The 72,089-nt window shown below is 36.4% G+C and overlaps 3 protein-coding genes across 4 annotated transcripts in view; all 3 read left to right on the top strand.

The window, feature by feature from the left end:
* LOC144972450 (glucose-induced degradation protein 4 homolog) overlaps positions 1 to 12,302 on the top strand; it is an 18,146-nt gene extending 5,844 nt beyond the window's left edge. Inside the window, exons 4-5 of the mRNA XM_078913633.1 lie at positions 7,664 to 7,794; positions 9,303 to 12,302. Coding sequence (XP_078769759.1) covers positions 7,664 to 7,794; positions 9,303 to 9,366 — 195 coding nt within the window. The 3' untranslated portion in view covers positions 9,367 to 12,302. The remainder of the gene's footprint in view (positions 1 to 7,663; positions 7,795 to 9,302) is intronic.
* A 15,020-nt stretch (positions 12,303 to 27,322) lies between these two features.
* On the top strand, positions 27,323 to 57,127 carry LOC144972449 (solute carrier family 22 member 6-A-like). Its single transcript, XM_078913632.1, has 4 exons — positions 27,323 to 27,670; positions 28,590 to 28,784; positions 52,119 to 52,358; positions 55,079 to 57,127. Exons 1-4 carry the CDS (start codon positions 27,436 to 27,438, stop codon positions 56,518 to 56,520), a joined length of 2,112 nt encoding a protein of 703 aa, XP_078769758.1. The 5' UTR covers positions 27,323 to 27,435; the 3' UTR covers positions 56,521 to 57,127.
* A 10,773-nt stretch (positions 57,128 to 67,900) lies between these two features.
* Positions 67,901 to 72,089, top strand: part of LOC144974078 (solute carrier family 22 member 6-B-like) — a 9,025-nt gene continuing 4,836 nt past the window's right edge. Inside the window, exons 1-2 of one of the 2 annotated variants that reach the window (XM_078916968.1) lie at positions 67,901 to 68,040; positions 70,786 to 71,025. In XM_078916968.1, coding sequence (XP_078773094.1) covers positions 70,797 to 71,025 — 229 coding nt within the window. In that variant the 5' untranslated portion in view covers positions 67,901 to 68,040; positions 70,786 to 70,796. Of the gene's footprint in view, positions 68,041 to 70,666; positions 71,026 to 72,089 lie in introns of those variants that run through there. The other variant, XM_078916969.1, reaches the window with a different exon arrangement.

The following is a 72,089-nucleotide window of genomic DNA, read 5'->3' as shown; positions in this document are numbered from 1 at the left end:
GGAAATACGAACGGTCGGATGGCTGGCGATGTGATAGTAAAGTGGAATATAGATAGATAACTATGCGATTACGTGCTCTCTGTGTGGGATTGCTTACGTTGGTGAGATCGGAAAGAGGCTGGGTGACAGATTCGTGCAGCACTTGCGCGACATATCGCTTACAGACACTTCAATCTGCCGGACTACTGCGATGTACAACGTGTGTGTGTGTGTGTGTTTAGTTTTTGCCATTCGGACACTTCCACCCGCCGACGTAGGGAAACTCACCTGATCAAGTCGTTGGGAACGCTGACTCCACGCGGACTCAATACCAGGATTGACCACCACTAACCTCCACTTCGTATCCCGCTGTGCAACCACCTCTTAGTCAATACTATCTTTGAGCCTTTTCGATGTCAACGTCACCCATATTCATAACCACTGCTGCCACTACAGCTACTTCTGCTGCTACTAATACTACTACTACTACTACTACTACTACTACTACTTCTACCACCACCACTACTACTACTACTACTACTACTACTAATACTACTACTACTACTACTACTACTACTACTACTACTACTACTACGACTACTACTACTACCACCACCACTACTACTACTACTGTTCATACAACTCCCCTCTCTCTCTCTCTCTCTCTCTCTCTCTCTCTCTCTCTCTCTGTCTCTCTCTCTCTTTCTCTCTCTCTCTCTCTCTCAATTCCCCCTCTCTACCGGTCCGCCCCCCCCCCCCCCTTTGTTTTCCTTCTCTCCCCTCTTTTCTATCTATCTATAGATAGTATGCAGATGACGTCACTCATGCCTTTGTTATTGTTTTTGCCATCTGCGTTTGTGAGTTGTTCTCACTAAAAAGTATTAACCAGACTATAAAAGTTCATGGTTACACAGAGTTCGTGTGTTGGTCCGTTATACTTCCGGATGGCAATGTTGTGAACTCCTTGGCCAAGCGCATTCTATCTATATTCCACTTTACTATCACATCGCCATCCGACCGTTCGTATTTCCTTCGCGAAGATTCGACCTTCGCTCATCCAACAACCCCGCCCCACCTCTGCCGTGACTTTATCACCTCACCCCCTCCAGTTTCACTACAGCTTTCTACTACTAACTACTACTACCACTACTACCACTACAACTACTACTACTAATAATAATAATAATAATAATAATAATAATACTTTATTGCATCCCAAAAAGGAAATTTTTTGTACAGACGTGTTATAATTTACATAATAAGATAAAAATACAATGGAAATAGGATGTATAATATATGAAAAAGGAGTAGCTCCATTACCAGAGCTGCGCTTTATAATATGAATAATTTCAACACTGTAAAATAGTCAAAACTGTCACTATAAATTAAAAATTGAAAAGATTGCAAAACAAATAAATTAATAATTTAATATTTACATTTTTTGAAACTAAAAATGCGAAATAATTGTATAAAATGATTATTGCTTGTTGTTATAAAGCCTAATACTGGACGGCAGAAATGATTTTCGGTGTCTCTCTGTTTTCGTTGAAATAGAGAAAGGGCGACCACTTCTTTCTGACATAATAACTGATGGTCTTAGTGGATGATACTGGTCATTTAATATTTTAGTTATTTTATTTATACAAAATTTCTCGTATAAAAGATCTACATCGTCAACATCATTTATGACTTACTTGACTTAGATGCCTTTCGCGTCTCGACCGAAAGATCGGGTCGCCTTGGCTGTTTCCAGTATTTCCTGTGTGAGGTGTCTCCAATATTGCCGGTCCTCTGCTAGGGTTCTCAGATTTTCAAGGTCCCCTGCCGTTGTGAGACTAATGCTTTGTCCAAGTGTTGTGAGGTTTTTGTTTAGGATCACAGGGAGTGTTGTGATCGGTCTTCCTCTGAAAAGGTTCCCGTGTTTTTGGAAGTATCCCGACATGGCTTGGTTTGCTGGTATGTTTTTGTCCCTGCGTAGTATGTGACCGAAAAGTTGCCATCGTTGTTGTAAAATGTCAAGGAGATTGGTCTTTCTTTTGTGATCTTATAGAGTGATTCATTTGAGATCTTTTTGGGGTATTTGATGTCCAGTACCCTTCTTAGCTGTGTGCGATGGAAGGCATCCAGATGTTCTTCTTCGGATTTTGTCAACGCCCAAGTGCCGCAGTTATACAGAAGTACCGGTTTTACAAGAGCATGGTACAGTTTCAGTTTGGTTTTTCTCTTTATTTTGTCACCTCTAATCCATACATTGGTGAGTTTACTGAGTGCGGCGTTTGATAGTTGTTTTCTTCTTTGTACATCCTCGGTGTCTCCAATTAGTGAGCCGACTTTCTTTGTTCTTTTCCATTCCTCTTTGTTCCTCGATATTGTTGTAAATTCGGTTTTATTGGCATTGACTTGGAGGTTATATTTCATGAGGGTATTTTGTATGATGTCTATATTTGCTGGTGTTGATCCAATAAAATCGACATCATCTGCATAGGCGATTTCTCTAGGGATTGCATTCTCAATATGAGTCGTTGGTTTTGGAATGACTTTTCGAACTTCTTTCAGACATTTATATAGCGTTTAATAGATTTTTTAATATTTGAATTTATTTTGTTCCTTTCCACTGCTAAGCAATTGCCTCCCCAAGCTGTTATACAAAATGACAAAACACTTTCGATTACTGCTCTATAAAATAATGTGCAGAGGGTTTTATCTATTCTAAACTGAGAGAGTTTTGATAAAAAATATGTACGTCTGCACATCTTATGCCTAATTATTTTCAAGTGTTCATCCCACTTGAGCCTGTCATCAATTGTTACACCAAGGTATTTGTAGTGAGGAACTCGCTGGACGAATTGGTCCTTTAATTTTAACGGTTCTATCGGTTCCTTCACTCTCCTAAAGTCAATCACTAGCTCCTTTGTCTTGCTTATGTTAAGCTCTAGGTGGTGGGCATCACACCAAGACACAAATCTATCAATTTCTTGCCTATAAGCCACTTCGTTGCCATTTGTTATGAGGCCTTGAAGAGCGGTGTCATCTGCAAACTTTATCAAAGGTACACTCAGGTTTTGACTTCTACAGTCATTCGTGTATATTGTGAATAATACAGGGGACAATACACAACCTTGAGGAGCACCAGTATTTGTAGTTATACAGGAAGATATATTTTGTCCTAATTGAACATATTGTGCTCTCTCTGTAAGAAATTCGAGCACCCAAGCAATTATATACTTGTTTAGATTCAGACTAGTCAATTTTTGAACAACCAACTGAGGTTGCATTGTATTGAACGCTGAAGAAAAATCTGCGAAAAGCAATCTGCAATAGCTCTTAGCGTGATCTAGATGCCTGTAGATGTTGTTTGTAAACAGCAAAATGGCATCCTCTACGCCACGTCCTGGTTTGTAAGCAAATTGATGACTATCACTCAATGGCATAAACTGGTTCCTAATTTTAACAAGAACAAGTTTTTCTAAAGATTTCATGACTATTGAAGTCAGTGCAACAGGTCTGAGATCGTTCATAGATTCAAGTTTTTCTTTTTTTTGGAACAGGAATAATTTTTGAAGTTTTCCAAATTTCAGGGATCGAAACGCATTGGAGGGACCAGTTAAAAATATGTGTATAAATGGGGGACAGTTGATGGGGACATTCTTTTAATAATTTTCCTTTCAATCCATCCGGCCCAGCAGCCTTCCTCTCGTTTAGTTTCGAAAATACGAATCTCGTTTCTTCTTCACTGACCTCAATAGTCATTTGATCTTCCAAAGCCCTGTCTAATTTATGTTTTTCATTTTCAATATCAAATTTGTTTACTGTGTCAAAACGTGAATAAAATTTATTTAGAGTTTCAATTTCGATATCTTCAGATATAATCGTGGGCTTTGGATTATAGTTAACAGCAGTTTTAAGCCCCCGCCACGTGTCCCGTATATCCCCAGAAGAAAAGCATTTTTCAATTTTATTTTTGTACTTGTCTCTACAACTGGATATTACTCTCTTTATCTCTTTTTGTTTTGTTTTCAGATCTTTTTATTTCTACTAGTAAAGAGAGTTTTCTTTTGGTTCAATAAAAGTTTTAGATCTTTTGTTATCCAAGGCTTGTTGTTAGGATAATATTTTATTTCTTTTTTACAAGACACTAGCTGTTCACAGAATATTAAATACTCACTCACACAGTCATTCAGCTCATCCACACTATCACATGATTCGATAAAAACATTCCAGTTAGTGCATTCAAAACAACCACGCAAATCTTCACACACACTTCCGTTCCAGATCTGTACACTTTTCTTTACTGGTTTTACACGTTTAAAAACAGGGCGGTAGGTGGGAGTAGCAAGAGCATGCAGTGGTCAGATAAACCCAATGGGCACGGGGTAAACATTTGTAACTATTTTTAATATTACACAGGAATAAATCTAATGTTTTTTTGTCCCTTGTCTTGCAGTCCACGTATTGATGAAGTCCCGGGAGAGTGAAATCTTTACATTGGTTAAAATCACCAGTGACCATCAATACGGCATCGGGCGACTTCATTTGAATGTCCTGTATTTCTTTCTTCAAAATATTTTTCGCTGTGTTGTTGTCTGATGATGGTGGAATGTAGACGTTGATGATGATGACATGAGTAAATTCCCGGGGTAGATAATAAGGTCGTGACGAAACAGTAATAAATTCAATATAATCGTCACAATACATTTTCTTTATTTGACAATTATTGGGGTGGCACCATTTGTTGTTAATATATGTGCACACCGCACCCCCAGTTCGTTTATTTACATTAGTCTGATCTCCTCGAAATAGTGAATATTGTTCAATATTAAAACATGATGATGGTATCTGAGGAGAGAGCCAAGTCTCTGTTAACGCTATTATGGAGGCTTGACGATAGTCACTATTGTAACGACACAGTAAAAACAGTTCATCACTTTTATTCTTTAATGATCTTACATTACCTGTCACTACACAGGGTAAAAATGGACGAAAAGGCCGTCTGTTGAATTTTGTTTTTATTCCTCCTTTTCTCCCCCTCTTTCTTACTTTAATAAACGATGTGTCAATAGTGGGTGGTGGGGTGACACGGGTTGGAGGGATCGGAGAGTCTCTGGAGTATATATTATCGATAGGCTTTTGGCAGCAAAATCACAGGCTAAAACACCATTTATGCTTATAAATATACTAATAAATATAAAAATCAGGAACAATATATACTTCACATCCATTTTGAATAAAAATTAGGCGTAAATTCCGGCGATTGAATGATAAATGAATAAAAATATGTGTAGAAATAGGTAAACATTCACAACACGTCTGTTGTCGCCGGAAGCCAGCGCTGCCACTACTACTGCCACTACTGCTACTGCTACTACTACTACTACTACTACTACTACTACTACTACTACTACTACTACTACTACTACTACTACTACTACACCACCACCACCACTAATATGTCTTTTATCTCCCACCCACGTCTTATAGTCGGTGTTACGATTTAAGAAGCCGTACATTAAAACTGCGTTCACAAGTTCAGTTATTTTCAGTATATTCTTATAATAATAATAAATAAATAAAATAGAATTCCCTTTATTCATGGAAAATTTTGTATCGAGGGTCTATACCAAGGGAAGGCTGGAATAACCTAGGCATCAGCCGCAGTTCAGCGCCACAAGTCGAGCTAGGGCGAGGTGACTAGCTCAAGGTCACACAAGGCAGCGACGGCGGTTGATCGAACTCGGTACTTTTCGGGTACGAAGCAAAGACCGTACCGCTGAGCCACGCTGCCCAAAAATAGAATAATCTAGTCGTTATCAAGTTTTCTCCTCCTTTCCGTTATTTATTATCATTATTATTATTATTATTATTATTATTATTATTATTATTATTATTATTATTATTATTATTATTATGTTGTTGTTGTTGTTGTTGTTGTTGTTGTTGTTGTTTATTATTATTATTATTATTTTGCATGACAAAAAAAAAATTTACAAAATCCTCATCAGTAGAATGGACAAAGTATTATAAAAGAATCGTAACAGGAAATATTATATAACACATTTTCCTCGATTTTTCTTTAAATTAAGCTATACGAAAATATACGGGGGAAAAAACAATAAAAACAAAAAAAACAAAAAAAAAAAACAACAAAAACCCAAAGAAATAGAATGGACAACATAAAATAAAAAAGAATCTTATGGTGGCTTGAAATAACGAGTCATATCGTTGCCCCAACGGCATCTAACGCATTAGAAATCAAACTTATCTTAGTGACCAAGTGTTACTGTGTGCCATCGGATAAGTTGGCCTGAGAGCCTGGGATTTTAATTGTTTTGTTTTTTTAATGGTATACTTTAGGAAGTGACGAATAAGTGCGAAGAGGTCTGCACTGACGAACAGGTCCGATGTTCGTCAGTGCTGATCAATGGTGGGCAGTGGCACAGACCGAAGAGAGGTTGTCTGTGGGCGGTGGCATCTTGTTGTTCAATACTGACCAATAGACACCAGGTTATTGGTCAGTACTGACCTCCAGGCACTGGCGTCTGTTCGTCAGTACTGACCCGCATGTGCTAGCGCCTGGGAGTCAGTACTGACCAATAGCCCTAGCCTTTAATTAATATCAAATGTAGATGTATGCATCTATATTCTTATCATATTGGCAGTTGAATTTCTTGATTATTCTAAGTTCCTGTCCATCTTGTCTCACACAAGCCCAGTATCTTTAGATTGTATCTATGCATCTCTCTGCTCATTTAGGCACTCCTGTCCGACTCATATAGGGTTCTGATGTTCTAGGTCCCAATCCTGGTTTTGGCCTTGGTCGTCAGAAGAGTCGTCTGTGCATGGGCTTCCAAAAGGCCCACGTCATGGGCCACTAAAAGGGGGTTCTGATGTTCTAGGTCCCAATCCTGGTTTTGGCCTTGGTCGTCAGAAGAGTCGTCTGTGCATGGGCTTCCAAAAGGCCCACGTCATGGGCCACTAAAAGGGGGAATGCTTCCTCGGTCCTGTCAGTTCTAGTGTCCTTGCATTTTCTGTAACTTTTCATATTTTTTTTGATTGTATTGGGTTGTTGGCCCAATTCAAACCCTCAACCTGGAGGACCAAATTTATTTTCAGAGCTTTCGCTCTTAGACTGGTTGCCTTCCAAGGCTAGTGAGTCCAGTCTACTCATTGTTTATGTTCAAAGTTTTCTTCTTCTAGGCAGGTTGTCAACCTAGGCTTGCGATTCCTGGCCAACCGGGCCATTGATTTTTTTCTTGAGGTTTACTCCTGAAGTCCTTCCTTGTACAGGTATCCACAGGACAATGGTGCTGTAACCCTAGCGAGGGTGGCAGATGGGGTACCTGCCATGCCATAGGGCACTCCCATGATTTGACCCAGGGCTGTTTCACAGCTACCCCATTAAAGGGCATCCGGGTTGGAGTATTTGTCTTCTGCTGGTGCTTGGCAATCCCTCTCCTGGTATTAACAAGGTTCCCCAGGTTTGCCATGAAAATTCATATAAACAACTGCCTTTTCTGGATTTTTTGCCTATTTTCAACGTGACATTTCTCAATAATTTATGCATACAGTCACACACCAAACTATATGTAGATCATTTAATATATGCAAAATTTCTTGATTGTAATTTTTCTTGAAAAAAAGGTTAAATAATGTATTGAGTTATCAATTTTCTTTTCTGCTATTTCAGGAGCATTTTTTAGTCCCTGATCATACAATAAAAGACATCAATGGTGCTTCCTTTGCCGGTTTCTACTATATATGTTTTCAAAAATCTACAGCCATTATTGAGGGCTATTATTATCACAGGAGCTCGGAATGGTATGAAAAAGCTTGTTTGTTATGTATTTATGTCCATTTGCCTTGATATAAATTTCTCATTTAGAATTAGTGAATGTCAATGGTGAAATAGAATTTCAGTTCCAGTTTATAAACAGAGATGAATGAAGATCTGTCTAATACCACGGACAATTTGAAGAGCAAAGAATTTTTGGCTCCAGCCTCAGATATATAAATGCATCTTTGATTTTTAAAGTGTTAAAACATTAAAGGTTTGGTGCAGACTTTGAAGTAAAGTATCATTTGATCCTGCTGGGGGCAAATTCTTCTATTATCAAGTTATTTATAGTGAACCCCCTCACCTTTATTTCTATGAATTTTTAAAAATTCAAGAAGGCAGGTGCATGAATTGCGTGAACATTTCAGGTTTCGCCTTTATCAACAGATATGGCACACCCTGGAGGCTATTAATGACTGTGGTATTGAAAAAACTTGAGTATTTATATAGCGCAATATCCACTAAACATGCTCAAAACACTATAAGTGGTCCCTAGCCAACAGCAACTTAACATGTCTGGTAAGACATGATGTTTGTAAGGCAATGTTACAATATTTTTCGAAAGAGACAATGCTTTTAATGGCCAGACACTCATTTTACACCTGAGTACAGTGAGCGAATGTGAGTAAACTGTCATTTCCAAATACTCAAACCTGGGACCTACTGATCGGAAGGTGAATGTCATACTACAAGACAACAAAGCCTCTCACGGTGTGCTTTCATAGACCATGCCAATAGATAGCATCAAAGAGTTTTATTGGCTTATGTGAGATATAATTTGCTTATCCTTGTGGAGAGAAAAAAAAAAGAATCAAAATGAGAGCTTTTATATAATGCATATTCACTCTACATGCTCTAAGTGCTAAATAAGGGGTCTAAAGCAAACAAGAACACGTCTTTGAGGATGAGACATCACACATGTAAGGCGCTATTGTAATTTTACAGACATAGACAAAACTGTTACCAGTCAGGTCCTCATTTGAGACCAGAGTATGGTACCCATATGTGGGCAAAAAGCTTCAGTCAAGGACTCACACTTGCTCCACTACACATCAAGGCTCAAACTTTGGACCTACAGGTCACAAGCTGAGTGTCATTCCACTAGGCCACAAGCTGCCGAGAGATAATTATTGACATGCTGGCATGCTGTTATAGTGAAAATATCAAAGTGACAAATTAGGGAGCAGCAGGCACCGGTGTAAGAAAAAGGTCTGAAAAACTGTATTTGAAACAGTGCCAGACAAAGCAAGAAAGAAAAATACAAGAAAAAATAAACATCCCAAAATATCAGGCAGGCTAATGTCTTTTTGTTGTATTTTTTCTTTCTTGCTTTGTCTGGCACTGTTTCATACACACTTTTTCAGACTTTTTTCTCAGTTAATATATGCTTATTTGTTTGTTTGTTTGCTTATTTATTTTTATTATTATTATTTATATATCTCTTTTGCATATTTATTTATATATATATATGTTTTGATGTGTTCTTTGTCAGGTTCCAGTCTTTAAATCTCCAACACGTGACAGAGCGGAATACGGGCGTCTTCCAGTTCAGATGAGTTCTGGCTGTCAAGTTTGGATGATGTCTTTTGATTTTGTTCCCTTTGTTTTTTTTGTTGTTTGTTTTTTGTCTCTGTGGCTTCAGATTCTCTAGGTTGTGACTGCAAAGAGACTTAGGAGCTGATGATGGTACCTTCAAGGTCTTTGTAATTTCTAACTTTTGTTAAAGGTTTCACCTTAATACAGTAGTGTAGTATACGGTCAGTGTGATGATTGACCACTGGTCAAGAGTAGATATTATAGTGCTGTGCTTGTTATCTTCATCATCATCATTAGCATCATCAGTGTCCCATGACATCAATAAAACCTTTCTGCAGATGGATATAATGACCGTTTATGACTCTGAATGTGCCAGGTTTTTATCATTGATTCTTTCAATATTTTTGTTTAACCAGTTAACTGTTGCCCTCTGGAAAAATACAGAGTAAAAATTTGGCCAGCAAACTTGTCCTTCAAATATTGATCGATTTAAACGACCCTCATCTTGGCAAAAAACTCTCAATCCTGGTAGCTTGCATTTTTTTTCCAAAAATAGGGGCATTAAATCAATCAATATTTTCTGGCCAAATCTTTAAATATGTGTCTTTCCAGAGTACGACAGTTAACTGGTTGAATCTTATTTAATCCTGAAATCTTTCATTACTGTTGTATTTCAAGGTGTAGGCCACAAGTTTGCTCTACTTTGCTGTGGAGTGTAATATAGATGACATCACTATGCCTACATTTTGCCATACTCAGGGCTGCCAATTTTTACAGTTTCTTTGAGGAAGGAATTTTAAAAATATGCATATGATACTGTACCACAAAAATACTACGGAACTAAGTTATTCGGAAAATCTTAGGAAAAAGATGGTTTTCATCAGTTTGTATCGGTTGAATAATGTAAAAAAAAAACAAACAAACAAAACTGGTGGTCTAGCTCCAATACAAAGCAGAATTAGTTTCTCAAGAAAAAGTGTGGACAGATTATTAGCTTTGTCTTGATGTGAGTCAGTTATATTTCATTACTTTAACACAGAGAAACTGACGAATACGAATTTTTTTTCTTTAGTTTTTTTCAAATAACTTAGTCTTGAAGTATTTTGGTGGTGAATGTCACAAAAACGACCTTTTGGCACAGCCATATTTACAAATTTATTTTTAAAAGGGATTGATGAAAGAATCTGACCATTCTTTTCGACTGAGAAAGATATATAAGCAGAGGCTCCTACCCTTCCGCTTTTTGCGGAATCATTCCGCTTAATTGGTCTATATTCTGCATTGAAGGCAAAAATTCTGTGTTTCAATAGAGGGAATTTTTAAAAATGATATCTATTTTTTTTTTTTAATGTTTAAAAAGTGTGAGTTCTGGTCTATTTCGTTGTCATCATGTTTGGTCAATCAATACACATTTTGTGTGTTTGATTAGTCCTTCAAAGTGTGTGCAGTTCATGTCTGATAATATTCTATTCTAAGGGGTCAATGACTCCGGGGTATTATTATAATGTTGGCTCCAATATGTGAGGTCAGGGACTGAACATTATTATTATATATTGGCTCCAATTGGATTATTGAGTGCTGTCAGCTATTCCCCCTATTTAATTTTGGCAGTTTGTGTGTGTGCGCATGCGCGTGGGTGTCTGTGTCTGTGTACCGACACATGAGTGTGTTTCATTGGGTCTGTGTTTGGACAGGGGAGGGGGGGGGGGGGGGGGCTGTCAAGGCTAAGTCTATCCATTCAATACTTTGCTCTGAGACTGCCAGGGCCTGGGTCCTCTATTATTATTTGATCCCCTTTTTAGTCTCAAACCAACCTGCTTATTTTTTTGCACATTTTATATTGTTTTATCTGAGTACTTTTGGATTGCCTATAAACCGCAAAATATGTCATAGTTAATTACGGTTAGTTAATTCCACATATTGGTCTCAAATTCCGCTTTTTTTGTATTCTGATTGCTCTTTGGGGCTATTGAGGTAGGAGCCTCTGTATAAGGCAATGTTTCCAGAGAGAAAAATGTTGATGCTATCTTTAATGAATGAAGTCTTGGTTTTGAGCACAGTTTATCAATATTTAGCCAAGAGTAAATATCATATTTTATTTATTTAGTTAGACTAGACATATTTATAAATTTGATCTGAAAGTGATTTAGCCTACTAATCTGTAGACCAGAAAAACTAGATGGCTTTTATGATTTAATATTTCTTAAAATTTCTTTTTGACTAACACCTAAATGAATGTCGACCAAATTCTTTTTCTCTTTTGATTATGGAAGCTTTAAATGTTGAAAAGATTCAGTTGTCATAAAGCTTTATAGTATTATTGAATGAATATTTTGAGTTTGTTCCCCAACATAGACCATAAAACAGTCAGCTCCATCTTTCCGGTGATTGATATTTCATACTTTTTCTGCCGAATCGAAATCATGTTGAAGACAATTTAAGAAAAAATAACAAATCTACTCCGTTAACAAAGATAAGTACACATATTATTTTCTTGGATGATTTATACTAGCGTTTATCTTTAAACCTCCAGTTTTCAGTCAGTTAAGAGGTAGCTTTCAGGTCTGCTGATCACCATCAATATTTCTTGAGTTTTGTCATAAATGTTCATATACATGCTGAAATCTTTTTAAAGATTTATTATTACTATAATGCCAAGTCTGACAGTTGCCAGTCATAAATGTTTACAATTAATTTTAAGTAAAAAACAAAAAAAACAATGGTACCCACATTTAATTTGTTTTTTTTTTTTTGTTTTTTTTTGTAGGGGAAATAGGACTTTTAATGTAATTTTTGAGGGCTGCAAGATTATTCTTTTCTTTACTCAGTAGGATGCCATCTAATGCTTTAGAATATATCTCAATTTAAGGTCAATTTTCACAGAAAATTATCCGTCACACGACTGTGGATATGATGGATGTTGCATGTGGGTAGTTGAAACTTAAAAAAAAAAAAATTCTTCCGAAGAGGTATTTGCCTAACAACCGAAGAATGAAATGAAAATATATGAGATTCTGATTGAGTAATATTATATTACATACATTGTAGTGGAGAAGAAATCCGAGTGTTTACAAGTTTTGTTTAGTTGTGGAATATAATCTCACCCTGGTAGAAAATGCTAATGCAACCAAATCTTCGATACTGACCACACAGGGAATTTAGAGCAGGGTATGTTTTGTGTTGGGGAAGGAGAGTTTTTTTATTTTTTGATAATTTTTTTTTTTTTGTGGAATAATAAAAAGGCGTCATTAAAGCTTCTGTTATGAGTGTACATTGTTTTAATGCAAAATTTGACATAATTACAGCCTCTTTCTATGCCATTTATTTTAATAATGTGATGCTGATTTTTGTTTATTATGGTTTTATACCCACAATGATATTTATTGTTTATTGTTATTATTATTATATTATTATAATAATTCATAACTTTTGTATTTTGTTGTTATGCGAGTTGTCTACTGTTTTCTAACCCTCTACTTAGCCATAAATGAACTGTTTTAGTTTGTAAGTCATGATTTGATTCAACAAGCTCAAAATGGTTGTAGATATTATTCTCTCAGAAACTGGGTGGGGATCCTGACCTCCCATAGCGGGCAGGGAGGTACATACTGTGTCTTCTATCCCCTTATATCTGTTTTCCAACATGCTTTCTGTCTTTGTCTTGGAATGAGATTACTTGGTTTTGTCCTGGCTCTGGCCGGAGTCCTAGCTGGGAGGGAAACAGTCAAATGCATAGTTATTGTTTTGGGAGATGATATTTTTTTCCTTGTAAATCATCTCTCTGTTATGTATTATTATTTTTATTTTGAATGTATAATGTAAGCATTTGAGTGTATTCCTCTTTGTTGGATTTTGTGCTTGTGTCTGGATGAGACTTGTAGGTGATTTCAAACTAAGTACATTGGTGGTATGCTCTTGGAATCTACATCTGATCCCTATTTGTTCTCAGATACCCTTTGTCTTACTTTTTCTTGGGTACTTTAATTGTAATTCTAGAACTTTTTACTATCCCATTTTCTTCCTTTTTACTGGCGCTAATATAACCTAAATGTGTTGCAAGCGCCGTAAAACCCTTAAAAACTTAAAAACAAAAAACATCTCTCAGAAAAATCAAATATTTAAGTCATGCGCCTTGCGTGCTACTTATTTTTCTTCTCTATGAAATCTTTTGTGTCCTTCCATTTGATTACTGAAGGGGAAAGAGATAAATTTATGTTATCCATGCTACTTTTCTAATGTTGACTTGGCTACATTTATGAGAGCTATGTACAAACATTGACAACTATTTTTATATCTCAACTGATAATAACTGCTTCTCAAATGGCAATCTTTCTTTCCTTATCTTTTCTTCCCCCCCCCCCCCCCCCCTACCCCCTTACTTGTTTTTTTTTTGTTTTTTTTTTTGTTTCTTTGTTTGGACAAGGGAATAAGAAGGGATATTGGATGGGGTCTTCTGACCTCTCATGGTGGGGGGAGAGGTTAATTTTGTGGTGTCTTCTGTTCCCCCCCCCCCCCCTTATATCTGTGTTCCCTTTCCATGATGCTCCTCCCTTTGTTCTGGATTTTTTCCCCAGGTCCTGGCAGGAATCTTTAGCTGAAAGGGAATCAATCAAATGTATAGTTCCTTTTATTTAGAGATGATATTTTGTTTTTTCCTTTGTAAATAGTCTCTCTGCTATGTGCTATTATAGTTTTAAAATTGAATATATTGTGATTTGTAAATATTTGAGAGTTCCCTTCATAGCAGGATTCTATGCTTGTGCCTGGATGGGACTTCTTTTAGGTACTGTCAAAATAGACACATTGATGGAATTATCATGTATTGATATCTTCTATTTCCTATTTGAACCAATCCCCTTTGTCCGACTTTTTCTTTGGTTCTTTTAACTTCAGATCTACAACTTTCCCTTTTCATCTTCCATATTTACTGGTGTAGAGAGGACATACTATGCCACTAGCATGTTAAAAACCCCTAACTGGGTGGGGTTCCTGACCTCCCATAGTGGGCAGGGAGCTACATACTGCGTCTTCTATCTCCTTATATCTGTTTTCCAACATGCTTCCTGTCTTTGTCTTGGAATGAGATTACTTGGTTTTGTCCTAGTCCTGGCTGGGAGGGAAACAGTCAAATGCATAGTTATTGTTTTGGGAGATGATATTTTTTTCCTTGTAAATCATCTTTCTGTTATGTATTATTATATTTGTTATTTTGAATGTATAATGTAAGCATTTGAGTGTATTCCTCTTTGTTGGATTTTGTGCTTGTGATCGGATGAGACTTATAGGTGATCTCAAACTAAGTACATTGATGGTATGCTCTTGGAATCTACATCTGATACCTATTTGTTCCCAGTTCCCCTTTGTCTTACTTTCTCTTGGCTGCTTTAATTGTAATTCTAGAACTTTTTACTATCCCATTTTCTTCCTTTTTACTTGCGCTGACTGATATAACCTATATTATCTGTTGCAAGCGCCGTAAAACCCTTAAAAACGTCAAAACAAACAAAAACCCCTAACAAGAAATAAAAATTTAAAAAATGGAGGGAAGGGGTATGGATAGCAAAGGGGTGGAGCACTCACGTCCCAAGTAAAGACTCCCATCTTGGTCTGTAGCCTTTATTCATTTATAGCCTGACACTAGGACTTGTCTTTTGATCTCATTCATACATCAGTGCACTGCCTAGTGAGTTGTCGTTTGTAGTGCTCATGGAAGCAAATGATCCCATTGGTTCAACAATTGAATACAACTCACGATTTGTTTTCTTGTGTGGTCATAGACTTGTCTTTTGTCGTAATTTTTGGTCAGTGTCAGGCTATGAGTTTACAAAGGCTACTTGAGTTGGGTTTTTTTTGGGCCTTTTTTGTCCACCTAGCAGTGATTGGAAACTGGGTCTGCTAGATATGCTCTTTTTTTGGTACTTTGCTTAGGACTAGCGATGGCTACTGTCTGTAGGACACTACAGGAACAAAGATAGTAAACAAGATTATTGTTTGGTGAGCTGGGGAAAACCTTGCATATAGGTCAGGAAATTGAAATATATATTATGTTTGTTATTCTTCTACGGTTATAAGGGTTGAGATTTCTGTGTAGTTAAGGTACTGCTCTCTGTCCTCCTCTCCCCTCCTTGCTTGAGGGGGGGGAGGGGGGGACGCCATCTCGGTTTCTCATTTTTATTTTTTTTTACTTGAGTAAAGAATTTGGTCTCATTTGCTCACTTTAGGGAAATTTGGTTGATGCCTGGGTTATCTCTTTTTTTTTCTCCGGGGACAGACTCAAGACAAAAAATGTCCTCAGAGGATGAATGATTAAATGGATATTTAAACATTTTTTTTTAAAATTTTTATTTTCTTCCTTTTATTCTTATTTTTATTTGAAAAATGATTGTGGGCAGGGAGGCACTTACTGTGTCTTCTATCCCCTATATCTGTTTTCCAACATGCTTTCTGGAATGAAATTACTTGGTTTTGTCCTGGCCCTGGCCAGATACCCTGGCTGGGAGCGAAACAGTCAAATGTATAGTTAGAGTTTTGGGAGATGATATTTTTTTTTCCTTGTAATTCATCTCTCTGTTAGGTGTTCTATAAACATTTGAGTGTGTTCCTCTTAGTGGGATCCTGATCTGATGTCTTGATGAGACTTTTCTCAAGCTAAGTGCATTGATGGTAGGGGTGCTGATATGACCTAAATGTGTCTCAAGTGCCGTAAAACCGTTATAAACAAACATATTTGAAACTTTTATCTTAAATTGATTTTGGGATGAGATATCTCTGTTTTTTTCTTTTTTTTTCTTTCTTGATCTTGGAGAGAAGGAAGAAAATGCCAGGAAAGGAGAATAGATTTTTGGGGGTTTTTGTTTTTAGTCTAATTTAATTTGGTGTTAAAAAATGTATAAAAATAAAATTATTTGTAGTCAAAATGTTACTTTGATATTCGGCATACTTTAAGCTAAGATATAAAAGAACGTATCAATATTTGTAGACACCAGAAAATGTCTGTGAGATGTACAGTTTTCCCAGCTCCCCACACAAATCATAATTTGTGGTCATGAAAGCATCCTATCAATAAAGTGTGTTACCAGAGAGTAGTGATATTGTAAAGAATTGATGCTACCTGTATGTCAAAATTAATCTCATACTTGTTGAATGCTAATGAACACTGATTTAGGCATTTATGAATTCATTAAAAAAATATCTTTTCTTTCTTCTTCTTCTTCTTCTTCTTCTTCTTCTTCTTCTTCTTCTTCTTCTTCTTCTTCTTCGCCTCCTTCTACTCACCTGATTTCATCTCCTTAAGCCTTTTCTGTGCATTGGTTTAGGGGGCTCTGCATAGAGGTATTACCCCTGGCGTTCTTCACAAAACTTTTTTGACAAGTATTAAGGTGAAGATGGTGTGTAAATCTGTCATGTTGTTTCTTGTTTTACAATAATACGAATTTGTTGTTTCTCATAATTACCTATTTTTGTTATATTTTCTCAACTGGTGTCTGTGATCTTTACTGGGTTTTCCCCATATTATGTTTTATTCTCCCTTGATTTGTTTTCTTTGATTGGCAAGTGACCTATATTTATATAGTATAGATTTGTGTTTGATAAGTTAGCAGGGGGGTAGCACGAATGAGTCGGTGGTTTATTTAGTTATCACAGTCATGTCTCAACTCTCAAGCCATTAAAAAGGTTGAGTGTACATGTTTCAAAGGTCGCATAGAGTGGCTTAGATACTGAGTTGCTGACTTAGTTATGACTTTGAATTAACTTAAATGTACTGAAAAGAGAGCTAGATATTTGGGGAGGTTTTAAAGGGAGTTTTAAAGAATTGTGATTTTTTATTTTTTTTGGTTCCTTTTCTTCTTTTTTTTTCTTTAAACTTATTTATGAGGTTCTTGTTTTATTTGATTTTTTTTTTACAATGCCACCATTAAGATAATGCTTGCTGCTGAAGCTATGCCCATCTGGGTGGGGATCCTGACCTCCCATAGTGGGCAGGGAGGTACATGCTGTGTCTTCTATCCCCCCACACCCGTTTTCCAATTGTTTCCTGTCATTGTCTGGGAATGAGATTACTTAGTTTTGTCCTAATCCTTGCCGGAGTTCCTTGGCTGGGAGGGAAACAGTCGAATGTATAGTCATAGTTTTGGGAGATGATATTTTTTCCCTTGTAAATCATCTCTCTGTTATGCATTGTATTATGTTTAGTTTACATATTATATTATATGATTGGTAAACATTTGAGTGTATTCCTTTTAGTTGGGACCTGTGCTTGGGTCTGGATGAGATTTTTAGGTGATCTCAAACATCTGTTCCCTATTTGAACCAATTCCCCTTTGTCTTACCTTTTCTTTTGTGCTTTAATTGTAATTCTAGAACTTTTTACTATCCCATTTTCTTCCATTTTACTGGCGCTGATATGACCTTAATGTGTTGCAAGTGCCGTAAAACCCTTAAAAAAAACAAGCTATGCCCATGCCATGTGGTATATATGTACTAGGTCTGGTTATGGGTGGGATGTAGATACCACAGCTACTTTAATTATATCATCATCTGCCTGTTTTTGTCGTAAATGGGATACAGAGGCTTTGTTCAGATTTTATATTCCAGTGGGTTTTCCCAGTACAGTGCAGTGTGAGACAAATCTATCGGGGGGGGGGGGGGGGGGGGGGGGTGGGGGGGGGGGATCTGCTAACTGAATACATTGATACACTAAGGGTGATAGGGATCACAATGCAATGCATGATTGAGAAATGGTTACTGGTACTATGCACCTAATTATATCTTTTTTAAGATTATTGGTTATATGCAGTGACTGTGTTGGGTTTTGACTATTTTATATTTATAATTGTATTTATTGGTGCATGAATTTGAATAGAGCCATTTTGTGATTCTTATAAAGAACACAGACAGGAGCAGATTACTCCTCCCTTCCCTTTTCTGTTCTCCCCTTTATCTAATCCTCTTATCTTACTTTTCCCTTGGCGCTTGTATGATATAATTTGTGTTGCAAGCGCTGTTAATCTCTGTAAAACAAAATTGCTGCTGAAGCAAATTTATAATCTAGACTATAACTATAAATTTAATCATATGAAATCATTTTTTATGTTGAAATTTTGTTTGTTCTTTTCTCATTTCCTAGAGTATTGAGAGTATGAAAAGAGAGTGAAAAAGGAGAAAGATGAATGGAAAAGGAGGGGGGGGGGGGGGGGGGGGGTGGTGTGTAAGGGACTGACTGGTTTATTAGAAAAGAGAACTTGTATGTCTCCTATAAATGAATTGAACATGCATATTCAGTTTTGTTAGATTATTTGCTTTTACAAAAAAAAAAAAAAGGAATTTGTTTGTGCGTGTGTATTTGTCTAAGACTAAGACTTTCGTAGAAAAAGCTAGTTAACTGACAGGATAGATAAATATCTGAACAAGTGTGTATGAAAGGTGCAAGACAAAACAAGAAAGAAAAATACAAGAAAAAAAGCCATCCCAAGAAATAATATGTCCACCTCGACTGGAGATTGGACTGATTTTTTGGGATCGTTTTGTTATTGTATTTTTCCTTCTTGCATTGTCTGACACCTTTCATACACACTTGTTCAGATCTTTATCTCACATCGGTGCCTGATCCTTGATTTCTTAATTTGACAAGATAAAGCATTTCAGTTATCCGGGGGTCACCTTAGGCATTTTTAGATTTTTATATTCTCTGCAAGTACACTCCTGTCTCCATAATCCAGACACCTCCATTCCCAGCATAAGGTCCAGATAGTGGAATCTGTACCTAACGTGGCATAATAATATATATGTCGTTTTGACCCCAGACTTTGGTAATCTAAGCCTATCATTGCAGCAAACAACAACACTTTGCTGAAAGTATTGACTTGTCGAAGTTGCAGAGAAACGATAGGAATAGGATAGTGCTTAGTCTTGATGAACAATTGAGGAAAGTGAAAAGGTGAGAACAGATCCATAACTTATAAAGGACGATTGAAGTGTCAAACGGCAAGATCAAAGACCCAACACAGACTTAACTTTATCTTAATTGAAAAAATAGCCTTTGTTTACCCTTTGTCAATCAGTCCTATCATAGTAAGAAGTACTGCTTTTGAGTAACCTCAAATGAGCTGTAAAAAAGTAAACACTTATTCCTTCTTCATTTTTTAGTCTGTAACTTCTATTTTGAAGATTCCAAAGTAGTTTGTTTTTTTCATTGGAGATGTGAGACTATTCTGCTGCCTCAATGTTGATTCTATGAACGGGTACAAGTGGGCATCCACTCTTGAGTGGGGAACTATAAACTTGGATAGCTTCTTCTTGTTTTATTGAATAACACATAGAGGTTATTTCACTTGGTTTCACTTTTCACGTTTTCTTTTCTATAGTAGCAGTTCAGGGACTAAACCAGTTTTGCCATCTTTCTTTTTGTTGTTTTGATTAATAATAATGGGTTCAAGCAGTTTACAGAGTGAAAGAATTTGTGACTTAGTTTTGGGCATTGTAATCCAATGATATTTGAAGTGACAGTATTTCCTCCAATCGTCGTCGTCGTCCGTCCCCCCCCCCCCCCCCCCCCCCCCCCATGTTTTTGTTTTTTTTTAATTTCCATTATCACAGTTTGGCAGTGCTGATGCTTTTTTCACTGATCTCGCTTCTATTGAATTTCTTCAATATATGTCTTTCTATTTGTCTGTGAATGTCAATTCATCCGGATCATGCATGACTATTTGTGTCAGAAATACAATGCTTTGGTTTGTTGGGGTTTTTGTGTGGGCAAAAGTGATATCTTTATTAGTAGTGTTGTTTTTGGAATTTATCATTTTGTTGGGTTTTTTTTGATCAAGTTAGAAATAGTTGGAAAGATCTGAGCCTTTATTGGTGATGTTCTGTTGGGATGGAGTTTATTTCTGTTCTGTTCAGTTGGAAATATTACATTTTTAAACAAATCAAGACTTGGATAACTGGTTCTACCTCATTGGTTGAATATATACTGTGCAGTCCACTTAAATTAAATGCCTTAGGATTGTAGAATTGTTTGATAAGCGAGGTTTATGTTATCCATTTAAAATTAGTGGGGTATAAAAAATGTATGTAAAATTATTTGATGGTTTAATTTTGGTACAATTCATAACCATACTTAAGCATAATAATCTCCTTTGTGCGAGTGTGTGGGTAGTAATGGGTGTCATCAATGTACGCTGTGTCATGCGTAATTAATGACACTCACCTGTAGAGTGCTCACAAAAGTCAGAACAGTATTCTCTTCATCTTGATGTCAACAATTAAATTTTTCAGCTCTTGCTTTTGGCGGAATCCTGTAGTGGTGTCAGTGTGGGACTTTCGATTGGCTTCAGGCTTTTAGTTATCTTATTATATATTTGGCAAATTGGATTTTTTGTAACACTAAGGCTCAAAAACCACAGGACAAATTAAAACATCACCAAATTTTGCATGGTTTTTACATATGACCTGATGATGGTTTATGTGTTATGAGATTGATTAGGCTTCATGATGATTTTTTTGAAAAATCAAGTTTGATGCGTCAACTCTCATCGAAAACAGATGCCATCATTTTTAGCACGTGGGTTTTGTGTCAACCTTCCGGTTTATGAGAATGAGGTGGGAGTACTTTCATTGAATCGATACCAGTTGGTGGTTCCTTTCATTATTAATGGTATCAATTTCTTAAAATTTATTTGAACCATTTTTCATTCTTAACATTGGAAATTCTACGATAAGATATCATAATAATATATTAAAGGCAGAAAATTTTCACCATCCCCAAAATATAAAAGCTCTGTGGAGTTCCCTTACGCGTTGAAAATGGTATTTTCTATTATAAGACAATAGAAACTGAGTTCAAATTTTATTCAACACTTGAATCATAAATTTTGAATTGATTGACTTATCATCAAGGTCATTGAATGGCCACCGTTTATTGAACAGACTACTTTGCTTGGAAGGATATTTTGCTCTTGGATTTACCTTTGTTTTCTTTTAAACTCATTTCAATTGAATTTTTTTTTTCTTAGGCGCATGTAAGATTTGTCTAAATCATTTGGCTATTCCTTCATCGGTTTTTGTAATGTCGCTGACCTGGCCTTAAAGTGTTCTAAATTCTCTACAGATAACTCATTAACAACATTTGCTTCTTTCTTGGTGTCAGACAAACATCTGGGTGGGGTTCCTGACCTCCCATAGTGGGCAGGGAGGCACTTACTGTGTCTTCTGTCCCCTTATATCTGTCTTCTAACATGCTTTATGTCTTTGTCTTGGGATGAGATATCTTGGTTTTGTCCTGGCCAGACACCCTAGCTAGGAGGGAAACAATCAAATGTATAGAGTTTTGGGAGATATGTTTTGTCTTGTAAATTATCTCTCCGTTATGCACTGTATTATATTATGTTTACATATTATATGATTGTAAACATTTGAGTGTATTCCTCTTAGTGGGGACCTGTGCTTGTGTCTGGATGAGTCTTTTAGATGATCTCAAACTAAGTACTTTGATAGTATGCTCTTGGAATCGACATCTGTTTCCTATTTGAACCAATTCCCCTTTGTCTTAACTTTTCTTGGGTGCTTTAATTCTAATTCTAAAAGTTTTTACTAGATCTATCCCATTTTCATCCTTTTTACTTGCGCCGATATAACCTTAATGTGGTTCAAGCGCCGTAAAACCCTTAAAAACAAACAAAACATCAGACAGACAGGAATCTATGTTGTGTGTACTTAAAGCAGAATTTCTTCTTGGAGCTGTCAACATAAATCACAAATTCATCATGACATTAAATGGGCTTTTGTTTAGTGCTCGGAAATAATAGACTTTGTGGTGAAATCATAAAGATTTATTATTTACACGTTAATCAAAATCTCTCTCCTAGTACAGTCTACACACGAAGAAAGATTGGCCTCAATTAATTATGTGAAGAAGAGAAGAAAGGCAAAGGAGAATCCATCAGATATTGACATTAAGCAGGAGTTTACATTAAGTGAGGATACTTCCCCTAGACTGCACGATTCCACTGTTGTATTGGACTTGAGCGAATCATTATATTATTATTATCTGTGTCGGAGGCGAGGGTAAGATCTTCTTTTAGAAGTAAAGACATAACCACTTCTTTGATTTGCCAGTTTCAGTTAGCTTAAATGAATCACTGTGTTAAGCGCATTGAGCATGTTAAAATCGTGAGAATGCTTTGAATGAACCTGTACGTTTTTGTTTTTTTTTTGTTTTTTTTTTAAACCTCTCCCCTCCTTCTCCCACCACCTTGTTATCCCGCAGTCCCCAGCCCAACCCCGTCCCCGTCAGTGTCTCGTCTATCACAGTATGTAATACCTATCTATTATTTATTACTTGTAATAACCAATAATTGATTTCCATATCAACTCAATGATGAATAAAATTGATATGATATCATAAATACGTGTGATCTTCGTAGTTTTCTTTCTTTATTTTTATTTTTTTTTTTTGGTCTGATTAGATGATATGTATTTATTCTTTTTAATTGATTCCATGCCGTGTATTGATGTTAGACACATTTTAAATATGCTATTTCATTGTTAATCCTTTATTCTCAATGTGTGCCTCAAAAGGAATTTTGAATGTAACAGACCAGTTACAGCGGGTGGTTGGATGGGAGCATCACCCTTGAATCATATACCTATGATGTTCGCATGGGTGTACGATCCGATAGTGATGTCGTTTCTTCTTCTCTTTACTAGCCTATCCTGCTTCTTTGGTTTGTGATTGTATTTTTGACAGGGGATATTTTTTTTCCTGTAAATCCTCTGCCTGTTTGTTCTTGGTAATTTATAATTTAGCTTATGATATCTTTAGGTTATGATTTTGATTGACATTTGTACTATTTTTTGTTAGATTGCTTGTTTTTTTGTTTCAGCGGTCTCTCATATAACCTCAATTGTGTTGGAAGAGACCTAAAGCAACAAACAAACAAAAAAAAGACCAGTTACACGGAACCGATGGGAATTTCTCTTGACATCCTATGGGACATACCAGAGTGGAAACACAATTCCAGGACTGTGTGACTGATACCCGTCATTAAAATTATATAAACTATTCATGGAAAGATACATTTTAGGCGGCAACAATGCACTTTAAAACAGTCCTAAAGACAGGATAGATCATAGATCAACAAGCGTTAACATTATGATATTTATTCTACCCCTCTCCCTAAATAGTTACGCGTAATGATAATGTTTACACTAATAAGTTGTGACATCAGATTATAAATCGTTAAATTTCAATAAAAATTAGATTCTTAAAAAAGAACTATTATTTAAGTATCTTTAAACATGTCTTTCATTCAAAGATGGCGAAATCAAAATTAATTGAGGGGAAGAATAAAAGTTTTGTGTTGGTCTGTTATACTTCCGGATGGCAATGTTTTGAGCTTCTTAGCCAAGTGCATACTATCTATAGATAGAAAGAGGTTGACGTCACTCGAATCTTTGTTATTGTTTTGCCATCCGCGTTTATCAACCAGACTATAAATGTTCAACGTTACACATAGTTTTGTTTCCTGACCTCCCATAGTGGGCAGGGAGGTACTTACTGCGTCTTCTATCCCCCTATATCGGTTTTCCAACTGTCTTTCTGTTTTTGCCTTGGAATGAGATTACTTGGTTTTGTCCTGACCCTGGCCGGATACCCTGACTAAGAGGGAAACAGTCAAATTATGTATGGTTAGTTTTGGGAGATGATATATTTTTACTTGTAAATCATCTCTCTGTTATGCGCTGTATTTTGTTTTGTTTATGTATTATATATGATTTGTAAACATTTGAGTGTATTCCTCTTAGTGGAGACCTGTGCTTGTGTCTGAATGAGACTTTTAGGTGATCTCAAACTAAGTGCTTTGATAGTGTGCTCTTGGAATCTACATCTGTTTCCTATTTGAACCAATTCCCCTTTGTCTTCCCTTTTCTTGGGTGCTTTAATTGTAATTCTACAACTTTTAACTATCACATTTTCTTCCTTTTTACCGACGCTGATATAACCTAAATGTGTCGCAAGCGCCGTAAAACCCCTAAAAACAAAACAACAACATAGCTTGTGTGTTGGTCCGTTATACTTCCGGATGGCAATGTTGTGAGCTTCTTAGGCAAGCGCACACTATATATTGATAGAATTAAGATGACGTTACTCTGGCCTTTGTTATTATATTTTGCCATCCACGTTTGTGAGTAATTCTCACTACACTGTATTAACCAGACTATAAACGATCATGGTTACACAAAACGATGTTAACCTTTAACGTTAAAAGTCTGGTTAATACATTTTAGTGAGTATTACTCATAAACGCGGATGGCAAAAACAATAACAATGATACGAGTGACGTCAACTTCGATCTATCTCTAGTCTGGTGAATTCAGTTTAATGAGAATTATTCATAAACTTGGATGGCAAAAAAACAATAACAAAGACATGATTGTCATCAATTTCGTTCTATCTATGGATAGTATGCTCTTGGCTAAGAAGCTCACCATACAACCTTGCCATCCGGAAGTTTAACGGACCAACACACAAAACTATGTGTAACTATGAACTTTTATAGATAGTATGCAGATGACGTCACTCAGGCCTTTGTTATTGTTTTTGCCATCCGCGTTTGTGAGTTGTTCTCACTAAACTGTATTAACCAGACTATAAAAGTTCATGGTTACACAGAGTTTGTGTGTTGGTCCATTATACTTCCGGATGGCAATGTTGTGAACTCCTTGGCCAAGCGCCTTCTATATATAGCCTTACACTAGTCACTAGAACCCACTAGGACTTATAGTTTGACGTCATTTTCTAGTCTAGTTAATTGTTGTTATTAGTGCTCAATGGAACAAGTGATTCCATTCGTTGACCTCTTGAATGCAGGTCACGATTTGTTTTCTTTTGTGACCAAAGACTTGTCTTTTGACGTAATTTTTTTGGCAGTGTTAAGCAATAGATAGTGTACGCTTGGCTAAGAAGCTCACAACATTGCCATCCAGAAGTATAACGGCCCAACACACAAAACTATGTGTAACCTTGAACGTTTATAGTCTGGTTTATAGTTTAGTGAGAGTTACTCATAAATGCGGATGGCGAAAGCAATAACAAAGACCAGAGTGACGTCATCTTCGTTCTCTCAATAAGTTTACGAAGGCTACGCTTTCAGTCTTTGTTAAAGGCTATTTACTCACATTCTCTCACCAAACTCATGTGAAATGAATAACTCGTCTCTGTCAAGTAAAAAAAAAAAACCCCACAAAGATATATATGTGGTCGGAGACACATGTGTTGCTATTAGGTGAATGCGGTTATCACATATTCTGTCCCTTGGTTGTGTCCAACAGAGTGAATACTATTTAGAGGACAGCACACATGTACACACCATTTTTCTTAGGGCTCGATGGTTTGTACGAGTTAATAACTCACAACAAAGAAACACACGAATCCTTAAAACAACAAGCCACAATACAGAGATACCAGTACCAGTCCCGGATGTGTCTTTATCATCATTTTTTGTCCATAAATCAAGGGACTGAATTTGGTAGATTCAATTAGCTTGGAACCCCATGTACAGCACTTTGAGCACACAGTTGACACACCGCTGTATAAAAGCCAAGGTTTTTAAAATCCTTGAAAAACCTCCTTCAGTTATAGTATGCGCAGTCCTGTCCGAAGTCAGAGAACCTAAGTACAAGGGATTTATTTTGGCTCGAAACAAGGGCACCGTCCATTATGCGCTTGAAAGGGGGGAGAGTTGGATAGATGCCATTATCGGGCCACATGCTCTAGGCGTTGTTGCCAGCGTTCCCAACACGCTGTGCGTGTACTGTCGAAGTTTCACATCTACCTTCTCAATGTTCTTCTCATGTGGTTTTTTTTCGGCTGTAAGTTAAATTCTCGTCATCTAAATCACCCCGATTTAATACGATTTGAGATGGTGGTTCACATTCATCTATGGTTATGAAGAACCCTTCTTTCTCCATCGTGTTATCGCAATAGTATTTTTAGTGTTTTCAAATACAGTCATCGTGTTAGAGTTCATAGATTAAAAGTTGTGGTATACAAATACAGAATGTGTGATGGTGGGTTTGTGATCTTTATTATAATGCTGTGTATAAAGAACGTACCGACATAATATTATTTGATTTTGATGAATAATATAACATGGCAGTGGATATTATTGTATTTTGTATATCAATTATTTGGAACTCTCGAAATACATAGATGGACATGCCAAATGAATGTAAATAGAGATAATTATAATACGTATATTGAATATGACATTTATTTATGTATTAGATATTTAATACTCAATATTGTCAATTAACATGGAATGCTGTTCATACGATTGATAAATTGCATCTATGCATAAAATTTACAAAGAGCATTTACAGGTTTTTAGAACGATATATTCAATTCTTAATTAATATAATAATAATTTTATAAGAATTTGGCGGTGTTTGTTACATTTTTTTCATTTTTATATGTGTCGTCGAGGAAGTGGCCCACCACCTCATGCCGGTATGATTTCATTGCAACTGTGAATTTTGTACAATTAGTTCAATTTGCGAGTGTGTGTTTTTGTCTGTGTGTGTGTGTGTGTGTGTGTGTGTGTTAGAGGAGAGAGAGAGAGAGAGAGAGAGAGAGAGAGAGAGAGAGAGAGAGACAGAAAGAGACAGAAAGAGAGAGAGAGAGAGAGAGAGAGAGAGAGAGAGAGAAGATTCGTGGTATGGCTTGCTATCATTGCCAACGATAGTAGTTATATGCCTATTGCATGAAATAATCAGCCCCACAGATCCTGGTCATTACAAACTATTGTAAGAGAAAATGACTCACCCCCACCCTCCCCCACCAAAAAAAGGGAAGAAAAAACAAAACAAACAACAACAAAAAACCAAAAAAAAAAACCGCATGTCAAGTTCAGTAATTTGGAAGTTTCCACTCACCGCTGGCTTCCTCCACACATGTCCCAGAAGTAGGACAACGGTCCAAGATCACGTAAGCTGTAATATTACAGACAATAACTTTTAGAAAAAACAACAACTTTATTTTGGCGCATTATTTTTAAAAATCCACTGTGTTTAATATTCTAGACGGATACACAATGGGAGAGAAGGACATTTGCAATCAAGTCCAGGCAGAGAAAAATGGGATTGGTCATGATGAAGACACAAACATGGAGGATAACAATAACGCTGGACGAAGACTCCAGCCTCACAACTTTGAGGATGTCATCGCAGAAATGGGTCCGCCTGGCCGATATCAGATTGTACAGTGTGTCCTCATGAGTCTGAATTTCTTTACAGTCGTCATTATCGCAATGAGTTATGTCTTCATAGGTGAGAATCCTTTATTGTTTTAATAATAATAATAATAATAATAATAATAATAATAATGATGATGATGATGATGATGATGATGATGATGATGATGATGATGATGATGATGATGATGATGATGATGATAATAATATAATAATAATAATAATAATAATAAATAATAATAATAATATATAATAATATATAATAATAATAATAATAATAATAATAATAATAATAATAATAATAATAATAATAATAATATAATAATAATGATAATAATAATATAATAATAATAATAATAATAATAATAATATTATTATATATTATTATTATTATTATTATTATTATTATTATTATTATTATTATTATTATTATTATTATTATTATTATTATTATTATTATAATAATTATTATTATTAGCAGTAGTAGTAGTATTAGTAGTTGTAGCAGCAGCAATAGTAGTAGTAGTAGTAGTAGTAGTAGTAGTAGTAGTAGTAGTAGTAGTAGTAGTAGTAGTAGTAGATATAGATAACAGCAGATTGATATGTGTATTAGTATAAGTAGACGAATGGATGAAAACGACAGATAGCTAGAAAGATAGATGAATAAATAAATAACCAGTAGTTAAAATGATAATTGAACAGATGGATAGATAGATAGATAGATAGATAGATATATAGATAGACAGACAGACAGATAGATAGATAGATAGACAGACAGACAGATAGATAGATAGATAGATAGATAGATAGATAGATAGATAGATAGATAGATAGATAGACAGACAGACAGACAGATAGATAGATAGATAGATAGATAGATAGACAGACAGACAGACAGATAGATAGATAGATAGATAGATAGAAAGATAGATAGATAGATAGATAGATAGATAGATAGATAGAGTATCACAATTATATATTTTCTCTTCGAATAGGAATGGAGCCCAAGTTTTCATGTTCTTCAATGAACGAAACCACATTGTCTCAAGAGATATTTCGTGACACCAACGAGTCAACCTCATTCCAAACTTCATACGAGGATTGTCAAGTCCAAATCACATCAAACTCATCAGGACAAATCAAACACTTGGACACAATTGGCTGTAGAGAAGGATACGATTACAGGGGAGGTAAACACGTGTCTATCATCACAGAATGGGATTTAGTCTGTGACTCAATGGGCATAGGTCAGATGGCTCAGTCTTCATTGGCGTTGGGTGGACTTACTGGAATTCTTTTGGCATCCACATTTTCTGACAAGTATGGTAGAAAGAAAGCCTTAATGATTGCTGGTGCGCTATGCTCAATGTCACTTTTGTGTTCAGCTTTTTCTCCAAATATTTATGTGATGATCTTTCTCCGATTTTTTACTGGCTTTTTTGGTTTTGGAATGAGTTCGGCAACATTTGCGCTCGGCTCTGAGCTGCTAGTATCAAAATATCGAGAAATCTTTGGTATCCTTCATGAGTTTGTATGGGCCATTTTTTCTCTGATTCTTTCAGGTATAGGGTATATCTTCCGTGATGGAGACTGGAGATACTTACAAATATGCTTGGCTATTTGTTGTATGTGACATAAATTGTAATATAAAGTGTGCATGCTTTGTGAGGACGTGATTTGCACAGTAAGTCCTTGACAGAGAACTCACTGAAAGCATTGCCTTCTCAGATGAAGCAACCTCTTAAGCGACCGGGCATATACACACACTGTTCGATAGATACCACGGCTACATTAATTATATCATCATCTGCCTGTTTTTGTCGTGAATGGGATAAAGTGGCTTTGTTCAGATTTTATATTCCAGTGGTTTTTCCCTGAACAATGCAGTGTGAGACAAATCTATCGGGGGTATCTGCTAACTGAATGAACTGAATACATTGATACACAAAGGGTGATAGGGATCACAATGCACGATTGAGAAATGGTTACTGGTACTATGCACCTAATTATAAAACAGATGATATTTTTTCCCCTTATAAATCACCTCTATTTTAGATTATTGGTTATATGCAGTGACTGTGTTGGGTTTTGACTATTTTGTATTTATATATTGTTTTTATCGGCGCATGACTTTGAATAGAGCCATTTTGTGATTCTTATAAAGAACACAGAGAGGAGCAGATTACTCATTCCTTTCTTTTTCTGTTCTCCCCTTTATCTAATCCTCTTATCTTACTTTTCCCTCTTTAATTTCAATAAAAATTAGATCCTTTAAAAAGATGTAGACAGGGACGGCTGGTAATAATGGGCAGGGTGGGCAAATACCAGCCTGTTTTTTCAAGTTATATGCTGTATTACCAGGTCCGAAATAATCTAATTTAAATTAGATAATTTCAAAAGTTAGTACTTAAACTTGATACTTCGTATTGAAATCAATTTGTGTGTATTTTTGATAGATTGAGAATCACCATGCACCCCGTAATACATAAATCAGGATACGCTCCTGTTCTTTTTATCAACCCCCCCCCCCCCTCCTCAAACCACTCCACTCCGCCCACATCGTCAACTCATCGTCTTGTCGCCTGACAGAGAACTCCGATTTTTCTGTCTGGCCTCTCTAGTCGGGCTAATTCAAATGAGCCCACCTTATAAACCAGTGAACACTAAATAGAGATTTTGGCAAACGTACTTTTTCTTATTTATTGCCTTACTTGTGCTGGTACCATTGATGTAATGACATTGGGAAGGTTTCAGTATTGAATTTAATTTATTAATTTACTAATATATCAATTTAGTATTAACTTGTGTTGTTTTTATATATTTGTTTATCCATTTAAATTCTTTCTTTTTTTTCTTCTCGTTTTCCTTAGTGCTTCTCAAAACTCATTTATTTAAATTGTTTTCTTATTTGATTTTTTGTTTGTTTGTTTTGTTTTGTTTTTCTTTAACAAATTAATTTGTTAGTTCTTTTTTTTTCAAATTCTTAAAGTAATTACCGCTGTATTTTTATTGCCAGACTAAATATTTTTGCAAAACAATGTAATTTTCTATTGTATTTCCTCTAATAAAACAAAACATTTTTATTCAAAAGTCAAGACTAAATAAATATATAAAATACAACCACCATGTTGGTTTTCTCAACACTTGAATGAGTATACGAGAAATACTCTTCTGAGAAAAGAGAGAGTTGAATTCTAAGTTATAGAGGAAATAATACGTTTAAAGGAAGGGTGGGCAGATTCCGTACTTGCCCGTCCTGAAGCTAATACATACATAAGATAGTTCGTGATGAAGAGGCGGGAAGCTAGGGGTTGGTTGGGTAAGGAGTAAAGATAACACGGTCGTTATTGTTATAGTCTAACGAATGCATGAGGAGAGATTGGTAACATTATTTTGTCTTAATTGTATTGTATGAAGTATTGGCGACAGCCTAAGATTAAATAAACTTTTTTGTTTGTCTTTTTTTTTTTTTACTATGGAACTGATACTTGTCATAGCAGACCTGCCTACTTGAAATAGGAAAATAAAAATCGTAGTTTTCAGGATTAATAAAATCCTAGATATTTTAACTACCCTTTAACAAAATCACCGGAATTTTCGTCTATTATAAGTATCAAATTTAAAAAACGAGAAAAACTGATTGCAAACGTAATAATGATGGTGGTGGTAGTAATGATGATGGTAATATTATTATTGTTATTATTATCATTTGTTATTATTATTATTATTATTATTATTATTATTATTATTATTATTATTATTATTATTATTATTATTATTATTATTTATTATTATTATTATTATTATTATTATTTATTATTATTATTATTATTATTATTATTATTATTATTATTATTATTATTATTATTATTATTATTATTATTATTATTATTATTATTATTATTATTATTATTATTATTATTATTATTATTATTATTTTATTATTATTATTATTATTATTATTTTATTATTATTATTTATTATTATTATTATTATTATTATTATTATTATTATTATTATTATTATTATTATTATTATTATTATTATTATTGTACGTATTGGTGGGATTATGATTGTTTTATTTATTATTTTTTTGTGGTTATTAATGGTATCAGTTTATTGTTTGGTTCCATTTATCATTTTTCCACTTTCATGTATGTTGTCATCAGATTGTATGATTTATTGGCGAAAGCCTAAGATTGAATAAACTTTGTAATATCGTATAGTAATCATCATCGTCGTTGTCATCATAATCATCATCATCATTAACAACAACAACAACAACAACAACATTAACAACAAGTACTACACTAGCAATAAAAACAATATCAACATCATCATATAATTTCCGTCATCGTCTCCACAACTATCATTCTAACCAATAGCACCACCTAAACCACTACCATAATTACATCCTCCCTCACCGTCTCCTCTTCCTCCTCCTCCTCCTCCTCCTCCTCCTCCCCCTCCACCACCACCACCACCGCTACCACTATTCCAACCACTACCACCACCGGCACAATCATTCTAACCACCAAGAGAGCAGTAAAAATGATGCAATTTGAGCTCTGAATGAAACTCGAGTCATATCGCTGTTGTTGCTTCTCGATTAAAACTTTACAGTTACTACATACTACTGAAAACCAGTAATGTAACAGAAATATTAATCTCGCCGTTGAGGGATTAAAGCATCTCTTTAATTTTTCGAGTGAACGAAATGGACTTGTATTGTCAAGGTGTTGTCGCATTATGTCTCTTCGCTTTATTTTTTTGGTTGTATTCTCTTTCGTGATTCCTTTTTGATTACGTTTGGAATAATTAAAATCTACTGGTTTTGTCATTTCATTGTGAATGTGATTGTTTGTGGTTGAAATATGTTTTTTTTTAAGGTGAACAAAAAAAAAAAAAAAAAAAAAAAAATATATATATATATATATATTATATATATATATATATATATATATAATATATATATATATATATATATATATTATATATATATATATATATATATATATATATATATATATATATATATATATATATATATATATATATATATATATATATATATATATATATATATATATATATATATATATATATATATATATATATATAATATATATATATATATATATATATATATATATATATATATTATATATATATATATATATATATATATATATATATATATATATATATATATATATGACCGCATCATCTTTGCCCCACCATTATAAATAGGCTAGAACCGCCACTGGATGTAGACGTCTATTATTTAAGTATCTTTGAACATGTCTTTCATTCAAAGATTGTGAAATCAAAATTCATTGAGGGGCAGAATAACATATTTCTTACACTCTTGCTGTTTTGGAATTTGAACTTTGGTCCCAAAAGCTCATGCAGCTGTTGGGAACACGTCCGGAATTTAAAAAAGCAAGTGTAAGAATCGTATATTATTATATGATGTTCTGACTGACAATAAGCCTCATGCTATTTTAATACTAGCATGATACGATTTTAGATTTAATATACAAGTGAGTATACTATTTTAAAAAATTGAGCTTTATATAGCGCAATATCCACAAGATGATCTCAAAGCGCTTTACAAGGGGTCCCTGGTCAACAGCAACATTTAACATGAAGGACGGGACATGACGCCTGATATTACAATTTTTCGGACAAAGACAATGCTGATAACGGCCAGGTACTCATTTTACACCTGAGTACGGTAAGAGAATGTGAGTAATGAACATTTTCCAAGGACTCAACTATGCGCCGAGCGCGAGGCTCGAACCCAGGACCTTCCGATCCGAAAGCGAGTGTCATACCACTAGACCACATAGCCGCACAATAAATCAGTCACTGGGTGGGGTTCCTGATCAAAATGGGCAATAAAGTACTCACTGAGTCCTTTATCTGTTTTCCAACATGCTTTCTGTTTTTGTCTTGGGATGAGATTACTTGGTTTTGTTATAGCCCTGGCCGGAGACCCTAGCTGGGAGGGAAACAGTCAAATGTATAGTTAATTTAGGGAGATGATATTTTTCTCCTTGTAAATCATCTCTCTGTTATGCACTGTATTATGTTTTATTTATATATTATATATTTGCGTGTATTCCTCTTATGTTGAAATTTGGTTAGCTCTTTGTTGTTGTTTTTTTTTCTCATCTCCTAGAGTATTCGGACTATGAATATATAGTGAAAAAGGAGAGAGATGAATGGAAAGGGAGGGGGGGTGAAGGGACTGACCAGTTTATCAGAATAGAGAACTTGTATGTCTCCTATAAATGAATTGAACACGCATATTCAGTTTTGTTAGAATATCTGGTTTTACAAATACGAAATAGAATTTGTATGTGCGTGTGTATTTGTGTAAGACTTTCGTAGAAAGAGCTAGTTAACTGACAGGATAGATAAATATCTGAACAAGTGTGTATGAAAGGTGCAAGACAAAGCAAGAAAGAACAATACATGAAAACAAGCCATCCCAAGAAATATGTCCAACTCGACTGGGGAGTGGACTGATTTTTCTGGGATGGTTTTTTTTCCTGTATTTTTCTTTCTGGCTTTGTCTGGCACCTTTCAAAAACACTTGATCAGATCTTTATCTTACACCAGTGTCTGCTCCTTGTTTTAAAATTTGATAGGATAGAGCATTGCAGTTATCCGGGGATCATTTTAGGCATTTTCGTGACATCACACATTATACTCTTGCCGTCCCAAAGGACTTGGACGTATGTATGTAACCAGTCCTTTGGAGGAGTCATAATGAATAGTTACACATTGGATCATAAGGTGGCATAACTATTTTAGTACCAGGATAGGATGTAGAGGCACATTCTTTAGATTCTGGGACGTAAAAGAGCAAGTATGGATGATCTTATTGACGACAAGCATATGTTTAGACTAGAAAATTAGATGCCACAACTCTAAACCCAGAAGATCAATTACACAATGTATGTAACGAGCCCTCCGGAAGAGTGGTTTTACACTTCCACTGAGATTGGAACCCGTTTTTTTACATCACACTTTTGTTTCGTATGACACAATTTTTCTGCTCAAATTTGTGAGTGTGTGTAGATTACACCAACATCAATATCAATGTGTTAACATGACAGATATTATATATGTCTGTTTCTTTCTACCAGGTGTAACTGTATGTTTATTGTACATCCTATACAAGGAAGAAATGTTTTGGTTACTTTAGAGCTAGTTTTTATGGCAATCCCAATACATTCAATCCTATTTGGCAACTGAGGATGATGTGTGCCACTCTTTGTTTATTCACTCTAGCAACAAAAGCTTCTAATGGTGTTACACTGCTGTGGTTTATGATATTCTATCCAGGCCAATTTCTATCAATTTCCTCATCGAATTGGTGTACGGTCGCAAACCCGCTCGAAAGCTTCATCACAATGCAACGTTCGACGAGATGCTCTACGGTTTCAGGCTCTTGACCACAACAGGTACGTGTTGGACAGATGGCAAGTCCGCAGTGATGAAGAGACGGTGCCACGAGGCATGTTCTCGATCGAAGTTGATTCGCCGCTACCCAATGTCTCTTCTTGCTGGTACAGAAGTCAGAATTTTTCGGCATATCGCTAAAGTAGACATTAAGCAAAAGGGGTGCCTGAACAGACCCCTGAGGGACTCCATTCCTCAGTTTCCTGACTTTGCTCGTGGTGTTTCTTAGGGCGACATGGAATTTTCTTTCGCCTAGGATAGAAGAGAACGGCTTCAATGCCTTTTTGCACTTAATGATTTTTGCAAGTTTCAGCATTAACCTTCGCACCAGACTTATCGTATACCGTGGATAGGTCTATGGATGCCTCAACATTTTGCTGTTTCGAAAATTGCTTCAATATGCTCTGCAATGGCAATGACCTGCTCTATTGTGCACTTCCTTCCCTGATTCCCGCTTGCTCGGGTGACAGGGCTGTGACAAGCCCCCATTGGTTCAATAGCACACGCTCCAAAAGTTTGTAGGGCAACTCAGAAGTGATATGTTCTGTAACTGAGGAAGATGCGTCACCACATCGGGATATATGCCATATATCCCTGCTGCTTTTCGATTCTTAACATTGCTAATAGCTGCATCCTTTTCTCGGGGACTAAACAGGGATGTCCAGTCCGACTCTTTGGCCGCAGGTAGCGAACCCCAAATCCTACGGTGTGCCTTTCGGACACAACGTTTGAAAGACTGATTCGGGCCCGTTTGCTAAGGTTCTTTATATTCTTTGCAATTTTGTCTGCCTCAAATTCCGATGCAGCTTTTGCAAAGTTCTGGTAGGGATCCAATTCATTTATCAGCTGCCAATCGTGGCGGCTAGAGTGTGTAAAGTCAAGACTTTCCATGATCTCCTGCCACCGTTGCTTCCTCCCTTCTGCCATAGACTGAAGTAGTCTATCGGCTACGTCCTGGGACTGAGTCTTCTTGTACAGCTTTTTCAGCTCTTCCGTCCATCAAGGGGTGTAGAATTTCCATTTCCCCCGTGGAATGGAGCTGTGCGCGCTCTTAACCAGATGCCTATTAACGGAAGGGCAAACCTGTTCCGTATAGGAAGTAAATTCCTCCCGGTTAGTCTTCCTGAAGTTACATCTGCAGAGTGGGAGACCCTGCATCCTCGGGTTTGTCACTCCAGCTCTGACAAGTACCAGTCTATGATGGCTATGCGGGAAGTTGCCAAGGACTGTCCGCTTAACCTGCGACGGAGGCCGTTCGCTCCCTTCTTCTGGGTGGGGTTCCTGACCTCCCATACTGTGTCTTCTATCCCCTTATATCTGTTTTCAAACATGCTTTCTGTCTTTGACTTGTAATGAGATTACTTGGTTTTGTCCTGGCCCTGGCCGGAGTCCTAGCTGGAAGGGAAACAATCAAATGCATAGTTATCGATTCGGGAGATGCTATTTTTTCCTTGTAAATCATCTCTCTGTTATGTATTATTTATATTTGTTATTTTGAATGTATAATATAAGCATTTGAGTGTGTTCCTCTTTGTAGGATTTTGTGCTTGTCTGGATGAGACTTATAGATGATCTCAAACTAAGTACATTGGTGATATGCTCTTGGAATCTACATCTGATCCCTATTTGTTCCCAGTTCCCCCATGTCTTACTTTTTCTTGGGTGCTTTAATTGTAATTCTAGAACTTATTACTATCCCATTTTCTTCCTTTTTACTAGCGCGGATATAACCTAAATGTGTTGCAAGCACCGTAACACCCTTAAAAACAAACAAAAACAGCTCCCTTTTTATGGCGGGAGCCCCTAAAGGTACATAAAGGATCATACTCTATCCGTAACGCTCTCTACGACATTTACCTTCGAAGGCTCTTTAGCGCAAACGCTAACACCTCCTTTGAACCTCGTATAGTCTGGAATCTGGAATGGAGAAGATTTCGCGCCTGATTGGTCTCCTGTAATAGGAGAATGTCACGCTATGTACGACCAGTAGCTTTGATGAAATATCAATTCTTGCCATATTCTAACTCTAGATATTGAGGGACAATATATGCGTCTGGTCGCTGACCTCGATATTGCATTTTCCACTTAAAGTTGAGTTGGGACGCTCGCTGAATTGTCGTGCGTGCCGGCGACCCTGACGACACAAACGCGGCAGCTATTGGCTCGGCGACCGGCCGCTTCGCCATTGAAATTGAGAGTTGGACTTGATCATTACTAATAGTCGTGTGGATCCCGGGATGGCCGGAGCTATTCGGGCACCGAGTTGGATTGCCATTCAGTCTTTTTATAGTATCTGGGCGGGTCGTTCATGGCGCCCGCGTAACGGCTCGACGTCCAAAGTGGTCTTGTGAAGGTCAACCGGAATTACGCCTTAGCTCTATGATATGCCTCAAGCACCCCCACAAACGTCAAGGCAGTGATCCAATTTGGCCACTTGTATTTGTAAGTCATTAGCGTCCCTGAACATGTCTCTATGTCTATTACTCATGCCAAAGTTGTGGGTTTTAACAAAGACGCTAATATTTCTGACATACAGCCTCGCAATGGTGTTATGTCGGGAAGCATTAATTTTAAAAAATTAAATTGGTGTTTATTATGATCAAAACTGTTTTATCGCTATTTAGATTTAAGAAACTATCCTAATTACGATACTACACTACATAGAATGTTAATCGCCAAGATATGCGGTAGAAGTCCGTGATAGCTGTGGGGATCTCACACAGAGGAGAAAAGATGCGGACGGACGCAACAATCGTATAACCAGGCCACCATTTTAAGTAAGCTGACTAGATTTAGGCATTCTCTGGACACTGACATCCTTTGTGGAAGATATAGACTACGTAGATGATATCGCGTTAGTTTCCAGTACACATAGAGACGCCTCAGAGAAACTACACCTACTACATAAGAACGCCTCGAAAATTGGACAGAAAATAAATTTCGATAAGACTGTGTACATTAGGATGAATCCAAAACATGACATTGGAATTAGGATAGACGAACATATAATTGAAGAGGTAACAGAGTTCTCCTACCTCGGATCCAATATAACAGACGACGGAAATGCGGAATTCGATATCAAGCACAGAATTCAAAAGGCAAACCAGGCTTTCGGCATGGTGAAAAACTTTTTTGGAAATCAAAGCAAATTATGAGAAAGACAAAGCTGAAAATATACAAACAATGTTTTAAGTGTACTACTTTATGGAAATGAAAGCTGGAAAATGACATCCTCCTTAACACAGAAACTAGAATCCTTTTTGAACAAGTGTCTAAAAAAATGTTTAATTTATTTTGGCCTACAAAAATGAAAACAGTGGATCTATTAAAGAAAGCTGACTGCACTCGCATTGGTAGCCAAATAAAAAGAAGATGGCGTTGGCTGGGTCATGTGGCCAGAATGGAAAAAGGGCCACTTCCCAAGACAGCCCTGTACTGGACAGCAGATGGGAAGAGAAAGCGGGGAAGACTCAAAGAAACCTGACGAAGGGCCATGGAGAAAGAATTCAAGGAAGCAGGCCTGTCCTGGAATACAGCCACCGCAAAAGCTTGGTCAGCTCACATAAAATCCGATTTTTTCATGTCCTTGACCAAAGTCAGAGACTAGCGCCAGTCCGCGTTCATGAACACGGGCACAGGAGTCGAAAGGCGGTTAAATCAAATAAGTCTTGCTCTTTCTACACAATTCGAAATAAACTTAAAGGTCTCGTGTGTTTTTTTTTTCGGCTGTAAGTTCAATTCTCGTTATCCAAATCACCCCGATTTAACACGGCTTGAGAAGATGGTTCACATTTATCTATGCTGCGGTGATAGGGAAGAAAGACGCATATCGGTATCTAGGTCAAGTTGACATTTTCTGGGATTCATACACTTGAGAGAAAAGCGCATTTTTCTATCTGGGTTTGGTAACTCAATCGTTGAAAAAAAAAAAAAAAAACTGTTTCATTTAGAAAATATGCGACTTGACCTAATTTGGTTTAAATTCGTTTCGAGGCATGACAGATCGACGCATATTGAATGTGGATATGACAGAAGGTCGCATTTTGTAATATGCGTCTTTTTCTCTTATTCGTCTATCGAATGACATAATTTGTCTTTCACAAAAAGACGCATTTCGGATGTGCTACTTTCTGCCAAGACACTCTCCAAAAATTAAGATATTTGCGTCCGTTTGTTTTACGACTGGTGACGGTGAAAAGAACATATCATTGTTCTCCAATTTTCGTCAAATAATCAATCATTAAAGACGTACGAGTAACTTGCTGTTTTGGCGTGAATTCTTCAATTCCTCGGGTGAGTTTTATCTTTTTCTTATTCAAGTGATCAAAGAACGTTCATATAATTACTTGTCATATATTAGTGAGGATGTTTAATAATTATTTGCTATTGACGGTTTATCAGTGTTTGTGATATTTAACTTAGAAAAATGTTGATTTACATATTCATATCACTGTTATTGTTATTACATGTACTATATTTATCATTATTTTTGTGATGACAACTATTAATATTAATTTTATTATTATAATCACCATCGTTATATCGGTATGAAAGTAGAAGTTGTAGAATAAGTAGTAGTCGTATTAGTAGTAGCAGTTAAAGCATTTGTATGTACATGAGCAGCAGCAGCAGCAGCAGTAGTAGTAGTAGTAGTAGTAGTAGTAGTAGTAGTAGTAGTAGTAGTAGTAGTAGTAGTAGTAGTAGTAGTAGTATTCTAGTATATCAAATAGACGCCCGTCCCAGTAGTAGTCGTATTAGTAGTAGCAGTTAAAGCATTTGTATGTACATGAGCAGCAGCAGCAGCAGTAGTAGTAGTAGTAGTAGTAGTAGTAGTAGTAGTAGTAGTAGTAGTAGTAGTAGTAGTAGTATTCTAGTATATCAAATAGACGCCCGTCCCCAATCCATTAATTTTCGGAATTTTCGCGAACCTCCCCTCCCTCCTTTTGATCTCACTAAACTTAAAATTCATTCTAAAATATACAAAATACTGTCCCTGTAATTTGCTGTGGTTGAATTATTCGGTCAAACCCCCTTCTTTAGTGAAACTGAGCACCCCCCCCCCCCCCTTTCCAGTTTTTCTAATTTACCCCCCCCCCGGCTTTCTACCAAAGTGCGTACCCACACCTTACCATTGAAGTTTGACCAAAGTGCGGACCCCCCCCCCCCCCCCCCGGCTTTCTACCAAAGTGCGTACCCACACCTTACCATTGAAGTTTGACCAAAGTGCGGACCCCCCCCCCCCCCCCTTGCTTGGGATCAGGACAGTGGAAAAAATAATAAAACCAATCTTGCCTGAAAACCAACCTAGGACTGTGTCGGACTCGGTACTTTCTGAATCAAAGTGAAAACCTTAACTACTGAGACAATAAGTCTATAGCTATGCATCCAGTTAGCCCTCAATAACCTGTTTCAATATTCTTTTGGGAAAGGCACACAACTGTAACTCAATATCATATCATAACAACGTTACTTTGTGATAAAGATAATTTTAATGAATAAGTCCACTCCCGTTCAATTATTGAATATCCATATTTATATCTCTTTCATCATATATGATGGAACCCCTAAAAGTGCCACCGGTACCTCCACCTCAGCCAACCCAGATTAAACAAATCATGTCATAATAATAATAATAATAATGCTGAAAACTTATATAGCGCTATAACTCCGAGACACCAGACTCTAAGCGCTTAAATTACAAATTACTTTGGCTGAAACATACTCATTCACACACACAAGCACACACACACCACACACACACACACACACACACACATACACACACACAACACAACACACAACACAAACCAAACCTATCTTGCTTCTCATACCATCTACTAAAATCGAAACAAATATGTTTTAAGCGAACGTTTAAAAATAGACAAAGATTCTTTTTCACGAATGCTCTGCGGTAAGGCGTTCCAAATAGAGGGTCCGAAATGAGAAAAGGATCTCATTCCAGCATTTTTCCGAATTCGAGGGACAACTAGTTTTGTGGAATCACTGGCCGAACGTAAGGGGCGGGGTTTTGAATATCTTTCAATTAGTTCTGAAAGGTAGGAAGGGGCAGTACCTTCAAGACAACGATACACTAAAACACAAGCTTTGAATTTAATTCTTTTCTCAACAGGCAGCCAATGCAGGTCATGAAGTAGAGGTCCGGCAGAGTCGCACCTACGCTTCATAAATACTAGTCTGGCAGCGCTGTTTTGGACAATCTGAAGACGTTTCAGATTGTATTGCGAAACGCCAAACAACAGAGCATTACAATAATCCAATTTCGATAGTACGAGGGACACAACCAGGTGCTTGGTCACATCCTCAGATATGAACCGTATAATGGAAGCAATCTTTTTTAGTTGGAAAAAGAGAGATCTAACCAAATTATTAACCTGATGCTCCATCGACAGTCCAGAGTCTAAGAATGTGCCAAGGTTTTTCACTTTGTCAACAATTTGAATAGAGGCATCCCCCAACTTCAAATCTGTTTCACTTTTCCACTTCCTGTTCCCCACATACAGCACCTCCGTCTTATCATCATTCAGTTTCAGTCTGTTCTCATTCATCCATTTCTTAACACTTTGGATACAATTTTTACTATTGGCTGATACTTCTTGTAAATTTCTCATATTGGAAACGCAGTACAATTGCGTATCATCAGCGTATTAATGGTAAGACAGACCAAAACTTCTGATGATTTTAGACAGAGGGCCAACGTACAAAACAAAAAGAACGGGCCCAAGTACTGAACCCTGGGGAACCCCACAATCAAGAAAGATTTCCTCCGATCTATATTCATCTGTAATAATCTGTTTACGATTAAACAAATATGACCTAAACCAATCAAGCGCTGCACCAGACACGCCATAAGTAATTTCAAGACGTTTAAGAAGAAGATTGTGATCAATAGTATCAAAAGCAGACGATAGGTCAAGCAAATTCAGCAAAGAACATGAACCATTGTCTATAACAGAGAGGAGATCATTAACAACCCTAACAAGTGCGGTTTCCGTCGAATGATGTTGCCTATAAGCAGACTGAAATTTTTCTTCAAGACAATTATTTTTAAGATGAGACAGTAATTGTTTCAAAACAAGCTTTTCTAAGATCTTAGAGAGAAAAGGAAGATTAGAGACGGCGATAGTTTTTTAAGTTCTCTTTATCGAGATCAGGTTTTTTCAAAAGGGGTTTGACATGAGCAACTTTGTAAATGTCTGGTACAGCACCTGACTGCAACGAATTATTAACAATACATGTAAATGGTGTTAGAATTACATCAATGCATTTTTTAAAATGGCAGTATTTAAGGGGTCTAAATCACAACTTTTAGTTGGAGACGACATAATGCAATCACGTAAGTCAGCTTCAGTAATCTTTGAAAAATGTGTTAACGAATCACCATGAAACTTGTCAAATGTTGTAGGGATCGATTCAGACGAGAGTTCCTTCCTGATGGTATCCGTTTTTTTCTTTAAAATATTGACCAAAGCGAGTTGGTAGATATGCACGATCGATTAAAGATGGGAGAGCTGGTTGCGTCTGTTGTCCCAGCAGTTCCTTGGTCAAGGCAAAGAATTGTCTCGAACGTCCCACGTTTTTGAGGCTTTCTTCATAGAATTTCTTTTTGGCCCTGAAATTGACGGCTTTTGCATCATTTCTAGCCGCGATGTATCGCTTCTTATCGACAGCATCTCTGGACTTGAGCCATTTTCTTTCTGCCCGCCTCCTGGCTAATCCATTCAATTTTATTTCGGTATTATACCAGGGTGCTTGTCGTCTCACTTTTACTGCTCTAGTTTTTAAGGGAGCATGCTTGTCCACCGTACCAACAATTGACTCGTGGAGACCATTCGCATCATGTTTATTTTTAACGTTATGGTCAAGGTCTTGTTTAAAAATGTTCATGTTTATATTCTTCAAATTACGAGATGTTATCATCTTTTTTACTTCGTGCTTCATTGGAAATAAAACGCAAAACACAATTAAATGATGGTCAGAGATTAATTTATCAATATTTGAGACAGGTGAAGAGAGAGAATGTTCAATGTCTGTAATGACATGATCTATTGTGTGGCCATGGTTGTTTGTAGGACCGCTTACAAGTTGAATATAGTTGTTTGTGTCAATAATCTCCCGAAATACTTTCGATTCATTTTTGTTTCCGAAATAATCAATGTTAAAATCACCCATAAAAATATTATGCTTTTTGTTAATGGATTGCATAGACATAAATTCTCCGAACTCAGATAAAAAATCAATTGTTGATATTTTGTTCTGTTGGCTTGGTGGTGGGCGGTAGACACAGTGAAACGACTTTTTAAAATTATTTTCATGAATGGCAAATCCAGCGTATTCAAAACTTCTAAAATTATCATGGTGAAATGATATCTTGTCAAAGAGTGACAAGTTGTAAATAATTGCAAACTCCAGTGATTCAGATATTGACATTCCATTGAAACCTCTATCAGGAGGAATTACATGCCTGTCATAAAAGCAGAGAGGAAAAGATTTAAAGAAACCACGGACAACACGAAAAACGGAGGAGACGAGCTAGATCGGTTTACCTCAACACCGATACGAAAACCTGCAGTAGAAGCACGTAATTTGGTTTGGGAGATTAAAGAAGCAGATGCAAACGATATGGATTTTGTGTTGAGTGACAATAGTAATGTGGATCCAGAATTTACCGTTACCATTGAGAAACAAAGGTTTGATAGTGACTCAGAATTTGAAATGGATTTGGAACTTGCTTCTAAATATATATCGCTGAAACCACTGCCCCTTGAGTTCCATTTGCTGAAGAGGAAGAGTATTTGTCCGAAACTGCCACGCCGGCATCCTTTGCCGGTTTAGGAGAAATATCTGAAGGGTGAGCATGTTCCAGGTATGTCATCGATTATAGAGACCATGCTAGCAGAGCCAGCTTTAACCATTGAAGCAATAACTACACCAGGTCCAGAAATAGAGACGGTGTCTACTCACTCAAAAAAATAGAAAGCACAAGACGCCGATACAAAAAGCAGACTAGGGAATACACAAGCTTTTGCGAATGAGAAAAAAGCATTCGGTCTTGGAAGGTTGTTCGCCGACCTGCTCCAAAAATGCCGTGACAGATTCTCAAAGGACCAGCGACGGGAGCTTAACAGATGTTTTGGGGAGAGGATTGGAAGGACCAGTGGAAATTTGTACGGAATTGTGTAAGGAAAACAGAATGCAGAGATCGGGGCAAAAGCAATCTTTCCAAGGAGAAAATTGCCTAGTCGTGTACATACAAATATACAATGAGACAGGAAGATGGAGTTTTCCATCCCGTGTGCAAAAAGTTCTTTCTTACTGCTCTCGGATTCAAAGCTGATAATGGCAAATTGATAAGCGCTTTCAAAGATGTCGGTGTTAACAAAAACAATTTCATAGAAGTACCCCTTATTGACAATTGTGGACGTCATAGTCCCTGGCACAAGATTGACCACAGCATTATCCATGAACACAGAGAGAAATATAAAGCAAGCATTTTTCATTATAGACGTGTGCACGCGCCTTTCAGAAGATATTTACCATCTGATCTGACCATCAATGATATGCACGAAAACTTTTGCGCAGTCACTGGAAAAGCCATATCAAAGAAACTCTACTATTCTGCATTTAAAGAACTTAACATCTCACGAGCTGTACTTGGTCAAGAAGAATGTGAAAAATGTAAGTCCTTCTTGTTGCACAAATAACTATGTAACTGTGAAGAAAGATGTGAATCGTATGCCTAAAAAATCATCCATCGGAAACGATACAGAAATGCTAGAAAGAGGTATCAACGGGATGCGGATAAGAACGAAAACGCCAACACAGCCCATTCAGTGTTTGAGGCTAATCTGCAAAAAGTAATTTTGCTGCCGAGAATGAATCGGTTTAACAGAATCATTTTCACAAGCAGACTGGTCTTATTCAATGAGACATTTGCACCAGTAGGCTGCAAAAAAAAAAAAGTGAAAAGGACATTGCCGTGTTATGGAATGAATCAATTTCAGGACTAAAAGTTGAAGACCTTGCATCAGCTTCTTACCATTTCCTAATATTATATAAGCGTGACACTCTGACTGGATAACTGTAGCGCCCAAAATATAAATGGTACCCTTTATACTATGTTACTTCATCTTGTAAATGATGAGACTACTACAAAAGCAAGCACCATCACAATCAACTATTTCGAGCCTGGTCATACTTTTATGGCAGCTGACTCCACCCATGCCGGAATCCAAAGAGTTCTGAGGCGGAAAGACGGCAAAATCTTTGATTTGAATGACTTTGAACAATGTGTCGGAGAAGCAGGCTGCCAGACAATGCCGTTGAAGTTTGATGACTTTGCCAACTGGGAGTCTGCAGTCAGTTGTTATCTGTTGAGCAAAGCTGACAATCGTCCCTACCTAGCTAAGATTGTTTGTGCTGAATTCAGGCGAGGGTCACCAAAGACACTCTTCTTCTAAATAACTTTGAAGAAGATACCTTCAACGAATGTGACATTCTGAAAAGCGGATTTGTTTGCACGCCAAAGTTTCGTACAAAACCCAAGGTATAGGATTTACAAGAAGGATGAGATCGTGAAACAACTTGTGGGTTTGACGCCCTCCCCCATCCATAAACGAAAGTACTGGACAGACCTACAAACCAGCTCCACGAGTAAAGATCTTTGCAAATCCTTCAAGTACAAGTGAATGTCCCTTAATCATTCACTGACTAGTTGAAAACGTTGCTCTTCCAAACAATGTGTACGAGCATGCAATTTTAACATCTAAGTAATGATTCAATTCATTATCTAAAGAGAAGAGATGGAATATAATATGTATGTGATAATATTAACAATGATTACAAAAGCAAACTTCATGACAGTGAACTATAACGAAAGAGGGAAAGAGAGTTAGTACTTATCATACAAATAATGTTAATCAAATCACTGCAAATGAAAATATTATGAAAATTTGCATGACTGATGTGATTGTTCTGAAATAATAAAGCATGTTCAGCTTGATATCCTATATGTTTTTGATTGGTTTCTTTCAATTATAATAGGGACCCGTGATTGTGATGTTTTTGCTTATTATAGCTTAACACTGACCGATATGCGTCCTCACATGACACTGTGTATCAATATGTACATTACCGCTAAATTAGCCCATGTCTATGACAAGCAGACGCAAAAACAATATGCGTCCGTTTGTCACACACTGGATACACATCCGAAAGTGCGCTGGACGCATAATATTTTTGCGTCTGTCTGTCAAAGACATGTATCAATCAATTTTCAATGATGGATTTGGCAAAAGGCCTTTTGGTGAATTATACAGTTGATACAAATATTTTGGTTTTCTAGTTCCATGAAAAAAAAATAACAAAAAAATTATCTTTAATTACCTATTAATTCTTTTAGATTCGAGCCAATAGTTACAATGTTATGTTATTAAAGCAAAACAGTTTTTTGCGTTTCCGGAAAAAGTAGGTTTTCCCGGTATGCGTCTTTTTCTCATATCACGGCAGTATGGTAATGAAGGACCCTTCTTTCCCCATCGTTTTATCGCAATAGCATTTTTTGTAGTTTCAAGTCGTGTAAGAGTTCAGAGAGTAAAGAACTTTGGTATACAAATACAGAATGTGTGATGGTGTGTTTGTGATCTTTATCATAATGCTGTGTATAACGTACCGACATATTATTTGATTTTGATGCATAATGTAACATGACAGTGGATATCATTGCATTTTGTATATCATTATTTGAAACTCGAAATACAAGGATGGACATGCCAAATGAATGTAAATAGAGTTAATTATACTAACTACGAATATTGAATATGACATTTATTTATGTATTAGATATTTAATATTCAATATTGTCAATTAACATTGAATGCTGTTTATATAATTGATAAATCGTATCTATGCATAAAAGTTATACAGAGCATTTGAAGGGTTTTAGAACGATATATTCAATGCATGTTTTGTTTATAAGAATTTGACGGTGTTTGTTACATATTTTTTTTCATTTTGATATGTGTTGTCGAGTAAGTGGCTCACCACCTCATACCGGTGCGACCTCATTGCAATTGTGCATTTTGTACAACTAATTCAATTTAAGGTATTTCCAATTGGATTCAGTAAGTAGTCTGATGTCACGCCGCCCGGCAACGGCGGCCATCTTGGTTCTAAACAAAGAAAATCATTACTTTTTATTCTTCATTCTGGCTAGAACTTTTCATATGTCTTGTGATCAGAATGTGTACAAGTCAAAATATCATCAAACTTATGTTTTTCCCCCGTCTGGATACGCTTTAATGCTCACCGGGGAAATATTTAATACGGGCGTCCGCCATTGTTCCGATAGTTTAGAGCCAGTGTTACTAAGTTACCATGCGTCATTAGGAAGGAAGTGACATTACGACTGTTGAAGAGTATTGTCGGTAACGCCACTCTATCGTTGAAGGACGTGTGTGTGTGTGTGTGTGTTTGTGTGAGTGTATGTTTGCTTGTTTGTGTATGAATGTGATAGTGTCTATGTATGTATTAATGAGTAGTGTAATATTAACCACAGAAACTTTGTAGTGAGCACTTGTCATGGTAGATGAAATCGTCAAAGTTGACAATGAGTGACTATTATTTTGTTATAGTTTTTGGTTGTATTGATGATAGAATAGACACCTAGATAACCACGTCTTTCGGACAGTTGTCATAATGTAAACAATGGCAGTGATTGGTTAACATAGCGAAATACACAGGTTTTTATTATCGATGGTATGTGTCGAAGTAAAATACCCACATTGTTCAATCACTTGGTCAATAGAACAAGCACAGAAAACTATGCTTAAACTTAAACGTTTATAATATGGCCGAGAAAATGAAGTGATCGCTAGTCATCCATTTGGTGGAATAAAAACAATAACAGAGAAAGGTCAATTTCATTCACGTTTTTGATTATGAACAGCCAACTATGTTTGTCCGAGCACGTGTGAAGGCGTGTCACAAATTTCATGTTATGATTGGCCAAAAATCTACTGGTTACTTCTTCTTCTTCTTCTTCTTCTTCTTCTTCTTCTTCTTCTTCTTCTTCTTCTTCTTCTTCTTCTTCTTCTTCTTCTTCTTCTTCTTCTTCTTCTTCTTCTTCTTCTTCTTCTTCTTCTTCTTCTTCTTCTTCTTCTCTTCTTCTTCTTCTTCTTCTTCTTCTTCTTCTTCTTCTTCTTCTTCTTCTTCTTCTTCTTCTTCTTTCTTCTTCTTCTTCTTCTTCTTCTTCTTCTTCTTCTTCTTCTTCTTCTTCTTCTTCTTCTCTTCTTCTTCTTCTTCTTCTTCTTCTTCTTCTTCTTCTTCTTCTTCTTCTTCTTCTTCTTCTTCTTCTTCTTCTTCTTCTTCTTCTTCTTCTTCTTCTTCTTCTTCTTCTTCTTCTTCTTCTTCTTCTTCTTCTTCTTCTTCTTCTTCTTCTTCTTCTTCTTCTCTTCTTCTTCTCTTCTTCTTCTTCTCTTTCTTCTTCTTCTTCTTCTTCTTCTTCTTCTTCTTCTTCTTCTTCTTCTTCTTCTTCTTCTTCTTCTTCTTCTTCTTCTTCTTCTTCTTCTTCTTCTTCTTCTCTTCTTCTTCTTCTTCTTCTTCTTCTTCTTCTTCTTCTTCTTCTTCTTTCTTCTTCTTCTTCTTCTTCTTCTTCTTCTTCTTCTTCTTCTTCTTCTTCTTCTTCTTCTTCTTCTTCTTCTTCTTCTTCTTCTTCTCTTCTTCTTCTTCTTCTTCTCTTCTTCTTCTTCTTCTCTTCTTCTTCTTCTTCTTCTTCTTCTCTTCTTCTTCTTTCTTCTTCTTCTTCTTCTTCTTCTTCTTCCTTCTTCCTCTCTTCTTCTTCTTCTTCTTTCTTCTTCTTTTCTTCTCTACTCTCTTCTTCTTTCTTTCTTCCTTGTTTCTTTTCTTCTTTCCCTTCTTACTCTTGTTTCATCTTATCTTCTTCATCCTCTCTTCTTTTCTTCTATCTTCTTCTTCTTTTCATTCTTTCTTCTTCTCTTCTTCCTTCCTTTTCTTTTCCTTTTCTTCTTCTCTTTTTCCTTTGCTTCTGTTCTCTTCTTTATCTTCTTAATCAAACCTTTTGATTCTTAGATCTTTCTCGTCACATTACATTGTCTTTTGGTTTCTCAAGCTCTGTTCTTTCCATTCTTTTTTTTTGCTTCTTCTTCCTTATCTATATTCATCACTGTCATCTTCGCTTATCATCTTCTATACTATCTGTACTGCACTTTTCTTCTTCTATCTCGTTCTTACTTGAGTGTTCTTGTGTGATCTTCACTTATATGTCATCTGATGTGTTTGTCTTTGGTAATGATTCTTCTTCTTCTTCTTCTCTTCTTCTTCTTCTTCTTTCTTCTTCTTCTTCTTCTTCTTCTTCTTCTTCTTCTCTCTCTTCTTCTTCTTCTTCTTCTTTTCTCTTCTTCTTCTCTCATTCTTCTCTTCTCTCTTCTTCTTCTTCTTCTTCCTTCTTCTTCTTCTTCTCTTCTTCTTCTTCTTCTTCTTCTTTTCTTCTTCTCTTCTTCTTCTTCTTCTTCTTCTTCTTCTTCTTCTTCTTCTTTCTTCTTCTTCTTCTTCTTCTCTTCTTCTTCTTCTTCTTCTCTCTCTTCTTCTTTCTTCTTCTTCCTTCTTCTTCTTCTTCTTCTTCTTCTTCTTCTTCTTCTTCTTCTCTTCTTCTTCTTTTTCTTCTTCTTCTTCTTCTTTCTTCTTTCTTCTCTCTTCTTCTTCTTTCTTCTTCTTCTTCTTCTTCTTCTTCTTCTTTCTTCTTCTTCTTCTTCTTCTTTCTTCTTCTTCTTCTTCTTCTTCTTCTTCTTCTTCTTTCTTCTTCTTCTTCTTCTCTTCTTCTTTCTTCTTCTCTTCTTCTTCTTCTTCTTCTTCTTCTTCTTCTTCTTCTTCTTCCTTCTTCTCTTCCTTCTTCTTCTTCTTCTTCTCTCTTCTTCTTCTTCTTCTTCTCTCTTCTCTTCTTCTCTTCTTTCTTCTTCTTCTTCTTCTTCTTCTTTCTTCTTCTTCTTCTCTTTCTTCTCTTCTTCTATTCTTCTCTTCTTCCTCTTTCTTCTCTTCTTCCTTCTTCTCTTCTTCTTCTTTTCTTTTCTTCTTTCTTCTCTTTCTTCTTCTTCTTCTTCTTCTCTTCTTCTTCTTCTTCTTCTCTTCTTCTTCTCCTTCTTCTTCTTCTCTCTTCCAAATTTTTCCTTTCTTTCCTAATCCCTTGATAAAATTTTCTCAGATCGTCTTTCTTCTTCACCATTTTTTTTGTCCAAAACATTCTAAATCCTTGAAAAAGTTGTACTCAGACGTCTTTCCACATCTCCAGAAACTCTTGGTTCGTGTTTGCCCCGATGTGATTTGCTTGATGTTTTAGATAAAGGTTCTGTTTCTCTTCTGACATTGTTAGACCTTTCGGCGGCGTTTGATACTATTGATCACGGTATTCTCATTAAACGACTTAATATAACCTTTGGCTTGTCTGGGACTGTCTTGCAGTGGTTTGAATCTTATTTAGATGGCAGAAAGCAACAGGTTATGATTTTAGATAAACTTTCTCGTCAACATACATTGTCTTTTGGTGTTCCTCAAGGCTCTGTTTTGGGTCCAATTCTTTTTGTTTTGTATACTTCTCCATTATCTAATGTCATCACTGGTCATGGGCTGCGCTATCATCTCTATGCAGATGATACGCAACTTTATGCTACTGATAAAACTAAAAATCTCGAAAATATTGTGAAACGTGTGGAAGAATGTGTGACGGATGTGAAAGAGTGGATGGATGCAAACAAGTTGAAAATGAATGAGTCAAAAACAGAAGTGATGATTGTGGGAAATAGAGGGCAGTTGAAGGTGAATGATGGTCTTGAGGTGTTGATTGGGGGTGAAAAGATCAAAGTTTCAAAGACTGTGAAAAATTTGGGTGTCTATTTTGATTCAGAAATGAAAATGTCAGCTCACATTTCTGCTCTCTGTAAATCTTTATACTTTCAATTGAAGAAAATCAGTTCGATCCGTCAGTATATTGCAATTGGAACATGTAAAACATTGGTTGTTTCCCTCATTTTTTCGAAACTAGACTATTGTAACTCGCTGCTTGTCAACTTGCCTCAGGCTTCTATTAAACAATTGCAACTACTGCAAAACAGTGCAGCAAGATTAGTTTTTGGCAAAAAAAAATTTGATCATGCAACCCCTTTGTTGGCCTCTCTCCACTGGCTGCCCATTGAAAAGCGCACATATTACAAAGCAGCGTGTCTTGTTTATAAGTGTTTGGCTGGTATAGCACCGGCATATCTCACAGATCACGTGGTCATGTGTAAATTTGAAAATTACACTTTAAGATCATGTAATGACCAAACGAAAATTTCGGAAAAAAGATCAAGAACAAAATTTGGTGATAGATCGTTTGCTTGTTTCGGCCCCAAGATTTGGAATGAACTACCACGTGGTCTGAGGGAGTGCAAGTCTTTACCTACTTTTAAAAAGAATCTCAAGACACATTTTTACTGTATTTGTTTTTCTTGACTCTATATGAATCCTTGATTTGGCTATGAATTGTTATTGTTGTTATTATTTTATTTTTTTTATTTTTTCACTTAAAATTGATATTTATATTGTAAAGTGCCCAGAGCTTGTGTTTTACACGAGAATGAGCGCTATATAAATGTGTATTATTATTCTTCTTCTTCTTCTTCTTCTTCTTCTTCTTCTTCTTCTTCTTCTTCTTCTTCTTCTTCTTCTTCTTCTTCTTCTTCTTCTTCTTCTTCTTCTCCTTCTTCTTCTTCTTCTCCTTCTTCTTCTTCTCCTTCTTCTTCTTCTTCTTCTTCTTCTTCTTCTTCTTCTTACTTGCTTGTTTTTAAAGCTATAAACGATTACTAAAAGCATGTTAACCCTTTATTGGTATAATTGTTATAATAATATGTTCAGAGATATGTTATGACTATTGGCCAATGGCCTGAAATAAACATTAGATAAGATAGGTGATCCTCACCTTGATTTGACACGATGGGTCACACATTATTTTTTTTTTAAATCCACTGTGTTTATTATTCTAGACGGATACACAATGGGAGAGACGGACATTTGTAATCAAGTCCAGGCAGAGAAAAACGGGATTGGTCAGGATGAAGACACAAACATGGAGGATAACGCTGGACGAAGACTCCAGCCTCACAACTTTGAGGATGTCATCGCAGAAATGGGTCCGCCTGGCCGATATCAGATTGTACAATGTGTCCTCTTGAGTCTGAATTTCTTTACAGTCGTCATTATCGCAATGAGTTATGTCTTCATAGGTGAGGAATCTTTATTGTTTTTAATAATAATAATAATAATAATAATATAATAATAATAATAATAATAATAATAATAATAATAATAATAATAATAATAAGAAGAAGAAGAAGAAGAAGAAGAAGAAGAAGAGGAAGAAGAAGACGAGGTAGCTGTAATAGTTAGTAGTAGCAGTAGTAGATATAGATAACAGCAGATTGATAGGTATATAAGTAGACTAATGGATGAAAACGACATAGCTAAAACGATAAGATAAAATAAGATAAGATAAGATATACTTTATTGATCCTGAATGGAAATTATCATAATAATACACATCATTCATCGTTATAATTACACAGATTTATTCACTTTCATGAACTCATCATCATCATCAAGTCAGCTGATCCTGCGTAGGACGTTGCTTCCCGAACTTTCTTGCGAAACAGATTACGGTTTTCGGTTTTCCGTCATGAACTAATTAATGAAAATACGAAGCTACTTAAAAGCAAAACAAACATCAAATATAATAAAATATTCATAAAATATACATCAGTTACAAGCAATACTATAAAAATCGGACATGAAAGTAGAATAGAATTGTAATAATGGATTTGTAATGTAGATAGAGTTTTGAAAATAGATTGTGAAGGATTGCACATAGCCAACACAAGTTGATATAAAGTGAAGATAAAGCATAGTATTTGAATGTATAAATATATAATACATAATGTAGATATAGCACCATGTAAACATGCATAAATAATTAGATTTTAGAGCAAATATAGTATCTTTCAAATGTCATGTAGTAAAAATCATCCTAAAGATTCGTATTCCTGATGGCAAAAATGAATTAAAATATCTTTGTCTTTTGGTTTTCATGTGTATTAGTCTGTTACTCCTGTGGCTTGTTTTGATTTCGTTATACAGAGGGAGGGACTCGTCTCTTTGAATTTTGAAAATCTTAACATTAACAATATTTTGTGAAAATCTTCAAAATTGTTCCATCCATCATTTCCTAGCATTCGATTAGCATGCTTTATTATTCTATTTATCTTTATTACTTCAGATTTTTTACAATTTCCACCCCAAGCAGCTACACAGAAACAAAAAAGACTTACAATGTAAGATTTATAAAACAAAGATAAAATTGCTTTGTCAACAGTTATGGAGTACAGTCTCCTCATCATGAATAATCTTGTCTTCATTTTGTTAAGCACATTCCATTTCCATGTACGATTTGTCCAGTCTTATCTTTCATTGACAAATATACCGGTGTATTTATACTCCTCTACCCTCTCTACATTTTTGTTTTTAATAATTATATTTTCATGTATGTTACCATCTTTCCTAAAATCAAAGATAATTTCTTTAGTTTTCTTTACATTAAGTTCTAAATAGTTAGATCACAGCATTCAACAAATCTTTTAATTGCGTTATAATAATTCAATACATCATCCCCGATTGTTATCAAGGCCTGAATGGCGGTATCGTCGGGATACTTTAAAATATTTACATTACTTGTGCTGCTTATGCAGTCATTTGTGTATCACGAAAAGTGTTGGAGCAAGAACAGTTCCTTGGGGTGTTCCAGTGTTGGTGATAAGGGTAGAAAATTCAACTTTGTTGTTCTCATCATCCGTGAGGAAACGAATTGTGGTCGAAATGTCAAAAATTCTGGTACCAGAGAGCAATCGAGGGACTCAACTACATGGACAGAAGTTTAGGGATTAGTATGTGAGGCTGGATGGTGTTGAATGCAACCGAAAAGTCTACGAATAGGGTTCTGACATACCCCTTTGGAGTGTTTAAGTGTTTGTAAGTGTTATGAGAAAACACTAATATAGCGTCGTCCACCTCACACCCCGATTTGTAAACAAACTGGTTTTTGTTTAGATGTTGTTGTGTACTTTGTTGTAGAAATATTTGTTGAATAAACCTTTCTAGACACTTTATAGGGATGGATGTCAGCACTACAGGACGAAAATCATTCATTGCTTTGGCTTTTTTGATGTTTTGGGACGGAAATTATTTTTGAAGTTTTCAAAATTCTTGGAATATGCCCGTTTCTTAGGAACTGATTAAAATGTGTGTAAAAATATAGGAAAGTTCATTTGCACACGATTTCAATAAATTTGAGGAAATTTGGTCCGCTTGCTTTATCCGCTTTAATATTTTTGAACAGTTTAATGAAGTTGGCCTGAGTGATGTCCCTTTGTTCCTCTGTTTCATGTTGTTTAAGTTGCTCAGTTAGGTCGTTAATCTTGTCTGTGAAATCGTGTTTATAGAAGTTGTTAAGCTTATCGGCATATTCTTTTTCTGTACCCTTTTCTAACTTTGGTTTTGAGTTTTTATTACCGTTCATTCCTGTGACTATTTTGATATTGTTCCACACACTTTTCATGTCGTTACCTTTCAGTTTCCTCTCAATATTTTCTTTGTATATTCCGATGGCTTTATTTAATTTTCTTTGAACTATTTTCCTTTCCTCATGGTCACCAGTCTTGAATGCATATTTTTTCTCATTTAACAACTCTTTTATCGATTTTGTCAGCCAAGGTTTGTTATTTCCAAATGATTTTATTGTTTTTCTTTTCACAATGTAATGGATGTAGATGGATAAATAGATAACCAGTAGTTAGAATGATAAATAAACAGATAGATTGATAGATAGATAATTAGTTATATAGATAGATAAATAGATAGATAGAGTATCACAATTATATCTTTTCTCTTCGAATAGGTCTGGAGCCCAAGTTTTCGTGTTCTTCACTGAACGAAACCGCATTGTCACAAGAGATATTTCGCGTCACCAACGAGTCAACCTCATTCCACACTTCATACGAGGATTGTCAAGTCCAAATCACATCAAACTCATCAGGACAAATCAAACACTTGGACACAATTGGCTGTAGAGAAGGATACGATTACAGGGGAGGTAAACACGTGTCTATCATCACAGAATGGGATTTAGTCTGTGACTCAATGGGCATAGGTCAGATGGCTCAGTCTTCATTGGCGTTGGGTGGACTTACTGGAATTCTTTTGGCATCCACATTTTCTGACAAGTATGGTAGAAAGAAAGCCTTAATGATTGCTGGTGCGCTATGTTCAATGTCACTTTTGTGTTCAGCTTTTTCTTCAAATATTTATGTGATGATCTTTCTCCGATTTTTTACTGGCTTTTTTGGTTGTGGAATAAATTCGACAACGTTTGTGCTCGGCTCTGAGCTGCTGGTATCAAAATATCGAGAAATCTTTGGTATCTTTCATGAGTTTGTATGGGCCATTTTTTCTCTGATTCTTTCAGGTATAGGGTATATCTTCCGTGATGGAGATTGGAGATACTTACAAATATGCTTGGCTATTTGTTGTATGTGTCCTTTGTTTTGTATGTGTTTCGTGGATGAATCTAGCTCGTGGTTATACAGTAAGGGTAATTATATAAAAGCTACAAAAAACCTGAAAAAGGCTTGTCACCTAAACAGGTTAGAGTTTGACCAGATCAAAGGTACATGGGAAAGATTATGCAGTCAAGGAAACAAAAGACATGCCACTGACAAAGCTGCTACGAACTACAATATTTTGGATATTTTTCGAAATAGAAATCTTCGTCTTTCTGCCTGCATTGGCTGGTACCTCCTTTATACAAATAGTCTCAGCTATTTTGGACTTTATTTTAGTGCGTCAACGCTTGCAGGAAATCTTTATGTCAACACTGCTCTTATGGCAATTCTAGGTTTCCCCGCATGCCTTTTAATTATCCCTCTGCTCAGATATAAAGGAAGACGATTTGTTGTTATATTTTTCATGGCCATGGCGGCTGTCTGCCTTATAGTATCCACATTGCTTGATTGTGCCCTTTCCACACACACGCAGCACATCGCCTACACATCCACTGCATTCTTCCTGATAGGCAGACTTGCAGTTGGTAGCAGTTATACCGTTTTGTGTCTTTATATCCCAGAATTGTTTCCAACTACTCTCCGGTCAACCGGTGCAGGTTTCTGTATAACCGGAGCGGGCGCCGGAGGAATGCTTTCTGCCTATCTGCTTCCATTACATTCCTTGGCACCGTGGGCACCTGGCACGGGCTTAGTTTGTTTTCTGATTATTGCCATACTTCTATTGACAACACTATCCGAGACTAAAGGCAAACAACTGGCTTCTACTATTGAATGTTAGTCTTGTGGCGTGATTACATTGAAATTAAGATGCTTCGGACGTAAATTTGGCAGAATTTTTACAAATGCCCTTGCTTGAAGTTTGAAATAATATAAATAGGTTAGAGTACTGTCAATTGGCATGATTTGTTCACAATGAAAATGTTTGCGTCGTTGAGACGGAACCATTTTTTAAAGCATTATTAGCCTTTCTGGTGCTTTTCTTCCATTTAAAAGACTCAATTTACTATCAAAGAAACACCTGCCCCAAAACTACTGTATACTCTTATTGGTCCAAATCTAAGAGGCTAAGTTTCCCTCTGTGCTAAAGTTAACCCATACAACAGCAGATTTGGCACAGTAAAAATAAATTGACACGGACCTGAGCTGAGGAAATCGATTGGCCTGATTAAGGCATTCACCTATTAGCCATTCATTATCTCATTTTATTATTGATGTTTGTGCTCCAAGCGGATTGACATGCTTGTGACCTTATTTTAGAATTACAAAATAAATAAACAAAAATAAATAGATAGATTAAAAACACCCAATAAAAACAAACAAAAAACAAAACAAACAAAAACTGCCACATAAGCAAACAACCTCCACCATCTACCCCCCCCCCCCCCAACTTTCTCTTTTCCTAACCTACAATAATATGTTCTAAAAATATTGCGAGCGCTGTAAAATTCCAAAAGACGAACAACCGTTTGAAGACCAATCCTACAAAGACCTTTTCGGGTGACGAGAGCAGCTAAATTATACTCGCCGCCCCTTTCGTCTCCTCTACTAATGAGCTCCTCCCATTTGACGGTCAGTCCTTATCACAGACTACTAGGAGCAGATCAGACAACAGCCACTTTTTAGTGGCTAATCGCCGCCATCGTATTTAACTCTCTCGTGTTCAGATTCTTTAACGAGTTCCCTATATGGCCATGTCAATCATGTAGACATCCTTTGATGATATAAGCCTACCCTTTGATGTCTGCAGTCGCCTTTTCGTTTTCTACGGTCACTCATGGCTAAACTCCGCCCAGAAGCGATTTCATAGGTCCGTCCATCACCAAATTTCAGACTTTTGTTCTCGTGAGTTCTTAAGTTTTTTGATCGAAGAACGATTGGCTATTGATAATCTAGACCCTTCAACGATTGGTCGTTCTGACAGCTCACGTGTCAACAGAATCAACTGAATCATCGTTGAAACACTGGAAAACACTCATGGCATAGTTGCGTCACAATCACCACGTTGCTGAATATATTATCCAGGCACGGTTGATAGGTAAAAAAGCCAAATTATGTTCTAGTTACATTTGAAACAAACAAAGTATATCACTGACCTCGTCTCATTGAGATATAAAGAATGATATAAAAATCAAGAAAATCGACCGATAAATAAAAGAGTTGCTAAAAAAAGCTAAAATAAACAAAAGCAATTTTTAAAATCAAATTTATTCGTAAAAGTTGGTTTTTAACCGTTTTTCTGAAATAAGGACCAATGTTCTTCTTTTTTCAAGCTGATTTCAACAATGTGACTTTCAAATTCCTCAGAATTATATTTTTTACTTTTAGATTTTAGCTTTTAGGCCGACTCAAAAAGGTATTATATTCCTTTCGTAACAATAATGATAATAATAATAATAATAATAATAATAATAATAATAATAATAATAATAATAATAATAATAATAATAATATTATATATAATAATAATAATAATAATAATAATAAATAATAATAATAATAATAATAATAATAATAATAATAATAATAATAATAATAATAATAATGGTATAGATTTATAGTGCGCCAAACATCCCTTCATCAGGAGGGCTCTGGGCGCAAAACATAGATTAAGCCCTAACACAGTACACGAACAACGCTAATTATACACATAATCAAAAGAAAGCCTGTCGGAATAAAAATGTCTTCAATCGACGATTGAATTCCTCTAGTGAAGACAAAGAACGTATCTCTAGTGGTAGTAAATTCCACAACCTTGGCCAAGAATGCTGAAAGGCGCGTTCACCAGCCTTCACTCAATAGCGTAATACATCGACGGTGAGAAGCGTCTTTGTTTCGGCCAGCTGGATAGATAGCATGTGATTGGTCGAAGACTTTGAGACGCTTGATTCACAATTCTAAACGAATGGACGGTGGTGGTAGATCAAAGAGGTGTACCAAATTTATTTACCAACTAGACGTCTACTTTTCTTAGTGCTAAAATTACAAAGTAATAATTTCGCATCAGAAAAAATAACTCTGAAGTTCCTATCTGTTTATGACAATATAATTGATACCACGAATGACAAAATCGCCCCACAAATAAGGGAGTTATAAATTACTCATAATATTTTTTAAAGTTATGAATATAAACCCGATCATTGGAGCCAAATCTAAAATGTACAAGTAAAAAGTGTAGTTTAATATGTCTAATTTGGTTTATCTTCATAAACCTGGCTTTTTTTCTATTTTCCGTCCACAAATCAAGGTTAATCGAGCTCAGTCAAAGTCATTCATAAAGAGATAAAATCGCCCAGCGTCCCTGGTTGCATAAAAAAGAAAATGGCGGCGCTCGACCTCTCACTAGCCACTTTTGATGACGTTTTCCTACCTGTTGTCGTATCTAGTTCTGTATTATCTCTACGGTCCCTATCCTTGTTTGACTTTGGTTTAGCCGAGGCTCTTATGGTAACTATGTGTCGAAGGGCACAGTCTTCAGGTATATAATATGTCGAGGAGATTCTCTCTCTCTCTCTCTCTCTCTCTCTCTCTCTTTCTCTCTCTCTCTCTCTCTCTTTCTCTCTCTCTCTCTCTCTCTCTCTCTCTCTCTCTCTCTCTCTCTTTTATATATATATATATATATATATATATATATATATATATATATATATATATATATGTTACTTTCTGTCTGCTTATTTGGCCTATAAAGAAAGTTAAACTTTTACACGGATCCAAAACACCAATGGCCTCGGAGACCCTCCTAATATCTCACCTATCAAAAGGTGCACAATGTCAAAATTTATATCAACAAAACTTAAATAAATTCTGCACTTATATGGAAAAAAAACAATGTTTGATGAAATCTTTCATAGCTCTTGAGTTATTCAAACCTGAAAGGTGTCAATATAAAAAATATTATATATATATATATATATATATATATATATATATATATATATATATATATATATATATATATATATATATATATATATATTACATTATATTACTGTTTCAGCCAATGGTTTCTTCAATAGAAAAGGGTAATTTTGAAATAAAGTGTAATATAAAGTGTGCATGCTTTGCGAGGTCGTGATTTTGCACAGTAAGTCCTTGACAGAGAACTCACTGAAAACATTGCCTTCTCAGATGGAGCAACCTCTTATGTAACCGGGCATAATATACACAAACACAATGTTCGATAGATAACATCTGTCTGTTTTGTCGTAAATGGGATAAAGTGGCTTCGTTCAGGTTTTATATTCCAGTGAGACAAATCTATCGGGGGGGGGGGGGGGGGGGGGGGTATCTGCCAACTGAATGAACTGAATACATTGATACACAAAGGGTGATAGGGATCACAATGCACGATTGAGAAATGGTTACTGGTACTATGCACCTAATTATAAAAGAGATGATATTTTCCCCTCTTATAAATCATCTCTTTTTTTTAGATTATTGGTTATATGTAGTGACTGTGTTGGGTTTTGACTATTTTATATCTATATATTGTATTTATTTGTGCATGAATTTGAATAGAGCCATTTTGTGATTCTTATAAAGAACACAGACAGGAGCAGATTACTCCTTCCTTCCTTTTCTGTTCTCCACTTTATCTAATCCTCTTATCTTACTTTTCCCTTGGCGCTTATATGATCTAATTTGTGTTGCAAGCGCTGTTAATCTCTGTAAAACAAAATTGCTGCTGAAGCAAATTTATAATCTAGACTGTAACTATAAATTTAATCATATGAAATCATTTTTTATGTTGAAATTTTGTTTGTTCTTTTTTGTTTGTTTGTTGTTTTTTTTCCTCATTTCCTAGAGTATTGGGAGTTTGAAAAGAGAGTGAAAAAAGAGATAGATGAATGGAAAGGGAGGGTGTGTGTGAAAGGACTGACTAGGTTATCAGAAAAGAAGAAATCTATGTCTCCTATAAATGAATTGAACATACATATTTAGTTTTGTTAGAATATTGGCTTTTCCACACACACACACACACACACACACACACACACACACACACACACACACACAGAGGGAAATTTGTTTGATTAACTGACAGGATAGATAAAGATCTGAACAAGTGTGTATGAAAGGTGCAAGACAAAACAAGAAAGAAAAACACATGAAAAAAAGCCATCCCAAGAAATAATATGTCCACCTCGACTGGAGATTGGACTTATTTTTTGGGATCGTTTTGTTGTTGTATTTTTCCTTCTTGCATTGTCTGACACATTTCATACACACTTGTTCAGATGTTTATTTTACAGCAGTGCCTGCTCCTTGATTTCTTAATTTGACAAAATAGAGCATTGCAATTATCTGGGGGTCACTTTAGACATTTTAGATTTTTATATTCTTTGCAAGTACACTCCTGTCTCCATAATCCAGACACCTCCATTCCCAGCATAAGGTCCAGATAGTGGAATCTGTACCTAAAATGGCATAATAATATATATGTCGTTTTGACCCCAGACTTTGGTAACCTAAGCCTATCACTGTACCAAACAACAACACTTAATTGAAAAAAAAAATAGCTTTTGTTTACCCAACGACATCAATATGAAGTGACAAGGGTTAGATTGGTGTATATCGGAATTGTGTATTCTTTCCTGATTGTCTCTGTAAGTCAAAGGTATGTGGTGGAAAGTCAATCATTTCTGGATTTAAAGGATTTGAACTGGGACAGAAATGCTAGGATTTTTTTTTGAGGTTTCAGAGTTTTAGTGGCTTTGTTCATCAGTCCTATCATAGTAAGAAGTACTGCTTTTGAGTAACCTCAAATGAGCTGTAAAAAAGTAAACACGTATTCCTTCTCCAATTTTTAGTTTTTAACTTTGATTTTGAAGATTCCAAAGTAGTTTGTTTTTTCATTGGAGATGTGAGACTATTCCGCTGCCTCAATGTTGATTCTATGAACGGGTACAAGTGGGCATCCACTCTTGAGTGGGGAACTATAAACTTGGATAGCTTCCTATTGTTTTATTGAATAATACATAGAGGTTATTTCACTTGGTTTCACTTTTCACGTTTTCTTTTCTGTAGTAGCAGTTCAAGATCTAAACCAGTTTTGACGTCTTTTTCTTTTTTTTTTCATTAATAATAATAGTAATAAGTTCTAGTAGTTTACAGAGTTAAAGAAAGTCTTAATAGATAATAGATTTTTCAACTCGTAAGAGAACTTCACAGAGCTTTTTATTTTGGGAATGGTGACAATTCTCTGCCTTTAATATATTATATCTTATCGTGGAATTTCCAATGTTAAGAATGAAAAATGGTTCATATAAATTTAAGAAATTGATTGCATTAGTAATGAAAGGAACCCCCAACTGGTATCGATTCAATGAAAGTACTCCCACCTCAATGTCATAGGCTACTCGCTAACCGGATCTACTTGGACGTGAAGATGTACTTCATTACCATCTACAGCAAATCAAAGAGACTTGCCAAACAAAATGATGGTATCTGTTTTCAATATGATTTGAAAAAACAAATTTGATTTTTCGAAAAAAAATCATCATGGTCCCTAATCAATCTCATAATATACGCAAACAATCGTCAGGTCAATTGTAAACATCGTGCAAAATGTGGTGATGTTTGGTCCTGTGGTTTCGGAGCCTTAGTGTTACAAAAAATCCAATTTGCCAAATATATTTCTCCCCTCCTTCTCCTCTCACCACCTTGTTATCCCGCAGTCCCCAGCCCAATCCCGCCCCCGTCAGTGTCTCGTCTATCACATTATGTAATACCTATCTATTATTTATTACTTGTAATAACCAATGATTGCTTTCAATATCAACTCAATGATGAATAAAATTGATATGATATCATAAATACGTGTGATCTTCGTAGTTTTCTTTCTTTCTTTCTTCATTATTCTTTTTCTTTTATTTTGTCTGATTAGATGATAATGCCTAGGATAGAAGAGACGGCTTCAAGGCCTTTTTGCATCTAATGATTTTTGAAAGTTTCAGCATTAACCTTCGCACCAGACTTATCGTATACCGTCGATAGGTCTATGGATGCCGCACCATTTTGCTGTTTCAAAAATTGCTTCAATATGCTCTGCAGTGGCAATGACTTGCTCTGTTGTGCACATTCCTTTCCTGATGCCCGCTTGCTCGGATGGCAGGGCTGCGACTCGGACAGGCTCCGATTGGTTCAATAGCATACGCTCCAAAAAATTGTAAGGCAACTCAGAAGTGATATGTAACTAGGGCCCAGATGCGTCACCACATCGGGATATATGCCATCTATCCCTGCTGCTTTCCCATTCTTAACGTTGCTAATAGCTGCATCCTTTTCTCGGGGACCAAACAGGGATGTCCAGTCCGACTCTACGGCCGCAGGTAGTGAACCCCAAATCGTACGGTATGCCTTGCTGACATAGCGTTTGAAAGAGTGATTCGGGGCTATCATTTTTATATTTATAATAACAGGGCAAACATGTTCGATATAGGAAGTAAATTCCTCCCAGTTAGTCTTCCTGAAGTTTCATCCGTAGAGTGGGAGACCCTGTTCCTCGGGTTTGTCACTCCAGCTGTGAAAAGTATTAGTCTGTGCTGCCTATGCGGGAAGTTGCCAAAGACTGTCCGCTTAACCTGCCACGGTTGCTGTTCGCTCCCTTCTTATGGCAGGAGCCCTAAAGGTAGCACTAGCTGTAGGATCATACTCTATCCGTAACGCTCTATGACACTTACCTTCGAAGGCTCTATAGCTTAAACGCTAACACCTCCTTTGAACCTCGAAGTTTCCGCCCGTTGTATCATCGTATAGTCTGGAATCGAGAAGATTTCGAGCCTGATTAAAGATTGATCTCCTGTAATAGGAGAATGACAGCGTAAAGGGGAGCATGTTTTCACGGAAGACTGCTGCCTCGCTCGGTTGGGAGCGTGATGTTCGTCAGGTCACACCGAACCGTCAGCCAGTTACTAGGCGAAATAAATTTAACAAATGTGACAAAACCAAAATTGGGACATGGAATGTCAGGACCTGTGCCCAAAAAGGAAAACTAAACAACATTCTGAAAGAAATGAAACGGCTCCAAATAAATATTCTTGGCCTGGCAGAGATGAGATGGAAAGAGCAGGGAACCATGTCAAAACAAGAAAACAACATGACATATAAGATCATATGGAGTGGTGGAACCTCTTTCCAAAAAGGAGTAGGGATGATCTTAGACCAAAAATCAACCAAATTTTACAAAGGGCACGTAGCAATCTCAGACAGAGTTTTGCTGGTTAAGCTAAGAGGACCTGTAGTTGACACCAATATTATTCAAGTTTATGCACCAACAGAAGAGGCGACAGATGCAGATATGACAGAGTTTTACCATTCACTAGACAAAGCAAAACGAATGTGTAAATCACAAGAAGTCCTTATGGTAATGGGGGACCTAAATGCTAAGATTGGCAGAGGCAGAGATGGTGACATAATCGGACCACATGGACTCGGAGACAGAAATGAACGAGGAAACATCTGGGCAGATTGGTGTAGAACAAATAAATTAATGATTTCAAACACCTGGTTTCAACAACACCCAAGAAGAACCTGGACATGGCAATCACCAGGGGACAGAGCAAGGAACCAGATAGACTTTATAGCAGTATCATCAAGATTCAGAAATGGCATATTAAATTGCAAAACCTACCCAGGCGCCGATGTAGACAGTGACCATGTCCCAGTTGTTTGTACAATAAGGATAAAGTTTAAAGCTATTCAGAGAACAGCTGGTAGAATAAAGAGGGATTACAGGTTATGCAAAGACAATGGCATACAAACAAAAATGAGAGAAGAATTTGAAAATGCACTCATGATACAAAGCCAAAGTGAACCTGATAATGAAAAATGTGAAAAACAATTTGATATATTCCAAAAGTGTGTCAAAGCAACTGCAGAAAAGCATTTACCAATAGCTCAAATAAACAGCAAAAAGGAATGGATGACAAATGAAATTCTAAACCTATTTGAAGAAAGACGAAAATGCAACAGAGGGTCTGCAGAATACCAAACATTGAACAACCACATTAAATCCAAATGCATCGAGGCACACGAGAACTATCTAGACTGGAAATGCTGCGAAATCGAAAGAGAATACAAACCCAACCCCCAACAAGCTCACCAAAGAATAAAAGAACTATCAGGGAAAAGGAAAAGCAAAGCAGCAGGAAGTTGTATCCAAAACAAACAAGGGGAACTGCTATTTGAAGAACAACATATAGAAAGCCGATGGGTAGAATACATAGGCGAACTGTACAATGATCCAAATAGAAATGAACCACCACTGAAATTCAAAGAACCATTAAGCGGACCAAACATCACCAAAAGTGAAATTGAACATGCCATGGAACGAATGAGGGATGGTAAAGCAACAGGCCCTGATGAAATATCTGTAGAGGTATTAAAAAGCCTAGGAGATCTAGCAATTGATGAACTTCACATATTATTCAACAATATATACAATACTGGGAAAATTCCAGAAGATCTCTGTAACTCTATTTTCATAGCAATACCAAAGAAAGCAGGTGCAGTCAGATGCGAAAATTTTAGAACTATAAGTTTAATAAGCCACATCAACAAAATACTGTTGCGTATAATTATCAACAGGCTAAGGAATAAGATTAACCCCGAAATCGCAGAAGAACAATATGGATTCCAACCTGACAGAGGGACAAGGAACGCAATATACCTCCTCCGTGTTTTAAGTGAAAGAGCTATACAGGTTCAGACCCCACTATACCTCTGTTTTGTTGACTACAAAAAAGCTTTTGATAGAGTACGCCACGAAGAAATACTAAAACAACTGCACTCCATTGGCGCTGATGAGAAAGACCTCAGACTCATGCAAACATTATACTACACCCAGCAGGCATCTATCAAAATCGGAAACTCTACAGGAAATTCCATTCCTATTAAGAAAGGAGTCCGTCAAGGGTGTGTTGCCTCACCAGATCTGTTTAATCTATACCAAGAAACAATCATGAGGGGCATAAATAATATGGAGGGAATAAAAGTGGGAGGTCACAACATAAATAATATAAGATACGCAGACGATACGGTACTCATTGCAACATCAGAAATCCAACTTCAAAAGATTGTTGACAAAGTGGTAGTAGATAGTGAAGCCAAGGGAATGGAAGTGAATATCACCAAAACGGAATGCATGGTAATACAGAAAAACCCCGAAAACTACAACACCTGCAATATAACGATTCACGGCGAGCAACTTACCAACGTAGAAAGTTTTAAATACCTAGGTTCAATAGTGACAACAGATGGAAGATGTAACCGAGACATACGAGCAAGAATAACTCAAGCCAAACAGGCCTTCATGGACCTGGGAAACATTTTGAAAAACAAACAGATGTCGTTCGGGATTAGATTCCGAGTCTTGAAGTGCTACGTGTGGCCAATCTTGTTATACGGATGCGAAAGCTGGACTACAAATGCAGAAACACAAAAGAACATTGAAGCTTTTGAAATGTGGTGCTTGAGAAGGATGCAGAGAATATCGTATACTGCACACAAAACGAACGAAGAAGTGCTAAAACAAACATACCAACAAAGGAAACTAATGCCCTTAATAGTGGATCGACAACTATCCTTTTTCGGACACATAGTAAGGAAAGATAAGAATGAATACCTGGCAAGTTGTGGAAAAATACCTGGTAAACGCGCCCGGGGGAGACAAAGAAAAACACTCATAGACCAACTGAAGGGCTTCACCAGCCTAACAATCCAAGAGCTGTTTGAAAAGGCAAGAGACAGGGAGGAATGGAGAGAGATAATTCATGCAGTATCCGAAGCCTGGACCAGGCATGGAACCTAGAAGAAGAAGAATAGGAGAATGAAACGCTGTGGGCGTCCAGTAGCTTTGATGAAATATCAATTTTTACCATATTCTAGCTCTAGATATTGAGGGACAAAATAGGCGTCTGGTCGCATTTTCCACATAAAGTTGAGTTGGGACGCTCGCTGAATTGTCGTGCGTGCCGGCGACCCCGACGACACGAACGCGGCAGCTATTGGCTCGGCGGCCGGATGCTTTGCCATTTAAATTGAGAGTTGGTCGTGATAATTACAAATTGTAGTGTGGAGCCCGGGATGGCCGGAGCCATTCGGGCGCCGGGTTGGATCGCCATTCAGCCTTTTTATAGTATCGTGGCGGGTGGTTCATGGCGCCCGCGTACCAGCTCGACGTCCAAGATGGTCTTGTGAAGGTCAACCGGAATTACGCCTTAACCCCATGATATGCCTCAAACAACCCCGCCAACGTCAAGGCGGTGATCCAATTTGGCCACCTGTTGTTTATAAGACAGTAGCTAGCGTCCCTGAACATGTCTCTTTGTCTATTACTCATGCCAAAGTTGTTGGTTTTAACAAAGACGTCAATATTTGTGACCTACCGCCTCGCAGGGGTATTAAGTCAGGATGCATTAATTTCTAAAAATTAAATTGGTGTTTATTATGATCAAAACTGTTATATCGCTATTTAAATTTAAGATAAAAGCTTTATTACGATACTAAATTACATAAGGTGTTAATCGCCAAGATCTGCGGTAGAAATCCGTGATAGTTGTAGGGATCGCACACAGAGGAGAAACGATGCTGACGAGACTGACTAGATTTAGTTATTTACTAGTCAAGTAATTGACTTGCTAATCTTAAGCCTAAGCGGAGCAAGTGACTTAAAAAATCGGATTTCATGAACGTTTTCTAGTCTCAGAATAAGCTTGAAGTCCGGCCTCAGCAAATGTCCGAAGGTACCGTGATTTTAGTCTGGGACTTGCTTGGTCAGCTGACTCCAAATCCGATTTTTTTTCAAGTCCTTGACTAAAGGAGGCTAAGCGCTAGTCCGCGATCATTTTCATGGCAGGAGTCGAAAGACGTTAAGTTAAAAAAAAAGTCTTGGTCTTTCTACACAATTAGAAATAAACTTAACAAAGGTCTTGTTTATTTTTAGGCTGTAAGTCATCTAAATCACCCCCGATTTTTAATACGACTTGATAAGGTGATTCACCTGTATATATAATGGTAATGAAGGACCCTTCTTTCTCCATCGTGTTATCATAATAGTATTAAGTGGTTTTAAGTACAGTCATCGTGTTAGAGTTCATAGATTAAAGGTTGTGGTATACAAATACAGAATGTATGATGGTATGTTTGTGATCTTTATTATAATGCTGTGTATAAAGAACGTACCAACATAATATTATTTGATTTTGATGAATAATATAATATGGCAGTGGATATCATTGTATTTTGTATATCAATTACTTGAAACTCAAAACTACAAAATTGGACAAGCCAAATGAACGTAAATAGAGTTAATTATACTACGAATAGTGAAGATGACACTTATTTATATAATATTCTATATTTATGTAATACTCAATGTTGTCAATAATTAGCATTGAATGCTGCTTATGTAATTGATAAATTGTATCTATGCATAAAAGTTACACAGAGCATTTAAAGGTTTTTAGAACGATATAATATTATTGTAAACACGCCTAACAGGCAAGACGTGTCGTTCTGTGCTCTGGTATATTATTTTTATTTTTTGTTGTGGTTGCTATACATTGATACCAGATCATTTTTACTCCGTTGTGCTCGTTAAAACGTACTATTTCTTATTGTATAATTTTTATCAATCATTAAGAAAGGACTGCTATATAATTCTATATTTTATCATGGAAACTGTAAGTTTAAAAAGATTTTTACCCAGTCTCTTACAAACATTGTTCACCTTATTTTTATTTTACCACCAACACTTTTATTCAACATCTGATATTTACAACAGGCCCCGAGGCGGTAAGCGTAAACAACGTCACATTCCAGCTGTGATTTTTAACGCAACTGAACCGGTTTATTACAATACGGGGAGGCAAATGGAAACAACACAACATACCAATGGTGACAACTCGTACTGACAACCCCAGTCCACCACCAACACTTGTAATTGTGCCAACCACAAAAAGTATCACGACCGACAACAATAACATTGTTACTGGTCTTTTAAATGTACAGTCCTGTCATGATAAAACGGAAGAACTAAATGATTTATTAACTGAGAAGAGCTTTGACATATTATTTATTGTAGAGATTTGGCTCTCACAGTCTGGAGACGACCCAGTTGCGAAGGCAATGACACCCCCTGGGTACCAATTTAGATCGTATCCAAGGAAAGACAGCGAGGGGGTGGCATTGGTGTATTTTATAACACAAAATTATCTAAACATGTGGAAATCTTCGAAATACTCTGCAAAACAATGGAGGCCATTGATTAGGACTATCCCTCCAGAATGCAAGATACAACATCAACTGCATCTACCGACCGCCAGCAAAAAAGAAAAAGAAAATAAAAGTACCCGATGTTAGGAAATACATCAACGAGACGTTAACATTACAACACACGCGTCGTGGCCATTCAATTATACTCGGCTACTTTAATTTTCACTTCGACAACTTCACAGAAATCGCTAAATTGCATGAGCCATTATCGGAGAACAACATGTGCCAGATCGTAACAGCGCCAACCCTGGTTGCTGGTCATATTTTAGATTGGGTAATTGTGGAAAATTCAGAGTTCCATAAAACCAACGCCATCGTCGATTATCTCCCCCTTTCGGACCACTCCCTCATTTCTTTCAATCTTGACGCTTCAAAACCATGCCAAGAAACCACCACCACATCAAACAAAACATCAAAGGGATTAATTTGGACAATTTCAGGGGCGATTTAGAAACAGTACGCACTCAAAATTCAATGATTTCTCCAGACCAGTGAATCTAGTTGTCTAATCGAAACGCTTGACAAACATGCGCCATTCTATGCAAGGACCGTCACCAACTGCAAGTATGCTCCGTGGTATACGTAGGACATTAAAGAAGCTAAAACGAAGTGTCGGAGAGCAGAAAGACTGCTGAAAACATCAGGTCTTAAGATGCATCGTGAATTATACAAGAACACATTCGTGCCTGGAATACAACAATAAAAAAGGCAAAGACCACGTTCGTATTTTCTTTCAAAATTCGAAACTTCTAAATCTTTCAAACAATTATATCTGCAATGATCTACTTGGACGTGAAAGATGCACTTCATTACCACCTACAGCCAATCAAAGAGACTTGCCAAACAAATTTGTCAACTTTTTTCCATTCGTTCAGAACTAGATCGGCATGACCCTCGCCTCGAAACGATATTAAGTCGGATTTTTCAATTTTGGGTTTTCGGTACCCAATCATAGCTTATTTTATGCTTTAAAATTTGATACCAAATTTATAAAATTCGGATTATTCATTGCCCAACTATGTCCGTTTGAAGTAGGGAGAGTGTAAAAACCAAGTTTTGAGAAAATCGACTATGAAGTGAGGCACCGTTTTCACGCACGTATGCCGGTATGATCTCATTGTAATTGTGAATTTTGTACAACTAACTCAATTTAAGGTAATTCCTTTATAATAGCAGCGGTTGCGAGTGTGTGTATTGTCTGCATCTGTATGTATGTGTGAGAGTGTGTGTGTGTGTATGTGTGTGTGAGAGAGAGAGAGAGAGAGAGAGAGAGAGAGAGAGAGAGAGAGAGAGAGAGAGAGAGAGAGAGAGAGAGAGAGAGAAGATCCGTGGTATTTACTTGCCACGGTAACTTGTGATCGAGTGGGGTGGATGGCTTGCTGTCATTGCCAATGTTAGTTGTGATATGCCTATTGCATGAAATAATCAGTCCCACAGATCCTGGGCATTACTAACTATTGTAAAAGAAAGTGTCTCATTCCTCCCCCCCCCCCCCCCCCCCGCAAAAAAAACAAAAAAACAAAACAAAAACAAAACAACAACAACAAAAAGAAAAAAGAAAGAAAAAAACACATGTCAAGTTAGGTAATTTTGCAGTTTCCACCCACCGCTGGCTTCCTCCATACATGCCCCAAAAGTAGCTCAACGGTCACGTTCAAGTAAACTATAATATTATGACTAACAATAACTTTTTTCTTCTCTGTTTCGTTTGGTGATCCTGATGGGTCACACATTATTATCTTTTAAAATCCACTGTTTATTATTCTAGACGGATACACAATGGGAGAGAAGGACATTTGTAATCAATTCCAGGCAGAGAAAAACGTGATTGGTCAGGATGAAGACACAAACATGGAGGATAACGCTGGACGAAGACTCCAGCCTCACAACTTTGAGGATGTCATCGCAGAAATGGGTCCGCCTGGCCGATATCAGATTGTACAGTGTGTCCTCATAAGTTTGAATGTTTTTATAGTCGTCATTATCATAATGAGTTATGTCTTCATAGGTGAGAATTCTTTATTGTTTTTAATAATAATATTTCCTTTTTTTTTTAAATCAATAAAAGATGATGATGATGATGATGATGATAATAATAATAATAATAATAATAATAGTATAGTAGTAGTAGTAGTAGTAGTAGTAGTAGTAGTAGTAGTAGTAGTAGTAGTGGTAGTAGTAGTAGTAGTAGTAGTAGTAATAATAATAATAATAATAATAATAATAATAAGAAGAAGAAGAAGAAGAAAAATAAGAACAAGAAGGAGAAGAAGAAGAAGAACAACAACAATAACAACAAGGACAAGAACAAGAAGAAGGAAAAATTAATAGTCATAGCAGGAGTATCTTTTCAATGATTAATTTATATTTCTACTAGAAATCCAATATCTTTTATTTTATGAATGAAGCAAATTGTCTGTTGGTCACCCATGAAATGTCAACCCTTAGATAAGTCCAATCAGTGCGAATCTACTCATTCACTTCATCATAGTGTCTCTAACGTAACAAATGTCAAAACTGGACAATACATATAACATTAGTTGTTGTGATTTTATTGGTAATGTTTGTAATCCCTTGCCTAATATAAATACGGTTCAACTGTCGTGACGTCACTTCCTTCGTAATGACGCATAGTAAAATAGTAACAGGTTCTAAACTATCGGAACAATGGCGGACGCCCTTATGAAATACTTCTGCAGCGGGGATAATAGTGTATCCAGAGGAGTAAAACATTATAAATCTGATCAGGTTTTGACTTTTATATATTCTGATCCCATGGCATGTGAAACAGTCATAAAGAATAAAAAGTACCGATTTTCTTCGTTTAGATACAAGCTGCTCGTTGCTGGACGGATGTGACATCAGACTAATGAATCCTATTAACCTTGTAGCATGTGATACAAATAGAAAGATCGTTCAGAAAACATGTGGTCTTGTTTGTTTGTAAAAATCATGAACATGTTTTATCCTAAATTGTTGAATTATTTAAACATTTACTTTTTCTTTTTGTTTACTGTTTTACTAATTTGTTTATTTATTTAAATATTCTTCTAGTGGAGAATCCACAATATT

Source organism: Berghia stephanieae, chromosome 5 (assembly GCF_034508935.2).
Source record: "Berghia stephanieae isolate SIO BIC M18660-M18661 chromosome 5, UCSD_Bste_1.3, whole genome shotgun sequence".
In the NCBI taxonomy this organism is placed as follows: Eukaryota; Metazoa; Mollusca; class Gastropoda; order Nudibranchia; family Aeolidiidae; genus Berghia; species Berghia stephanieae.
Note: the sequence above shows the minus strand (reverse complement) of the source record. Positions and strands in the feature narration are given on the sequence as shown.

Bases quoted from the DNA above. Each gene is read 5' to 3' on its own strand.
- LOC144972449 (XM_078913632.1), top strand. From the start codon at position 27,436: ATGGGAGAGAAGGACATTTGCAATCAAGTCCAGGCAGAGAAAAATGGG. The intron at 27,671-28,589 runs GTGAGAATCCTT...CTCTTCGAATAG, and splicing joins AATGAGTTATGTCTTCATAG to GAATGGAGCCCAAGTTTTCA. The intron at 28,785-52,118 runs GTAAACACGTGT...TTATTATTCTAG, and splicing joins AGGATACGATTACAGGGGAG to ACGGATACACAATGGGAGAG.